The sequence below is a fragment of the Hippopotamus amphibius genome, chromosome 6, assembly GCF_030028045.1.
Source record: "Hippopotamus amphibius kiboko isolate mHipAmp2 chromosome 6, mHipAmp2.hap2, whole genome shotgun sequence".
Lineage (NCBI taxonomy): Eukaryota > Metazoa > Chordata > Mammalia > Artiodactyla > Hippopotamidae > Hippopotamus > Hippopotamus amphibius.
Window position 1 is genome coordinate 125,612,787 of NC_080191.1, and position 60,472 is coordinate 125,673,258.

Sequence of the window (60,472 nt, forward strand, 5' to 3'; positions counted from 1 at the left end):
CCTGGTTTTTAATTGTCCATATTTCTACCAATATCCTGTTCATGTTTAATTAGGTATTTTCTAAGAAGACTAAGGTTTGCTCTACAGTTCGCCTCTTTCTTTCTGAGCTCTCATCAGAATTATCTTTAAAATTCTGTTCCTGGCACTTTAAGCTTTTTCCAGTATGCACCTTAAAACTCCAGCCTCTATTCATCACCCAGTGCCACAGCCAGTGCCACACTGTTACATATTCGTTATGTCGCATTCTCACATCTCAGTACCAATTCCTATCTTAGTCTGTTTGGGCTGCTATAACAAAAATGCTGTAGACTGAGTGGCTTATTAAACAACACACATTTATTTCTGACAGCTCTGGAGGATGGCAATTCCCAGATCAAGGCTGGCAGATTATAAGGTCACTAATCCCATTCATGAGGGCTCCACCTGCATGACCTATCACCTCCCAAAGTCTCCACTCCAAATACCATCACACTGGGGTAATTCACAAATTTTGGCAGGGGATGGGGAGGGGGGGTAAGGATACAAACATCCAGTCTATTGCAAAAACTCAATCGCAAGCCAAAAATAAACCATATTATATTTATTTAGAAGCCAAAAACAGTACAATGAAACATGAAAACAAACATTTTAGAGAACAGCTTGTTTTCTTAATGAATCTGATCAGTTTACACGATGAAATATTACAAAATATAAAAATTATAGATTGTAGTATAAAAATATAAGAAACAGTATTATTTTTAAAGAAAGAAACTGTAAGAGACATTAATACCATAAAAATTTTAAATAGAAATTTTAAATGTCATGCTAAAAATAACTTCTTAGTATTATGCATCAGGTCTTAGAATGTAGGGATGTAGGCAAGTAAAAATGAAAAGTTTATATAGTAAACTTTCTGAATACTATTGTCTGATTTGCTATATCAAGTGTCAGACATCATTATAATAAATAATATATCTGTCCGTTTAGGCTACAAATGCCTTTTCAAATATAAGGTAATTATTATTTTAGAAAGCAGCAGTTTTTACATTTTTTTAGAAAGATAGTAGTAGCATATAAAATGAACATTACAAGAAACTGGGTAAAACAATATTTACCATGAAAAGATAAATATAATTTAAGAGGAACTGTGGGTGAAGGCCTTCACCTCATACCTAAGAACACTCAAGCTTGCTTCTCTTAATAAGGAGCAGCGGAAGAATAGATTTCATTCTACCTACTGGCTGTGTTGAAAGAACACAGTTCATGTCCAGATAGGAAGCTAAAGTGCAGTAGAGGCAAGCTGATTTATCAGAGTGTATTCACTAACACACTGTGCTTTTAGCTAGTTAATACAAACAAGTGCAATGTATACTTTCACGATGTAGATCCAAATAATCCCTACTGATAAGCTATAGGTCCCAGAGAAATAGCATGTTTGCTGTGTTTTACCATTTTCTTTGCATAGATACAGATTTATCTATCATTTAAATAAAAAACAGCAAAGCAATATTAAGCAGTGTCTGTACTTGTAGTTTTTGCTTTTACGAAGTACTACACAGAATATCACATTTCAAAATTTAAAAAGGAAACTCCACCTCTTGCAATTCGAACAGCACAGTTCGAATCAGGGAACTTCTTGTAAGAAAAAAAAATCATCTCCTCTGTGTCATAGCAAATGAGATGCAAAGATTCAACAGGCAATCCTAGAGATAAGACCAAATCTATCTTACATGTAAGGCATCTATAACCAAGAGAGAGGTTAAATGTATTAAGTGCAAGCTTATCATAAGCGCACTGATGTCTCTAAATTGCCCAGAGATCTAGATTGGTTATGGCCCTGGGAGTCTGACCCTATCTTCATATAGAGGCAACTCCTGATTGTGCATGCTAGTCAATGAGGCATAGGAAATATAACCTTATGATATGAAAAACACGTTTTATTTTGTAATAAAATAAAAATTTCCACTGAAACTTTTATAAAGTTTGCAAAATGAGGTTCTGATACATTTACACAAGTAAAATGTTCCTTGTGCAATAAAATGTAGTATTTCTACCTGCCTTCTTTTTTGTTTTGAACAATGAAGAGTATCATTCTTTTCACCTGGAATCAAATTTGTCTTCAGTAACTGGACACGTTGGTGGAGAGGAGAGGGTTAGAGATAGAAGCTATACCACTCTATCTCAACAAAGATTGCTCTAAAAAGCCCACCATTTTACTATCAATTAATGTGAGAGCTTTGGGATTCATTTTCCCTTATCTCAGTTTAAAAGTGTTTTCAAATTCACTATATATATGTTTACTCAGTTAACGAGTCACAGCTTTTTCAGGGTAAACTCCCAGTCTACCAAGTAGACAGTAGACAGATACTCAATTGAAACACATGTTTAGATGTGTTCTTGCACTTATACTCTCAGCTTACCTGTCAAAGCTAACACCCAATAACAATCATCTGCAAGAGGAGACACATATATTTGTGAACAATTGAGGGTTGACTGTAAGCCCAACCAACTTTTCTAAATTTTTTTTATTAATCATAATTGCTGATCTGCGGTATCCATCAATTATGAGTGGATGAACGTTGTGGTGGAGAGCTTTCAAAATACATGAAGTCCTGAAATTGGAAAAACAATTATATGTATAGGTAAATATCAAATTAGACAGATAAATAATTACATAAATAAAGAATGTAAATAGATAAGTAATTAGGTGCAATGCACAAAATGTTATTCTTTATAATTTACCAGGTGATCTTCTCATTCCACTTAAGAATAAATCAAGCTAATGAAATCTCTATGAAGAGAACGTAATATCAAGAATAGCAACTGCAAATTTGAAACTGTGGGTAGTCAATAAGCTTTCCATTTGGGGTACCAATTAACTAAATTTTCATTGTTAAAAGGAGAGAAAACTTGGTAATCAATATTAAAAATGTTAAATATACCAATTGCAATATGTTAATTAGGTTTTTAAGGCAAATGCTATCAATTTTATTTCTATGCTTTACTTATGAACATTAGCCATTAATTAGACAGGAATACAGCAAGGGAACTGTACCTAATAAGTCTGGGATGTACACTGATAAAAAGGTAATAGGTGAAGGAAATGAACATCAGCTTTAGAGTTATTTTATTTCACTAAGAAATTAAAGGACAGGCATCTTTAAGTAGTGAGAATGATACGTAACATGCAGTGATGACAATTACACCCACTGGATGCCTAGTATCTTTTAAGCACTCTCCTGGCCCCTTTACTCATATGACAGCTACTATTCAAAACCCCGAAATATAGTTATAAGTATTTTCATTTCTATTTTACAGATGAGGAAACTTGCGAGTGTTAAACACTTTGCAAGACATATAACCAGAAAGTGACAGAGACAGTTTCAAACCTTATTGCCTTTCTACTACACTACACTGCTTCTCATCAGAAAGAATAATTCTTTCAGGACAACTCAAAAGCAAAAGGCTTACGATGAGGAAGCAAGCTCCAAAAATCATGGCTTTCATTGTCACATCCATGTCTAATGGGAAGTGAATTTCAAAGTGGTCAGCATCACTCATTGCTGATAACACACCATTCCACTTCCTAATAATACTGCCAACACTGGATACACCATCAAGGGATAAGACCTAGAAAGACAAGAATGCGACTTCATGATTGAAAAGTGTTAAAATACGTGCTTTATTCTCCTGTTTATAAGCAAGCAGTTGACACTGAGGTAGTATAAATATAGTGCAGGAAATGAATATAGTAATAATATAATTTCAAACAGGGAATTATGGCCAAGAAGGGTTAAGTGCCTTGCAACTGGTTAACAACCAAGCTGGGGAATATCTTACAATTCTCAGGCCAGTGTCCTTTCTTCATCTCCAAATGAGTTATCAGGGAAGCCTGTCAGAGGAGGTATGATTTACAGTGATTTTGAAATTCTTTTCCATAGAGCAAAGGGTGCGAACTGGGGACCAACAGGGGGTCTTTTCCGGTCGAGGGAAACATGTTAGCTAAAGCAAGGTGGTATGCTTCTTTGCACTTTATAATCACTCAGGCTTCTGTAAGCCTTGTTCTTCTTAAAGTATGTCAGAATCCCAAAGGGCTTCAGCTTCTAAAAGGGGTATCCTGGTACTTGCCACCCAAATACTACCTTTTGGTGATTAGAATGATCTACACGCCCTGCCCTCGAAATCTGGCTTATTTACATTTTCCATCTATCTATAATGGTCTTTTAATAAATAATGGTTGATGATATGGTTATGTAAAACAAGAACTAAGGAAAGTTTATTGGGTGTCAGAAAATATTTGAATGAGTAATTTTAGATTATGGGTCTTGCTGAATTGCAAGGCATTTAGAAAGAACCTTTAAGAAGCCCAGGAATCTCCTTTGTCAGAACTGTAGGGTAATAAGCTATCATTTTTTAGCCACTGAGATAGAGGCAAAACAGAAGGATTTTCCTTTTTCCAGAAAATCTTAAAATCCACTATGTTTTATCCATGTTATCAGTGCTGTCTTGTTTCTTGAGGATGCAGACAGACTTCTATCTTGCAAATAAGCAATCTGCACAACCTTAGGGGTGCTCAATTTGTTCTGTGATATGTGGGGCCTTTTCATTACTCAGGACCTATATTCTGATCCTGGAAATCTTTGGTAAAAATGGTTAGTGAAATAACAGCCAAGAATAAACTAAATGGATTCGGTCAGGCTATTTACTCTCAGGTTCAATGTTTTAAATGGTTTATTCTTATCTTTATCAAACACTGAAATCATGCAAAAGAAGCTCACATTATAGAAAACATTAAGCAATGCCCTAACGATAATTTGAAAATGTTTTGATGTCAACTGGTCAGTTAACTCTTTCCTCACACTACTTTATTCGTTCACACAAAAAATCATCTAAAAGCAGATCATTGTGAGGTCTGTTAGTACATGTAGAAAAAAATAGTAGAAATTATTTTTACATTTGTTTACCTCAAAAACAGAATCCGAACCACAGCCGTAGGTTGAGCACGGCCCAAGCACTCCCATCATATCTTCTTTCTTCTCATTTTGGATGCTGTATACTGCCCTGCACAGGTTCCAGTGTTCAGCAACAAAGCCAATGGTGACACCAGGAGGGCACTGCACCTCCAGCTGCAAATGAAGCAGTGACAGAGACGAAGATGCTACATATATATGTCTACACATACACAGGTACGCACAACCTAGATGTGTTCTTAATTCATTCAAGAACTAGGGAAACTATCACTGGGGAAAGAGTCTTCCATTTTCTCCAGGCTATTTCTCCGGGTTTTATTTCAGTGAACAGTGTTGAGAGACGAGGTCATGTCCCCAGTGGGACAAAACCACTGCTTGTTATAAAATGGTCAGTTCTCCAAGCTCCCTGTCCCTCAGCTGTATATACAGCATCTGTTTGGGATCCTCTTAGTCATCTCTGTAGAATTTGGGGATGAGGGGACCCACACACATGTGCTGGAGCTCACGCTGCTTGCTGTGCTGTAATAAAGTTCTTTGTCCCTGACCTAGGGGTCTCATGTCTGCTGGCACAATCCAAGAAAAAGTAACATGCTAGCTTCTTAGATTGACATCTCAGACACAACAATAGAAAACAAAAGAGAAAAGAGGTATTCTGAAAATTGTATGTTGTGAAGATAACAGAATGTGTTATAAGCATAGGATGAGGTGAAGATTCATCTCAAATATAGGACTGTTATTACAAAGAAAATAATGACAAAGGAGTAAGCTGTCTGACAATTGCCAATATTCACTGAACACTATTATTTGCCAGGCACTGTGTGAATACAGTTGACATTTACTTAATAAATAAATTTATAATCCTTAAAATAATCATCCTATGAGATAGGTACTATTAATATCTGCATCTTATAGGTGAATAAATCGAGGCACAGAGAGGGCGATCAGTAAATTCTACTGAAAATGCTGGTACTTAACATATAATTAAAATCACAGTAATCCTAGGGGGTATTGTTCTGCCCAGTTCATATACAAAGAACACTGAGGCTCAAACACGTTAAGTAAATTGCCCAGTTCTAAGTGGGTGGCGTATCTGAAATTCAAATTCTCTTGTATCTCTCTCTAAAACTATTCTTATCCTTGTAGCAAACCATTTTCCGAGAGCAGCACAGATTATAGAAGAGCAACCAAACTATTGGGTTGGCCTAAAAGTTCATTCACTTTTAAGTAAAAATAAAAGACACAATTTTTATTTTCACCAAGAATTTTATTGAACAATGTGTTCACCCACTGAATGAACTTTTCAGCCAATCCCATACACCTCGGCACATCTGCTTTCTAGTCCCCACCATCTATCAAGTGTGACACCATCCTCAGGCACTGATTCTGAGCCCCTTTCTTTATCTGTAACAAGGTGTAGATTACGATGGGTAGAGCAAAAGTATCTGAAGTTTCTTCTGATTCTATTTAAAAGCATGTCTACATTTAGTGTGACCTTATTTGGGGATACATCGGAACATTTAGACAAATGTGTGTTCTAGGTAATAGGCTAATTTCTAATTCAGCAGACACAACAGATAGAATTGTGATCACTGACCCCTCCCCGCCCCCAACTAGCACATGAACCCACAAGAAAAATGCCTTTCTGATATCTCCATCGGTAAGAACTTTGGCATTTGGCGTCTTTCCTCCCCACTATCTTCTTCCATTCTGACTGTGCCATGAAAGTCCCCTCCTCTGTGGCTTTGTAAGGACCACAACTGTGCAGTGAAGAGTTGGATCAGGAAGAAACAATGGATGAGACTTCTGTCCTCTGACCTCTTGCCTGGTGGAGGGGCAACAGAAGCAGCAGCAGGTGCATCGGAAAGGTCTCTGCATTGTCATGATTTCTCGGCCCACAGAGTCGGTGACCCGGAGCACGAAGGGCCTCAGTGTCCGATAAGCATTCCTGGTGTAGTCATCCGTGTCTTCAGTCACGAAGTAAACCATCTGGCCCAGGTTGTTTTTGATATCATATCTATTATTAGTTTCAAAACCTGTTATCACTAAAAAACAAAATGAGAGCCATCTTATTTTAGAAGCAATTAAAATGGGCCTCAAAAAGTCTTTTTGTAGTATTTCACGGGGGCTTAAAGCAAAATAGCTTTTTAAAAAATTTCAAGTGAAAAATATGCAATTACTAGAATGCCAATATAATTCATATGCCCTATAAGTATATAAGTAATTTTTAAAGTTTAAAACATTTCTTTTAAGCAATTCAGTGCAAAATGATTTTTAAAACTGTTCCACATAGGGACTTCGTTGCTGGCACAGTGGTTAAGAATCCATCTGCCAAGTCGGGGTGGGGGGCATCGAGTTCAATCCCTGGTCCAGAAAGATCCCACAAGCTGCGGAGCAACTAAGCTCAAGCACGACAACTACTGAGCCCACATGCTGCAACTACTGAAGCCCACGAGCAGAACCCGTGCTCTGCAACAAGAGAAGCTACTGCACTGAGAAGCCTGCACACTGCAACGAAGAGTAGCCCCCGCTCGCCACAACCAGTGAATGCCCATGTGCAGCAACGAAGACCCAATGCAGCCAAAAAAAACCCCAAAAAAACCTTCCACATAGAAGCAATGATTGGAAACAATATTCCTGGAGTACTTGAATTCAGAAAACTTTAATTATAAACCCATTTAAATGAAATTATACACCAGACCATGAATTAATCAGCTTCTTAAATATGCTGAGATGATCAGGGTCATTACTAATTGCAAATAAGAAAATCAACCAAGAAAAGTCAAAGGCTCTATATGGAGGTCATATGAATGAAATGAATGTGTAGATCTAGTACAGTGAGGGTCAGGAATCTTGTGAGGATGAACTGAGAATAGGCATTGTGCTTACCGTGATTTTTTCTTACTTCCACAACACTGGACTTAGAACTCAGCAGACTGAGATTCTATTTCCAGCTTTTCCACTGATTAGCTGACTAGGGTGCCCTTGGCTAACTCATCTAGTCTTTTTGCTCCTTCTTTTCTCTGTCCATGAAAAGTGAATACAGAGGAGCTGAGATGGGTAAAAGGGGGTTTGACCAAGTAAAATGTAAGTCCTTTTGAAGTCAAGAGCTTACATATGATATGTAAGTAGATAAAATTATACAAAGTAAGTCCCTTTATTACTTTCTTGAAGATAGGGTAATAGAGGATACTCTTTTCTCTTTGAACCACTAAAAAATGATCAATATAAATAAGGAGCTAGGTATCAGATAATGCAAATTTTCACCTGATTCAAATATTGCTGGACACTACAAAATTATACATACTTTCCAGGGGTTCAAAATGTTGAAGAACATGTATGTTGTCCAACTGTTGGGATAGAACAAAGCAATTAGAAGAGAGAGAAACAACAGAATCAAATCAAACCAGTATTAGAAAAAACACTGATGTGACAGAAATTAAATGTATATCAGTTGATACAAAAGAATCTTTTTGAAACTGAATGAAATCAAAAACATTTTTATCAAGCAAAATTAGCCTATATGCACCTGATCAGATGGTTATTAGCAGAGCTGTCCAGACAAAAAAGAACATTTTCCTCCAGTTCTACTGTAAAATATTGAAACACCTGTCTAAAATGTCAGAAAATCATCTTCCTGCTACAGTAACAGTATCTAGAAGAAGCTATGTTGATACAGATTGCTCCCAGCTCAGTTCCTACTCATTGGTCTCTCCACATCACCCGAAGACTGTAGTTGTCAGGAAGCTCGGGAAAGTTGAACATAAACCAGCCACAGAGAAGCCACTTTTCTCAGTGGCTTAGGGAGAGTGAATGAGGCAGGGTGGACCTTGCACAGGAGTGTCTGATCTTATATTACTTCACAGATACCTCCAAAAGATGTTAATATGCTCACTTCCATTCACTTGATCTGCTGATGCCAGAGTCTTCCGTAAGTGCATACTATAATAGGGGAGGACCTGAGAGAGCACTAAGCATGTGAATAGGATTAGGGCAAAGGAGAGGAAACATTCTCCAAGGATGAGATCCCTTGAAAAGGGAGACTGGGAATACCATTAGACCAACTTTTACCTAAACTTTACTTAGGAATCACTGTAAAGATAAACCGTTTGGCCCATCATCTGTTATACCTGAGAACATCCTAGTAGGAAAGAAACCGCCTTACAGACAGACTAATCATATTTATATAATTTTAGATAATCTAGATTAGATCATTCCTAATCCCTGAGCCCAGAACATTGCCTGAAATGCCATATTTTCCAAATATTTGTTGAATACATTAACACTACATTAATGTGGTAATAAATCAATATTTAAAATAATATAACCAGACATGAACGTTTTGTGACACGATCAATTATAGGAGGGTACAGAAAGGATACAATCTTTCATTAAAAAAATTTTCCTTCATGAAAACACAATCAGGTGAGAGGGTCTAAACATGTCTTATAAAATTATCAAAAGTGGACACTAGGGTGGTTTACAGTCCCTTTGAAAAACTTTTAAACATCTATAACTAAAAGGTAAAAATATTCATTGCTTGGTAAGAGCTTCCACTGCTGAGTGTAATATTCTAAAGAAATGATGCCTATTAATGTGAAAGAAGTTTACCCAATTAGATACTATGGTTGTTAAGAAGCAATTCTAACAAAGTGTGGAGTCACTGGCCAAGTCAATACTCTAGAAATAAATTAAACCCACTACTTTGGATGTTAAAGTGTCAGGATAGTCCTGATGATGATTCATGTAATTTGTACACAAGATGGCAAAAAGACTAGGATAGGGACTTCCCTGGTGGTTACGAGTCCACGCTTCCACTGCAGGGGGCACGGACGGGTTTGATCCCTGGTCGGGGAACTAATAAGATCCCACATGCCATGCAGTGTAGCCAAAAAAAAAAAAAAAAAAAAAAAATAGGATAAAGAAAATGCCTGGATGCCTAGCTCTATGTCTTCCATTCACACACATGGTGTTTCAGCTAATAACATCCACACAGCTATCATCCATTGGGTGGGTCCTGTGTGCCCAAAATACTGGGCACATTGCAAACTTTATTTCATTAAAAATTCTCCTGACAACCCAATAGGGTAGATATCATTAGCACTATTTTATAGATGATGAAATTCAAGCACCCAGAGGTTAGAAAAGTTACTCAGGGTAGTAGACTGAGGAGAGAGGAGAACTAGAATTAAAAGGCAGGTTTGTCTGGCTCTAAAGCTGTTTTGTTTCTTTTCCTTTTTTTTTTTTAACTAAAACATTGCTGAAAGAGAAAATAGAATTAATAAAATATGTTCATTTAACTTCATTGAAAGTAATAGAAGAAAGTAAGAAAATGTTTTTTAATATTTAAATAAACAATATTAAAGCTATACATTTTTTTTAAAGAAATGACTCCAGATATTGGATTTCTAAGGAAATTTTCTATATTTATCATCAAGTACAAAAAATAAACTTTCTAAACTTGATTAACTTATAAAGATTTTATAAGCTTCCAAAATAACGTAAGGAGTTAACTCTAGCAGTTTACCTGAATGATTGGCTTTGTCAATATTTTGCCAAACGGGTTAATAAAGTTTTTTGCTTTATGTAAAATCCAAATTTTCCTGATCCAAGTGTATTACTTTCAAAGATCAACACTATAACTTTGCAGCAATGATTTTCAATGCACAGGATTAACAGTTAGCATGTAAAATTAAAAAGAGAAACACGTCAACTCCAAGGAACATTTGATTGACTATGTGGGGAGACGCTATTGAATTGGCAAGTCCCTTGCTTCTAATGTATCAATATTTCAACACTTGTTTTTTCTAAAAGTGAAACATGATTTAGTAGTTTCTAAGGGCTTTGTAATACTAGGTTTACCTTGTTTTCATTAAGTAACGTTTTTATTTCTGACATGGGTTTTTAAACAATACCATTTGGTGGTACACAAATATGTTGGCATATTGCCCCAGTTACTGAAATAAGTGGTCTGGTCCTAGAATGTCCATATAGGGAGTCTTTGTGTTGTGGAAAGGGGTTCTCTGGAGCTTGACTTGAAAAAATATCCTCGGAGGTACCCTATTTTTATTTACCTTGTATGTTTTGGGAGGTGACAGGACTGATTGACGAAAACTTTGGGTGGTGAGAAAAAGCAATGGCCTGAGGCACTGAGTGATTCACTCACTGTCTACTGTTCTGTTCTTCATAATGTTGCTTTTCTTGATGTTCAACCTTTGTTTCTAAGCAAATGATACCCCGATTAACATCTCTGATAGTTTTTCTTTTATTCCAATTTCCTGTTTCTAAACTGCCTTCAACAGGACATCTTGAATGTCTTAAAATTCAATATACACCCTTCACGAAAACCATATTCATCCCACCAAAAAATCCCTATCTTCTTTGTTCCCCATTCACATTTCTGAAATTAGCACTACTACTCCTGTAGTCTCACAAACATCTGTCATCACTGACCCATCACCTCTGTCCACTCCAGCCAGTCTCTTCTTGTTGGATCCCCAGTCATACTTTGTAAGAAAATAATTTGGATTTGTGTGGAGTACCTGGGCTAAATATTCCAGACCTGGAGGACAGTTTGGCATAACAGTTGGCATTGGCATCCATACTACTGGAGCAGGATGTTGTGGTACAGGATATTTTCCAGGCTGGTACTGGATAGGGTAGCTACCACCAGTCTGCAGGTACAAGGGGAAGGTACTGGGCTGATGTGGACTGTAGTATCCCATAGGCAAGCCTCCTGGGTAGCCTGCAGGTAGAGGGACAGCTGGTCCAGGGGGCCCTGCATTCAAAAACAAAATGAAAGTGTTATACATTACAAACACTACAATATGTTGGAAGTCAGCATGACTTTTTACATGGAGATGATACGGATCACACAACCTCCACTTAAAAAGAACAAGGTGTTCCATTTTATGAGTGTGTAGGATGTACCAAAATGTACTGAGAGGATTTACACATCTACTCATTTAATTCTCTTAAACCTTATGAGATAATGATCCCATTTCAGAGGTATAGAAGTAAGGTTGTAATATCAAGTTAACTCTATGCATAGCTTCCTTCTTTGGAGATAACAATATACCTACTTCATTAGGTTGTAATAGGATTAGCACAAGGCCTAGCATATAATTAGCAGAGTAAATTTTTTGTTATTATGTTTATTATTAGTGATTAAGGTCAGAAGGATAGTGAGGTCTACTTAACTTCAAAGGGGTTCTTTTAATGACTACTATCTAACTCCAGAACAGTTTCATTATTCTCCTCCCCAAAAGCCCATACCCATTAGCAGTCATTCCCCGTCTTTTCCCCCAGTCTCTGGAAACCACTATCTCTATACAATCTGGACATTTCATATAAATAAAATCATGCAACATGCAGCCTTTGTATCTGGTTTCTTTTACCTGGCATGTTTTAAAGGTTCATCCATGTTGTAGTATGCATTAGTACTTCATTAATAAAAATTAGTGAAATAACAATACTCATATCAGACAAAATATACTTTAAGACAAAAGCTGTTACTAGAGGTAAAGGACATTTTATAATAACAGAAGTGTCAATGCGCTAAGAAGACATAACAATTATATACACCTAAAAACAGAGCTTTAAAATACATGAAGCAAAAACTGACAGAACTAAAAGCTGCAAGAGCCAATCTAAGGAACAATAGTTGGAGACTGCAATATCCCACTCACAATAAGGGATAGAACACCTTGACAGAAGATCAAAAAGGAAATAGAAGCGTGAACAACGCTATAAATGAAACAATACATAACAGACATGTATAGAACACTTTACCCAGCAACAACAGACTAAACAGTCTTCTCAAATGCACACAGAACCTTCTCCAGGATACACCTACTGGTCAGGCCATAAAACAAGTCTCAATAAATTTAAGACATCTAAAATCAAACAGAGCATATTCTATTACAATGGAATAAAACCAGAAACTAACAATAATAGAAGAAAATTTGGGAAATCACAAATATGAGGAAATAAAATAATACACTCCTAAATAAACAAAGCGATAAAAAGAAATCATAAGAGAAATTAGAAGATACTTTGAGATGAATGAAACAAAAACAATATATCAAAGCTTATGGGATGCAGCTAAAACAATGCTTAGAGGGAAACTGACAGCTGTAAACACCTACACTAAAAAAGAAATATCTCAGATCAGTAACCCAACTTTCCACCTAGGAAATAAATCAAACCCAAAGCAAGCAAGAGGAAATAATAAATATTGAAGTAGAAGTTAGTGAAATGAAAACGGAAAAGCAATAGACAAAATTAGCAAAACCAAAAGTCAGTTCTTTTAAAAGATCAACAAAATTGAGAAACCTTAAGCCAGACTAACCAAGAAAAAAAATAGACTTCAATTATTAAAATCAGGGTTGAAGGGACTTCCTAGATGGTGTAGTGGTTTGGAGTCCTCCTGCCAGTGCAGGTGACAGAGGCTCAATCCTTGCTCCTGGAGGATCCCACATGCCTCGGAGCAACTAAGCCTGTGCACCACAACTACTGAGGCTGCGTCCCACAGCTACTGAAGCCCGCGTGCCGAGAACCTGTTTTCTGCAACAAGAGAAGACAGTGCAATGAGGAGCCCACAAACCACAAGGAAGAGTAGCCCCTGCTTGCCGCAACTAGAGAAAGCCCCGGTGCAGCAATGAAAACCCAATGCAGACAATAAATAAAAAAAAATAAATCAGGGATGAAAATGGGGACATTACTAAAATCTTACAGAAATTAAAATCCATCATAAGGAAATATTATGAACAGTTGTATGCAAAAGCAGGGTACTGCAATGATCCCCTGCACACAGCACCGCCAAGGGTATGGGAAGACCACCTAAGCTATGCCTACTGCCTAACCCACTGATCCGTCCCTACCCTCCCCCAATTTAAGGAACCAGCTCACCCCTTGCCTCAGGGAGTGAGTAAGGCCACTTGTTGCTTGTTCTCACTCCCTCGTGCTGTAGGAGGAGTCCCAGTAAAGCCACTCTTGAATTTGACATCTGGCCTCTTAATCAATTTCTATTGATTAAATTGTCCAAAGACCTGCATCTGTAACATATTCACAGGTAGACACATTATGTGAAGGGGTTAGAGAGGAAGGGCAACTAACCTAGGCAGAGGAGATACCCTATGATGTAAGTGGTGACACATTAGACCCAGTCAGCACCTTTAGTATGGGCACAGGTTTTAGATATAGCAGGTACAAAATGAGCAGCTGCACAAGAAAAGCTCAGTACTGCAGAAGTAAAGGTTATGTATGGAGATTTAGCAAACAGAGTAGAAAGGAAGATGGGAAGGAAGTGATGACTATGAAAGACCTATGCTCTGTGCAAAGAACTTGAACTTTATGCTGATAAAATGTAAAGTGGAGTAACCAGTTTTACAATTAGAACCTTTATGAATGAGAAGGTTAGATTAGGCTGGAGGTGCCTGCAGGAGTCTAGATGGGAGGTAAGGAAGTTTGTGATGAAAAGAGTAGAAAGTGAGAAACAATAGCTGACATTTAAGAGACACACTGCCTTTGTAACAGACTGGATATGAGGAAAGAGTCTCAAGTTTCTGACGTGGATTCCTATAGGCCTCCAGTGTAGAGAAAGAACAGAGGGCATGTGTTCAGGAGCAAGATGCCAAGATGCATTGAGGATCATTGAGTTTGAGATCCTGGGTCACCCAGGGCAAGTGGTCTACAGGCAGGTGGAAATGCAAGTTTCGAGTAGAGGAGACTGATTTAGGTGGGGGCTAAGGGATTCATAAGTGGTTAAAGGCAAATGCATGGAGCAGTCCCAAGATTCCTTAGGACAGTGTAAAAGGACAGGTGAATGGAAGAGGCCAGAGAGACGCCAGGGCAGGACAGGGCTGGACAGGGGAGCGGCCCAAGGATCTCTGGGGAATACCCGTTTTTAAGGGTAGGGGACACAGAGCTCTTGATAGAGACCAAGAGTCAGGAGAGACTAAAGGAAAAACAACGGTAACTAGAAACAATGTCTAATTAGAGCAAAGTGAGGAAAATAAAGTGCTAATGTCTTTAGAACAAATGGAGGAAACTTCATGTTTCAGTTTGCTGTGAAGAATATAGTTTACTTCCTTTAAGAATTGCGTTTAAGAGTACCCAAATTGGACTGGATCTCAGAGATCCCTCTCCTTTTTTTTCCTCTCCTTTTTTTTTTAGAGCTATTATTAAAAAACAACAATGCACCAAAAAGTCACATAAATGTTCTCAAAAACACTAACATATCATTTCAATGAGGTGATGATTAATTTTTATGGTATTAACCATGAGATTTTAAGATAAAAGTACCTCATGGAATAAAATTTGAGGATCAGTAAGTCGAAAGAAAATTACAATTTCGATTATGGTGCTATTCAGTACAGAGACTATATTTCTAAAAAAATTACATACAAATGTATGTAATCAAATGATTTTTGTTATAAGTAGGTATTATTCAGAGCTGTTAACAGACGTGAAGAAAAAACATAATCTAATTATGTGTGGGAAATGGTGTATGTTTTATACTCTCTTTCAAGCTTTAAAGTTGCCATGAAGGGTTCTCATTGTTCTGCAGGAAAACACGACAAAACAGGTTTAACTCTGTGTAACTACAGTGTCCCACACGTATTTAAATAAAGAGCTCTGGAGCATTGTCCTACCAATACCAGTGTGAGCAATACTGCTTTATGGGATTTGTGTTTTCTTAGTTTATCATCCTTTTTTCATTTCAAAAAAGTGCGTCATTTCCTCTTTAAATAGACTACAAAGAACAAAGGCTTCTTTACTAACTATTCTATTAAACATATTTGGGCCAAATTTATTTTCAGTGGGGACAAATATCCAGTAATATAATGCAAGTAGAATTATATAATTGAATTTAAAGAAATTCATTAAAGCTAAAATTTCAAGTACAGTATTTCGAGTTCCTTAATGTGAATTAAGGGAACATAATTTGCAGCAGTAAAAATAAGTATATAGTTCAGCCACTAGATGGTGATCACAGTGAATTTTTGTTGCTGATTTTCATAACTGAAACTTCTTTGGTTGTATGCTCTGCATCATAATATTTTTCAACTTGCCTAGCCCTTTAATTTGAAGGCTGTATCCTGGCTCTCTCGCTAATTTTTTGATACAGAAAGGAACAGACAGACACTTTCCCAGGTGAGCAGAACATGATTTATAACCAATCTTTACGTCTTAGATATGGTGGAGTTTCTGTTCTAGTAGAACCTAGGTTCTTGGATACAGAGTTACTGGTGAATATAAGATAGATTATGTAGATAATGTTGATAGCCACTGACATAAAATACAGAGAAATGGTCAGATATAGGGATATTATAATATACGGTTGTCAAAAACTTGGGTTTGGCAGGGGTTAAGCCATAATGAGGCGTTATACTGGATCAGATTCACCTAACATACGTACACGTGAGGGAAAGGGGAGAAGGAAACACTGCAGGGGCAGAGGCTACCTGAGTTCCATGGATCATCTGTCTGGAGCCAAGACAACATCCTTGCCATCATCCTGTGGATACTGGGGTTTCTTCTGCTCTTTCACAGCCTAACTTACTGGTGTCTACCTCTAAGCAAACACTTAAATATGTATTTAAAGAAATATCATTACACCGTATGATTTTCTAAATCACTAAAATGTATTTGAATATAATCCTGATTAAAACGACTTCCTTAGTCAAAAGTAAGGGTATCTTTGATTTTTAAAAAATTACATATTGCCCAAATACTTATGCGTATCTATTTTCCTGAGTCCCTGAGTACAGTATGAGTTGTGTATTCAGACTTATAAAAATATTTGCAGAACTACAAGCTCCTTAATCAGAACTCAAAGCCACTCACTTCCCTTGTTCCGTACTTCTTCTGCCGTTTGTCCCCTGCATGCCTCAAATCAGACCTTCAAGACTCTGAGCTTTTGGACACATTGTTCTTTCTGCAAGGAACGGTCCCTTCCCCCTTCCCTTTGATTGAGAAGTTCTTCACTGTGCCAGTAAAACTTGATTTCCTCAGTTAGTGCCTCCCTCAAATTCCCAGTAGAGGCAGTTACTGCTTCCTGTGCTCTTACAACATTCTCTTCACATTTAAGCAAAGAGAATGCCATCAATGTTTTTACAACGTCCCTCCTTAGTTGCCTATAAATCCTATGAAGACAGGAATATAATTCTAATTAACATCTAGTAAACTACTTGGCACCCTGCAGGCATTCAATATTTATTTACTGAATCACTCAATAAATTAATCAGTTAATTTTAAAAGCAATCTTAACTATGAGTGTGGTTGTCTGGAGAGGGGAAAGATTCTTTCTGAATATTTAACCTACCTGGAACAAAATGGGAATTGTACTCAGGAGGGGCATCAGGCCTTGGATCAGGTGATTTTATCTGATTCTCCATTTCATCTGCAGGTTGCTCAGGGGCTGTGGGGACTATATTTTGGGGAAGAGAAAGGGGACATGACTTACAATGGGAATGATAATATGATTACAGAAGATACTCATTTTTTTTCTTGTGGGTATGCATTAATGAATATCACCAATACAATGTACACTCATTTCTTATAAAAAACAATTCATTATGTACACTAGACATCAACCTATTAATATATCTGATGAAGTTTTAGCCTGAATGTTGACTTAAAAATAAAACTAAGTGATTATATTGTTATGATCAAAGAAACAAGCTTTCATGCTAGTGTTCAACTGACCTGATGTTTATTCCTACCTACATAAATTCCTTACTCAGTAGCAAAAATTCTTTTTCCTATTACATAATAGGGAGAGTACAGTCATTCATAGAGTGGATCTGATTTATTCCTGAATCCTTTTTGGAAAATAGCTGTGTTCAAATAAATTCAAAACATAACATGATGAATACTTAATGGTTCAAAAAGCAGTGATGCTATACACAACTCAGTTACAGGTGGTTTAGTCTACATCTCCAGGGAATCACATTTTTACCATATTCTGCCTAAAAGCAACCTCACTGTAATTGCTGAGAGGGAGTTACTGAGGTACTTTTCATTATGTTATAACTTGTCCTCTTGTTGAAATTAGAGAAATTACTCACTATAAGGTAGTCCTGAATCTCTTAACTGGTTGACTTTTATCTCATAAGAAACACAAATCCCATACATGTGCTGTTTCTCTCTTTATACCATTTCCTACATTGCTGAAAAAGCAGGGCTTACTTTTGAACCTTCTTCAGTAAAGGCAAGCTGTCATCACAGGTTTTTTATTACTATTACCTCTCTTGGCAGACTTACTCTCCTACCTGTGTTTTTCCTTTACCTAATTTCCCCCCACATACTCAGGAGATTTCTTCAGCACCTATATGCCAATATAAACCCCTTTTAATCCTTTTCTGTCAAAGATAAAGAGGAATGTCCATATATATAAATGAATAAATGTGTGTATATATATATTCTTCAAATATTAAACAACAATAAGTAACTTCAAAATGAAATAAACTAGATTTTTTAAGGAAAGGAATAATAGTTCACATTTGAAAATAAAGCATATTAAAATTTATTCACAAAAACTTACCTGACATTTTGAAGAATTCCAATTAATCCTGAAAAAAAACCACATTTCATACCTTAAAAATATATATATAGTTACTATTGTTATTTAGTGATACTTGTAACAACTTCTGTGATTCTTTTAGTCTCCAGTTCCCTTTCTTTCATTCCTTCATTAATTCAACAAATGTTTCCTGAGCATCTATTATGTACCAGGAACTATTATAGATGTTGAAAACACAGCAGTAAACCAGATGGACACTCTGCTGGAGATTATATTCTAGTGGAGATTATATTCTAGTGGAGATTATATTCTAGTGGAGTGGAACAGTCTAGTGGAGTCAACAAATATTTAAGATTAAATTTAGATAGAACAGTTACAAAGGAAACAGGATAAAAGGTTTAAGAAAAAGATGGATGAGGAGCTCCAGCAGGGTCAGGGAAAGCCTCTCTCAGGGGATGACCTTTCAGCTATCTGAACTATGAAAGGAGACATTACACTAAAAATGTGGCAAGTGAGTTCCAGAAAAACAAGAAAGTAAGTGCAAAGGTGCTGAGATGGCAATGAGCTTAGGATACTCAAGGGAGAGAAAAAGGTCAGGTGTGACTGGGACACAAGAAAAGAAGAGAACTGAGGTCAGAGGTGGAGACAGAGGTCTGATCACACCTGAAACTCATGGCAAAATGTTTGGAATCTGTTGTAATTGCAGGTGGGGGTCTTCAGAAGACTTTAATCAATGGAGTGACTGGATCTGATTGAAACTTTATCGTGAGGGGCAGGAGCAGAAGCAGTGTGGGAGGGATGGCAGCAGTAATCCAGGTAGGAGGTGATGCTGGCTTAGACTGGGGAGGTGACACTAGAGAGGGTCAGATGTGGTCAGATGCGTAACAAGACTTGGAAGCAGAACCTACAGGAGTTGCTGATGGACTAAGTAAAGAGAGGAGTCAAGGATGAGTCTCACTTTTTAAGCCAGGATACTTGAGTTGATGGTGATGCCATTAACTGAATTAGAGAGGAGGATGGTGGGAAAATGATGGGGACTGGGGAGGGCAGGAATCAAAAGTTTAAATCGGGACATGTTATGTTTAAGAAGAGCCCAAGAGAAGACATGTTAAACCATTTAAATCAAGAACATGTGTACGTGAACATTATGAGAATAACTCAGAGAAGTAAACTAGAAGTTGAGATGATATCTGAAACAAGGGGTGGGGGAGAGAGTTTATTGATTTCATTAATTCAATCAAGGGGAAAAGATTATTACAGAAAGGAATTTCAGTATTTCAGGTTTCTGAGTTCTGAACGTTGACAAATAACAAGGAGAAAACATCAATAAAAGCTATAATAATGCTGAATGTTTATCAAATGTCAGGAAAAGGCAGAGCACTTTTCATATATTATCTCCCATTTGCACAGCAAAAGAAACCACAAACAAAATGAAAAGACAACCCACAAAATGGGAGAAAATATTTGCAAACCATGAGACCAACAAGGGATTAATTAATCTCCAAAATTTACAAACAGCTCATGCAGCTCAAACATCAAAAAAACATGGACTTCGCTGGTGGTGCAGCAGTTAAGACTCCATGCTCCCAATGCAGGGGGCCCAGGTTCGATCTCTGGTCAGGGAACTAAATCCCACATGCATGCTACAATTAAGAGTTCACATGCCACAACTAAGAAGCCCATGTGCCACAACTAAAGGAGCCCGCCTGCTGCAACTAAGACCCGGCCCAACCAAATAAAACACATAAATTAATTAACTAAAAAAAAAAAAACCCCGGCAAAAAATGGGCAAAAGATCTCAACAGACATTTCTCCAAAGAAGACATACAGATGGCCAAAGGCACATGAAAAGGTGCTTAATATTGTTAATTATTAGAGAAACGCAAATCAAAACTACAATCAGTTATCACTTCATACCAGTCAGAATGGCCATCATCAAAGTCTACAAACAATAAATGCTGGAGGGGGTGTGGAGAAAAGGGAACCCTCCTACACTGTTGGTGGGGATATAAATTGGTACAGCCACTATGGAGAACAGTATGGAGGGTTCTTAAAAAACTGAAAATAGAGCTTACCAAATGATCCAGCAATCCCACTCCTGGGCACATATCCGCAGAAAACAATAATTCAAAAAGATACATGCACCCCAATGTTCACTGTAGCACTATTTACAATAGCCAAGACATGGAAGCAACCTAAATGTCTACTGACAGATGAATGGATAAAGAAGATGTGGTACATACATGAAATGGAATATTATTCATCTATTAAAAAGAATGAAATAATGCCATCTGCAGCACCATGGATGGACCTGGAGATTACCATACTATGTGAAGTAAGTCAGACAGAGAAAGACAAATACCATATTATAACGCTTATATGTGGCATCTAAAAAATATTACTCTGTAATAAACTAAATGAGAAAAGAATTTAAAAAAGGATACATGTGTACATGTAACTGAATCACTCTGCTGTACACCTGAAACTAACACAACAATGATAATCAACCATACTCCAATATAAAATAGAAATTAAAAACAAAAAGTAAACAAAAGTGTAATAGTGGAAAAAACAAAAACATCTAATACATAAATGGCCAACACTGCTAAACTCAAGTACTTCTAAATCCCAAGTCCATGTTCTTCCCAATGAGTACAGAATGTGATCATTTGTGTTTTTCAAGTGGAACAGAAATCACTGATACAGAGTAGGTACACCAAAGAAGCACTAGAACACTATATGAGCGAGTAGTCAATACGGATACTGAGTTGAACCAGGAATGTCACCATGGCATAAGCCAGTATGCATCTTCTAACCTCTTGCCAAGCCTGGGTCAGAATTCTACCAGTCTTGGACCATTTCCTCTCCCTCTACGGAGCTGGAGTTAGTTGTACAATGTCCTATGTGTCTTAAAAGTAAAAGCAGCTTTCTGGGGCACACAGCAAATCCAGACCGAACTGCAGGCCAACCAAGAGTTCCAGGAATTGGTCCTATTCCTTTAATAATGATAATATCTGGTGTTTAGGAAAATGTCCATACCTTCCTAGAACCTTAAATTCTGGACATTCCTAGGAATATACTCTCAAGTGACTGCACGTGTATACACAGGTTATATACGAGAATGTTCTTGACACACTGTTCATATTAAAAGAAACTAAAAACATTTCCAATGTCCATCAATGGTACACTGGATAAATAAATCCTGGTATACTTATATGATATAATAGTATACTGTAGTAAAAACAAAGTACAGCCCAACCCATCAACAGAGATGACCTCAAAATTACAACACTGAACAAAAAAACAAAAGCAGTCATAGAAGAACATATATGAATCCATTTAAGAATGTTCAAAAGCAGGAAAATGAGACAAAACACTTTTTTTCTGATACATGTATGGGGAAAACTTTAAAGAAAAGTTAGGGAATTAATAACACAAAATTCAGGAAAATGGCAAAATTTAGGAAAATGGTTACATGTGGAAGAAAATGATGTGGGGCAAGTGTTTAGCTCTGGCCCTCAAGGGGCTTGAAGGTCCTGCTAATGTTCTAGTTCTAACAGGGTGGTGAAACAGGGGTGATGGGTTGTTACTAGTTTTTAAACAGTACATATATGTTTATATATGCATATCTGTATGTATGACATTGTTTCACAATAAAAAAGAACCATCTGACAGTTACATGTTGAACGTAACTTTCTAACTAAACATCTGTTATTCCTTTCTACATTAAACATGGATATTGCAAACTGTCAAATAACTGTGATGGAAAGTAATTAGAATAGATTATTAAGTGCTTTAGTAAAAACGGGCCACTAGTTTCTTTTTTTTCACCACTCTACATTATGTAGCTATCTATCCATCCATTTATCCAGCTATCTATTCATCCACGCATTCATATATCCATGGCAAATACACTGAAGAAAGACTGACTTTTGGCTTTCAAATGGAAATCAGAAAACTGAGCCGTGTCTCCGTAATAGGTTAGCATTACATGGTCCAGAGAACTCTTAATTGCAGAAGCCTTGGCATTTTCAAGCCTTAGGTTACATACAGGGGAATCTAAGCCAACTGAAATGTAATTAAGAGGGAAAGGAGACACAGGCTAGACAGGATGAGGTTGGGGAAGCTGTGGTTTGCTGCTGTGCAAAGCAGCCTGATATCTTAATTGGCATCTCACAGCAAGAGAGTATTTACCTGGATATCACTTGCTGCAACAAACACTGCAGCTGTTGTTATATGCTTATGCTTCAATTTCACCTTTGTAAACAGCAACAGACTAGCAAAGTTCAATAAAACCACAAGCCCTGGAGCCATACCATGGATATTCAATCACAAAACTGAAAGAGACAATCAGCTCTTTGCGGTTGAGTATTTACTAGAATCTGTCCTGGTCTCTTGGCAAAAGAGACTCCGGGCACATGAGAATCTTGCAATTCTTTAGGCACAAGGCTTGGAAACCTGTATATGAAATCTAAAACCTTGGGCTCTGCCTGTTTTCAGTGCCTTCAGCTGTGAGAGGAGAGAAAAGAAAGCAAGAAGTCTCTGTCCGTACAACTTCTTCACTTTCTAAGTAGCGGCAGGAAATACAGCTAGTTCTTGTAAGGTCCCAGTCCATCTACCACAGTCCCCTATTTGGGTTTAATATGTAGCCATTAGGAGATGATATCCTTTGTACACAAGGTAGGATACCTGGAGGAGGGCAAAAGACTGGGTAACTGGTAAACAGTATATGTCAGCGCACTTCAGACAGTATGGACAGTGATTCAGACAGACAAACTGATCCCAGGTCTGTCTCCAATAGCTCTGTGACCTCGAGTAACCATTCTGTTCTTCAGTTATGCTGTGTGCCATGGGCATGATGACAGCTGGACCCACCTCACAGAACTGTTATGAAGACTAAAAGAGTTACACCTGGACAGCAATGAACACAGTGTCCAGCACAGAGCAAATCCTCCACAAATATGTATCATTACTATCATTTCACTAGGTAAAATAACTGGTTAAGAGACAAAGAATAAATGTCCATATTCACATACAGTATTAGAAAAAGTGCTGTCTGTCATTCAGTCATTTAACATGCATTGCTGAGCAACCACGGGTAAGACTTCATGCTGCGTTCCAGGCTGACACCAAACACTCCCATCTCCTACTATCAGACAGCATGCTTCTGAGATAAGCTGGGCCCGGGGACCCTCCTCTCCTCAAACAACAGAATACAAAGAAACTAAAAGGGACTGAAAATAACCATACACATGCACAGTGGGGCAATTATGAGCAATAAGATACAAAAAGGCCACAAACCAACCCCCATTTCTGAGGTGCCGAGAGCAAAAGCAGATGCTGTGCACCGTGCCTGCACACAGCACCACCAAGCAGGTGGAAGACCACCTAAGCTACGCCTCCCGCCCAACCCACTGATCCGTCCTACCCTCACCCCATTTAAGGAACCAGCCTGCCCCTCCTCGAGAAAGGAGCAAGGACACCTGTTTCTTGTTCTCACTCCCTCGTGCTGTAGTACAAGCCCCCATAAAGCCCTGCCTGAGTTTCTTGTTTGGCCTCTTATCAATTTCTATTGATTAAAGAGTCTGAGGACCTGGGTTGGTAACAGTTCTAGCACATATGATTTTATGAGCATTGTTTTTGTAAGAAATTTCAAATTGGAAAGAACTAGGAGAAAGAAAATGGAGACACTGCTGGAGGGCTTTTTTTTTGGTATTTGTAGCTAAATGAAAGACAAATGAGTAGAGCACAGCTTAAGTGTCAGCAGGATTTGCTTCTAGTTTAGGATAGTGACATTAATAATGTTATATTTTTAAGATGAATGGATTTATTTAGTAATAGACTTTAAAAAGAGCAGAAAATTAAAATTACACTAAAGGTTATCATCTTTGTCACATTTCAGAAATACTGTGTGAATAATAAATATATTTGTTTAAAGGTAAGATACCAATGACTGTACCTTAATTTATTCAAACTATTGCATTTTTATTGTTTACACTTTTCTGGTATTATGAACAATGCTATAAAAATTCCCATTTACATAAACATTTGCACATACCTCTGGTCATTCCCTTATGATAAAACAATTTAAGAGGGATTCATGTTCTATAGGTGAATATTTTTTGCAATTTAGGGAACATTTTGCTCTCTTCTTTCTAGCAAGGCTTCTTCAGTTTAAACCTAAATCATATCTGAGTGACCATCTCAATATTAAATATTATATTCCTTTAAACTTTTTCTGTATGCTAAGGAAAATTTTCTTTTGTATTACCATACCATTAAATATAATTCTTAAATATTAAAAATAATAATGTGCTTTTTGAAAGAAAGTTCAACTGATATGGTGGCTTAATAGATTTTAAAGAATCACTAGTGCAAAAGTATTACAAAACAGTAGGTACTCAGGAACTTTTACTTATATTCAAAAGGATTCTTGAATCCTCCTTTTATAAGTGACCCTTTAAATACCAACTGCTAACTAAAACATATAAAATTTTTATTCATTTCTTCAAACGAAGCAAGATAAAGACAAATGGAAATTTAAGGGCTGCCTAGGGAAACAGCCCCATATTGGAGGTTTAAAAGCAACAGATGCATTGTGTTTCTAATTTAGCTTGCCTGTGGATTCTGGGTTGAATATTATAATAGTTAGGTGACTATTTTTTTGAAAGAGATAAAATCTGAATTAACACACATGTTTAGGGGTAGCCTCCTTGAAATCACTGCTGAAGAACAAACTAGTTCAAATCAGATTTGACAGTGGTATCTGAAATATGGCCTCTGATCCCACCCAAATCTCATACACTTAGAGTTTAACTAGATCTTTGCAGTAAATTCACTAGACGTATTATGTGTTCTTTTATTTATTTTTCTTTTTACATTTCTTAGCTTTATACTGATAGATGAAAGAGACTGGATGCCCAAAAACTGATTGTTATTTTGTGGCCAATATGTCAAATCAGATCTCCCTTTATTGATTATCCCTTTCTATGTTTAACTTGTATTCAACAAAAATACTTTAAAAACATCTTCATAGGCAGTTTACAAATACTAATTTCATAGAACGCTTTATAGAAGAGATATTATAACGGAGGTGGAAATTGAGGCACAGAGAAGTTATCAAAAGGCTCTTCAAGGCTGCAGAGTTAGCAAGAAGTTCTGGCAGCATCTGACTGGTGATCCAATTTCCCTGTGCCTTCCTTTTACCCAGTGCAGCTGCCTGCCTTTTGGCCATACCAGAACTGTTCAATATTTGCCTTTTAGGTACGGTAGAGTTGAAAATAGAAACATACAGTTAACCCTGAACAACAGGGGTTAAGGATGCTGATCCTCAGCAGTCTAAAATCCACCTATAACTTTACAGTTGGTCCTCTTATCCCTGGTTCACATCAGCGGACTGAACCAATTTCAGGTCATGTGGTACTATAGCTCCTATTCAGAAAAAAAATCTGCGTATAAGTGGATCCTCACTCTTCAAAACCTGTGTTGTTCAAGGGTCAACTGTATGTACAATTTAATGAGCTCCTTTTTCACTTTGTAAGGCACAGCAACTCTGGTAATAGACTTGGTAAAATCAAGAAGCAGAAACAACTAGTTCAAATACGCTACTCTTAGCATATGAAATTCATTTTATAATTGGGTGGGTCTAGTTTTTGAAATGGTTTTACAGTAATGGTGATACATTTATATTAATCTGTCTTCTGTTACTCAGCAAAAGTTTTGTGGATTATAGACTAACGTTACATATGTGACGTTACCATGGATAATAAAAACGTTAGCTGTAAATTTTAAATTGAATCAGCTTATGTATTTTAGTAAACATAATGAGGTAAGTGAAGAATTCATTTCACAAGAAATTTTGCAGCAAGATTTCTTATGATACAAAAAGAGCTTAGGAATAAGATGCTTTTTGGACTTCCTAGGTGGCATAGTAGTAAAGAATCCGCCTACCAATGCAGGGGACACGGCTGGGTCTGGGAAGATTCCACATGCCACAAAGCAACTAAGCCCATGCGCCACAACTATTGAGCCTGTGCTCTAGAGCCCGTGAGCCACAACTATTGAGCCCATGTGCCACAACTATTGAAGCCCACGTGCCTAGAGCCCATGCTCCACAACAAGAAAAGCCACTACAATGAGGCGCCTACACACCACAATGAAGAGTAGCCCCTGCTCGTAGCAACTAGAGAAAGCCTGTGTGCAGCAACGAAGACCCAACGCAGCCAATAAATAAATAAAATAAATAAATTTATTCAAAAAAAAAAAAAAGATGCCTTTCATGAGTTTCCCCAAACTTTCTCCCTGGGAAAGTGGTCCAAAAGGAGATCATGTTTTTGAAAGAGAGGACTGAGGTCTCTGCCATCCAACTACGGCCCAACAAAGCCATTGGGGCAAAAAGAAAACCCCTTTCTGGCTTGGAGGGGGTGCCATATGGTGGAGAGAGAGCAGAGAAGGGGAAGGAGAGCAGTGGAGAGTGAGCTCCTCCTAAAGAAACACAGAGAGTAGGAAGAGAGAGAATTATTAGCAGGTACACTAAAAAGTAAACAATCTTGAAGTAAGAGCCTTCAAAAGGATTAGATTTTATGGAATCCCCAACTAGAAGGTACGTTTCCTAAAGAAAGATTTTTATTTTTTTACTCCTGTACTCTTAGTACATAAAACAGTGCCTGCACATGGTAGGTATCCAAAAAATATTGTTTAAATGAAGTTTATTGCTGTGTAAAATCCTATACTACATTCTTTAAGAAAATCTGCACTAAAAGCTGGAGTTATTCTTCCACATCTCTGGGTATATTTTTATTTTCTCTGAATACAATTCCCTACAGACTCTAGATCATGATGGACTACAGGATTTATGCACTTTACACATCAGTTTCTCTGGAAAAAAGGAGGCTGTGTATTCTAAAATTTCCTTTATTTAAAAGCTTTTTGATTGTTAGTTAATTCACATGGAGATAGTTGCCCTGAATTTGTACATTTTTGTCACTTTTGCATTATGTATAGTATTATAACATTGTGCTCACCATATAAATCACAAATGTAATTCACTTGACCACATACTACCTCTACAAACTCATATGCAGAGGTAACTATGTTATTTATATTTACTAAATATTTAAATATTACACACATATATAACATAAAATACTATTTACATATTATATGCTTTTATATATACATATAATTATATAGTACATAATACTAAACCACAGGGCTGGAAAGCATAGGTAAACCAGTCATATTTCTAACTTCTCAAGCAGATAACTGTTGTTACACTTCAATTTAAAATTACCTTGGGACTTCCCTGGTGGTGCAGCAGTTAAGAATCCCCCTGCCAATGCAGGGAACACAGGTGGGTCTGGGAAGATCCCACATGCTGCGGAGCAACTAAGCCTATGAGCCACAACTTCTGAGCCTCCACTCTAGAGCCTTTAAGCTACAACTACGGAGCCTCTGCACTGCAACTACTGAAGCCCTCAAGCTCCAGGGCCCACGTGCTGCAACAATTGAAGCCCGCAGGCCTAGAGCCCGTGCTCCACAACAAGAGAAGCCACCACAATGAGAAGCCCGCACCACAACAAAGAGTAGCCCCCACTCGCCACAATTAGAGAAAGCCTGCATGCAGCAATGAAGACCCAACACTGCCAAAAAAGTCATTAACTGAAAAAAACCAGCTGGAGGGGAATGAATTGGGAGATTGTTATTGCCATATATACATTACTAATAAGAAAAAAAAAAAAACAAAGTTTACACTCTAAATATATGCAGTTTATTGTATGTCAAACAAACAAACAAACAAAAAACCAAACTACCTTGAATGAGGCCAAACAGAAAATGGGATTTTTTAAGTGAAAAATTTTCATATTTTTTAGAGAAGATTTAAAGTATTTTTTTAAAGGAGCAGTTAGCTATAGAGAGCTGAGGAGTTACCTACTGATTAATTAATGAATTAATTCTTCAAATGAACTGACATAATATACACAGAACACTCAGTGACATTGGGTTTCAGCTTTAGATATCAATTATTCATTATCTATGAGGTTCCAGGAACTCTGTATATGTATATTATAATTTTCATTACACAGGTAAGGGAACAGAAGCCCACAGAGTTTAAATAATCTGCTCAAGATCACGGTTCTATAACACGGGGAAACAGTAGTTCAAAACACCACCATCAGAGGCCAGGCTAGGATTCTAAATGTCTCTGAAAACTCCTTTCTGCACCTTGCTGCTCTCTCTAGTTCTCCCCACTACTACCACTGTACTCTCCTCTACTCTCTAAAATAGAAGTAGGCTTTTCTACTGGGCTCCCCTTCAACTTGCCTTTTGTAAGATTTTTTGAAATATATGTATAATTGGGAGAGACATTATCCATGAAACCAGAGTAAAAAAATTCGTAAGAGGTCACATGTTCCAGTTCTGGATCAGATTCAGTAAACCTAAACCACTGAATGCAATTAACCTAGAAAGAATGATTGGGCATTTGAAGGTCCTGAAAATTAAACAGTAGCAAGAGCATAGGAGAGGAAGTCCAGAATGGGAAACACTATCAAACCAGAATCAGTTTCCTAACTTTCCTCTGGTGTCCCTGGAATGATACTACTTCAAGGCAGCCTCACACACAGCAGCAGGTGCCAGATGCAGAGCGGCCAGGAGAAGCCCTCTGGTCTTGGCTTAAGCAAAAGGAAAGGGGAATCCCTACAGCTCAGAAAGAGTTGCAAAATTCCCCAGTATTTTCTTGTTTTCTCCATTCCCTCATGTTGAAGAAGAAAATACAATTTTTTAAAATACATCTTTATTGGATTGTAACTGCTTTACAATGTTGTGTTAGTTTCTGCTGTACAACAAAGTGAATCAGCTATACGTATACACATATCCCCATATCCCCTCCCTCTTGAGCCTCCCCCCCACCCTCCCTCTATCCCATCCCTTGAAGTTGTCACAAAGCATGGAGCTGATCTCCCTGTGTTATGCAGCAGCTTCCCACTAGCTATCTATTTTACATTTGGTAGTGTATATATGTCAGTGCTACTCTTTCAGTACGTCCCAGCCTTCCCTTCCCCCACTGCATCCTCAGGTCTGTTCTCTATGTCTGCGTCTTTATTCCTGCCCTGCCACTAGGTTCATCAATACCATTTTTCTAGATTCCATATATACACATTAGCATACAGTAGAAAATACAATTTTTAAGTAAAGGAATTAAATATCTTTTCTACTGTGCATATTTAATTATTCAAGTACAGAAACATATACTTATGTACCTATTACAAACAATTAAGAAAATGATTCAAAAATCAGGAACATGATCAAATTTGCAAATGTTTTACTTCTTATTGGGAAAATTCTTTAAAAATTTTTATAATTACATAAACCTCCAACGTTAAAACAATTCAAAAACAACTGAAACAATATATTTACAATAAAAATTAACACCTTCTATAGCCAAATACAAAGGGGGTATTTTGTGTAGATTTTTCAATTGGATCAAGTTGCTAAAGACTTTTTTTAAAGAAATATTTTTCAATATTGATGTTAAATCAAGTGTGTTTTAAAAATTTTTTTGTTACAGTACCATTCAAGGGTACTTAACATAGAAGATATTTTCAAAAGGGTGATTAATAGGATATGCAATGGTCCAACAGGGATTTTCCAACTATTAGCTCATCATCTGATGTTACTACTTCCAAAATGAATGTAGACATGCCTTTGTCCTAAACACTACACTCTAACGAAGAATATTCAAGAAACTCAAAATTGCTACATATATTACTAAATAATATGGTTCAGTTTGTTCTCATGAGTGTAAACATTACAAAATTTTCATCACGCTGATACTGAAGAAAAACTAAGCAAATGTTCCATAGAGAGATTCAGTCACACACAGAACACACCCAGACAAGTATGTATTAAGTATATCTGTATAAAAGTTTGAACAAATTGATTTCCAAAGTTCCTCCCTGCATAAAAATCCTGCACCTCAGCAATCAAATATGATAATTCTCAACGAAGAGGAGGGTAGTTGTATAAAAGAAATCTGGAACTATTTCAAATATGACTTAGAACATATCAGGCCAGGGGAGGCTGATACTGCTGGTTCACTCTGAGAACCACTAGTCTCAAGGACATTTTTCTCAAAGTTTATGAGGTTTTAAACCATTTTCCAAGCGATTTTGACATACCCCTCACCCCCCCAACACATCCTCAATTTCAGATCTATAACATCCATTCCCCACTCAAAGAAAAGCCATCTTCCAAAATAATCATATCTTAATAAATTCAATTAAACCTTCAATTTACTAATGCAATACCCACCTAAATTTTTTCCTCAAACCACACCAAATAAATTTCCTCGAAAGTTCAAGAGAAATCCAAAATATGTTGTAAGATTTTTAAGTGATATATTCTCATTCTCATAGAACGAGTACAGAACGAACCAGCAGTAACTGTAAACTACACAAATATTTAGCACAATAGTAAAGAAAACATATTATAGTGAAACATTATAAAATCATATTCCTTTAAAAAATATGGTCACAATAATTTTGTAAAAATAATTAAAATGCTTACAATAACCTGCATAATTATAAAATGGATAGTTTTGTTTTTAAAAGTATTTAAATCCTAGAGAATATGCTAAAATATAAATATTTCCTTTTTAAATTTTCTACAAGAAATGTATAATAGATTTTATAATCTGAAATAAAAAAATAATAAAAATAAATTGAACTGACAATCTACTCTCTTATAGTAAATTTAACTAAAAAGACCTCAGGTTCACTAAAGATGAAAAGTTTACACACCCATCCAAGCACAATTCTCTTCATAGACTTGAAGCCAAAATCTTGTCTCCTATGGTGTACTGTGTTGATTAGTGTTATGGGTTTCCTAGTTACCAGGGAACTGGATAGTTGAGTAGGCTTAGTATGATGGACTAAAATCTGATGATTGTGAAGGATTCTGTTATTCCTGCACCACACCTTGGCAATTTAATAGATTGCTGTTTTGTGGGCCGGAATTAAGAAACTATCCTATTCAAAAAGCAATTACAGAGGCCTGCACTAACAAGATAAACTTAGGTCTGTTATTTTGGAATAAAACATGCAGTAGAAGTAACAGAGAGAGATACATGAAATATTTCATTAGAACTATACGTGGAATATATATTTAATTATATATCTGCATGACATTAATCTTACAAGAAACTTGAGAGAAACAACGTTTAATCTTTACTATGAACAAATGAAAATGTTGGCAAAATCTAATCAATTTATACTATGTTTTTCTAATTTATATAAACATTTTTCTTATTTTAGTCACACCATGGTATGGCTGAAACAACAAAAGTTCTATGGAAGGATATTTCCTTCTTTTTAGTAGGAGGTTGGTTATTTGGCTTTATTTAAAAACAAAAGAATTAGATTAAGTCGGAGCAAACTGATAGTTGCAGCTGATAGATAACTTTTATTAAGCATATTAGCTTAATTTTTTTAAAGAGAATATCAGGTCTCTCCATTTTAGACTTCAGAGGAGGCATGTTTTTGTTACCTGAAGCACAAAAAATTTCAGAAGAATAATATAATCATGATGTTTATCTAATACATTTTAGGAACCATTACCATGTCAATCATGATACCTGAAAGACTGCCAGATAATATCTTATTATGTCATTTTCTGGCTAGTCTTCTAGTATTAAAAACTGTAACAAAACAGGATGTCATGTGACCTACAATTAAATCATTTTGATAAGAAACCTTACATGTATAAAAATAGCCATTTTAAAGTATGTTATCTGCAAAAGTACATATATTTATATCACAAAAAGGATCCTTCCTACCTAGATCTGCATTTCCCTTCCCAAAAGGCAGCCACAGATACTAGAGTTTTTGTGTCTTCCAAGAGGTTTTTTAAGCAAAAACAAACTAATATATATGCCTTTCAATGCAAACAGCAGTTTCCTACATTCTGTTTTGTATCTTGTTTTTTCATTTATTAAATAATTGATGTTGATTACATTTCAATACATATAACCTTAATTTTTTAAAGGCTGTACCACAGTTCAACTGGCTGCTTGAAAAAAATTTAAATTGTCCCCAAATGTATGCCATTAAAAACAATGCTAAAATAAACTTATATATACATCTCTGTGCACCTGTGTATTGAATCCCTGGAAGCAGAAATGCTGGATAAAACTTTTGAACATTTTTATCTTGACATATATTGTCCAACTCATCTCCAAGAATCTGAATCAATTCACATTCCAGATAAAAATGTGTCACATTCCTAATACTGTTCTATCAAAATTTTTGTCATTGTCAATCTGAAGGGTGAAACATTTCAGTTTTACTTTCCACATCTTGAGCAGTTTTTATTATATGCTTAAAAGTCATTTTCAGCTCCATTTCTGTGAACTGCCTGTTTGGCATGTGCCCATTTTTGTTTGCTAGTTTTTAAATTTCTTTTCATGTGGTTTATAGGAACAGTATCACAACTTTATGTTCAGAATTTTTTCTCAGATTTGTCATTAACGTTTACTACATCTTTGCAACGCATTCTTTCTGATTTTTTTGTAGTCTAACTTTTGCCGGTTTTACTGATTTTGAAAATGTGAAAATATTCAGTATTGTTGATAATGTGATAAGAGAAATACACTCTTACAAACTTTTTAAAGGACAGCATTTCTCTCCATCTTGAAGAATGAGTACTATGAAAGTGATTTTAAGACAATGCTACTGATATAGAGTATAAAAATTACTGTATTTTCTGTTTATAAAAAAGTTAACAGGCTGTGACATTCCTAGGGCAAAAGTTTTCAACTGTGTGCCTATAGGAAACATCATAGCAATCAATACTAAGGAAGGAGATAAAGGAAGGGATTTTCAAAGAAAGAATCTGAAAGAGAACACTCAAAGTAAATGAAGTGTTGAACAATATGAAAAGCTCTGTTTAAAATATACTTCTACACTGAAGGACAACTAATATATCCTAATTATGTATATAATTAGGAATTATATACTAATTACAATCTTAAGATCTTTACTCTTTATTATTTTATTTTTTCCTATTATAAAAACATTACTCTTTACTTACAAACATGCATATATTTAAAGAACTAACGAAACATGAATATACATAATATATGCATACCTCACAGCTACTGCAGGTTCAGTTCCAGATCACCACATTAAAACAAATACTGTACACATATATACATAAACACACACACACAGACACAGACATATATAAACATTTATACATACTGTGTTTCAACTTATTTTTTGTTTGTTTTTGTTTCAATTTATACTGTACTTTGGACATATTTCCACTTTAGATCATTTAGAACTATCAAATATTTTGAACTATTATTATTCCACTGTGGATATGCAATAAATTATGTAACCAAATTCCAATCAATGGTTACAAAACTATTCCCAAGTTTTCTATTACAAACAATCCTACTGTGACCATCTTTGACACAGATTTTTCTTTGCACATTTAAAAGCATGATGAACTCCAATAAGTATTTAACAATTTTAATAGTTATCACCATAAAAAGGTTTTACCAATACATTTCCACTAAGAGTTTGTAAGAATATATTTCTCTCATCACATTATCAACAATACTGAGTATTATCCCATTTTCAAAATCAGTAAAACAGGCAAAAACTGTCTTACTTTAATTCCATTTTTCTGACAAATAATGTGCTGAGAGTCTTCATTTCACTTGTCATTTGTCTTTCTCTTACTTTCAATTGACACTTTTTATTCTCAAATTGGATTGTGGATCTTAAAAGTCCTTAATGAGAGTTCTAGGCATGTTAGAAAATTAGCTCTTTTTCTGCTAACAATTTCCATTTGTATCTGCTTTGTTTTGGTTTCTTCTTGCATGCAAATGTTAATAGAATCATGTACCTAGGTGGGCTTTAGGTGTTCCTATCAATCTCAAAAATGCTTTCCCACATGCCACACTCACACACATTTATTTAGCTTTTCTTCTTTTTCAGGCTTCATGTATTTAGACTTAAATTATTAAATCATCTAGATTTCATCTGAATGTTAAGAGTGAAGGAAAGTTCAAGTTTTATTATTAGGCTTGCCAAATAAATACCTGGTTGTCCATACATGATCAATTAAATGTTATTTCTGGGACTTCCCTGGTGTTGCAGTGGTTAAGAATTCGCCTGCCAATGCAGGCGACATGGGTTCAATCCCTGGTCTGGGAAGATCCCACATGCCACGAAGCAGCTAAGCCCATGCACCACGACTAGACTACTGAGCCTGTGCTCTAGAGCCCTCAAGCCACAATTACTGAGCCCACCTGCCACAACTACTGAAGTCCGAGCACCTAGAGCCTGTGCTCCACAAGAGAAGCCACCGCAATGAGAAGCCCTCACACCACAATGAAGAGTAGCACCCGCTTGCCACAACTAGAGAAGCCCATGTGCAGCATTGAAGACCCAATGCAACCAAAAATAATAAAAAATTAAAAAAATAAAATAAAATGTGCAATTCAATAGTTAAAAAAAAAAATTTAATGTTATTTCTTCTCCATTCCCTAACTTTAAATGTATGCTTTTCAAATGTCAGCTTTCCTTTCATACTTAAATGTCACTTCAGTTTCCTTGATTTGTCTGGTAGTAGATCTATTCCCTGTTCTATGGCTTTTTAATCACTACAGCTTTACAAGACCTTTTATTACATAGTAAAATCCCCGTGTGTGTGTGTGTGTGTGTGTACATTTGCCTTTGAACTGAAATCTTCCTGGCAAATAGTTATTTTTCCACTTAAGCTAAACACTCACTTTAAAAACAAACCAAAAAAAAATCGTTAGGATTCTGTTTAATTTATATGTTCTTTTAGAGAAATGATATCTTTGTCTAGAAGAATGTTATGTATTTTATTGTATTTTTACCTATATATCCGCATAGATGGTATATTTTCATCTATGTCCCTAAAGCTTTCTCTTTTTAAAACTACATTTTTCAAGTTATTTCGTGCCAAACCAAATGGTTTATTTTGTTCTCTTTTCTAGTTTATGTATGTAATGTCTACTGATAACTGTAAATTGCAGTTAGATGCAATTAAGACGCTTCACTAAATTCTCCTAATTTTTCTATGAGATTTTCAGTTGTTTTCTGTAAATATTCAAGGTACACAATTGCATTATGTGTAAAAAGTGATAATTTTGTGTCTTCTTTTCTAATCAGAATGTTAATGTGTGCTCCTGCCTACCTCACTGGCCTATACAACTCAACAACGTCATAGAGTATGATGATGAGCATTCTTGGCTTTTTCCAAATTTCCTGGAAATGGTGCTAATGTTGCAAGATTTACCGTGATAGCGAGATAGACAGGTGGAGGGTATCCTACTCCTAATGTAGTAACACCTAATATAAAATATTAAAGCTTTACCCTTTTAAGTAGGTGGGAAATCAACCTTAGTGCGTAATATCTTCATCTTTGTACTAGTTTGGGTGGATACACACTAAATATGCAACAATAAAGTAAAAACCCAACTAAATTGTTTCTAAGAGAAGACCAGAAAACAAAGGAAAGAAAATTCTGTCTTGAAATATAAACGTTTTATTTTAGAGAAACAAAGCAACTGTACCCTGAAATAAATTACCATTACCGTCCGCTCCCCTCCCTCCTCCCAGTTTGCCTGAAGGCTCAAGTGAGAGATGGGTTCTCTCCTGCAACCCCGCCCCTCTGCCAGCAAAGCAAGTCGAAAAGTGACTGCAAACCCTTTTACCTGCGAGTCCGCCTGGCGCGGGTCGCCAGAAACGCCAGCGGAGCCCCACCCGGGGCAGGAGGCACGGGAAAGGGACGCAGCGCGGCCGGGCAGCGCAGCCCGCTCTCCGGGGCGCGCTTCTGCGCGGGCCCCAGCACAGCCTCCGTCCCGGGGCCGCGGCCGCAGACTTCAGATCCAGGGGGCCCCGACCCCGACGCCCGCTCAGCGCCAGAGACGGCTCGCCGCCAGGCCCGCGCGTCCAGCCGGCAGACGTGCGCCGAGCGCCCCGAAACTTCGGGAACCACCTGAAGATGCGGCGCGGGGCGCGGAGGGCCGGGGGACTGGCAGTCCGGGACTCGGCGCGCCCCCGCCTCCGCCCGCCTGGGGCCTCTCCTCGCTGCGCCCGCGACCCCGCTCCCCGCCCACCAGGCCCCACTCACCGCCCGGCCCGCCGTCCGCTAGGCATCCGGGACGCCAGGCCCGGGGGTCAGATTTTATCCACGCAGGGAAGAGAAAGGGGCGGGGTGGGGCGGGGAAAGGGAGAAGGAAGAGGAGGACTTTGAAATGAAAAACGAAATAGAGCCCCGCGGGGGAGGGGGCGTGGGTCGGGGGCGTGGTCCCGCGTGTGGGGACCCTCCCCGGGGCGCCCGCTCCCCGCGCCGCAAGCTCGGCCGCCGCGGGGTCAGCTGTCCCCGGAGGCGCGGACCGCTGCTGGAGCTGGTTTCCAGTAAAAAACACAGGAGACGGGAAATGAGGGAAAACTAGTTGTCACTGCTCACGTGAGAGGTGAAGAAAAAGACAAGAGCAAGTGCACGGTTGCTTCTAATCCGAAAGGCACTCTCTAGAGCCTGCGAGGCAGGGCTTCATGATAGAGATTGAAGAGCCCAGAAAGGAAAAGAAGGCAGTCTTTCGTAAGAGCCCTGTTAATTTGCATCTGTCCCACCCGCAGACCTTTGGCTTGGAGGATTGGCCTTGGCGACGCAGTGCTGGCTGGAAACACGGGGGCGCGGGGCCCAGGCATTTGTTTTCCTTTCCACAGGATTGGAGGAGGCCAATTTGATGTTAGAGGGAGGGAGGAAGGAAGGGGTGCCAGGAAAGAGAGGTGGGGGAGCAGGGTTGCCTATGTTTTGTGAGAGAAAAATAGCGTTTATTAATTACTGTTGTTAGGCACAGGTATTGGTTTCAAACTAATGAGGTTCAGATCTGTGGTCCATGGGGCGGAACACAACCTACTGCCAGGAACTGAGGGAATCTACATCTCTCTGACCTTATGAAGAACCAGAACAGGACAGAAGTAAATTAGATTAAGCTCTGAAGAGTACTTGGCAGTGCCCCATTATGGGAGAAGCGTGGATAGGGGAAAGCGTATGGGAGTGGAGTTCTGGAATTTTCCATTTTCCCTCTATGAATGCTGTTTGCTACTCTGCGTGTGAAATGGATTTTTAAAAATTCACATTGTATTTCTCAGTAGTAATTGCACGGGACATTACCCAATACTGAAGCAATATTATATTGAAAGCATAAAATGAAGTGGTGCCAAAACTATAGCTAAATATAATATTTATTAGCTTTGTTTTAAATACAGGAGAGCGATTCAGAAATTGAGTTTATGAATGCAAACATCCACTATGATCACATGAATAATCCCCAGTAATTCAAGAGTGAAACATGTTTTGTGAAACTTATTGCTTTGGGGAGGGATAAAGAAACGACTGAAAGTACGTTATATGCTCCAAATCCTAAGTTTTGAGGGAAAAACTAATGTTCAAACCTATGTCTTTCTGAAATTGCTGATCTGGTGATGTTCCAATTCAAATACTTCAGGGGATGAAAAATTTACTGTTTTTTGTACTAATCCTACTTTAGTTGCTCTGTTGCTTCTTAACTACACCTCTTTGTATTATTTTCTTTTTGCTGATTTTTCCTATATTACCGCAGTCTGCTTAGAGTTAATATTGTACCTCTTCATATGAAATTAAGAAGTTTGCAAAACACTTTTTGGTAGCTCAATCCTATATGCCATTGCTATAATGTTTTACATGCACACAACTTATAAACGACATAATTAAATGTTATGCTTTGCTAATGCAGTTGGTTGTCTTTAGCTATTAGGAGATGAAAAAAATAGTTTTTATATTTACCCACAGATACACAATTATGTTCTCTTCCTTTTTTCTTGTAGATAAAGAGTTTTATTTATTGTCACATCCCTTCAGGTTGGGGAATTTCCTTTAGTATTTCTTATAGTGCAGAACAGCTAGAGACAAATTCTCTCAGCACTTTTTAATCTAAAAGTATTCTCTTTTTTGATGAATTTTTAAATATCTTCACTGGATATAGAATTCTGGGTGGACAGATTTTTCTTTTCTTCCCTAACAGTTTTGAGTTACATTTGTATCTGATGGGATTCATATTTTTGGCTTTAAGGTAAACTTTGTAGCTTTGGTTTCCTGCAATTAGGCTGTGATGTGTGATTTTCTTTGTACTTATACTCTTTGGAAGTCTTTGAGCATCAAAGATATGTGAGTTGATATTTTCACCATTTTGGAAACTTCCAACCGTTATTTCTTTAAATTACCTCCCTACTCCATTCTCTATTCTTTCCTTCTGTGAATTCAATTAAATGTATGTTAGACCATTTAATGTTGCTTCACAGGTCAGCAAGACTTTGTTTACTTTTTTCCAATACAGTAAGTCCCCTACATACGAACGAATTCTCTTCTGAGAGCGTGTTCATAAGTCCAGTTTGTTTGTAAGTCCAACAAAGTTAGCCTAGGTACCCAACTAACACAATCAGCTATATACTACCGTACTGTGATAGGTTTATAATACTTTTCACACAAATAATACATATAAAACACACAAAAAACCATTTTTAATCTTACAGTTCAGTACCTTGAAAAGTGCAATAGTACAGTACAACAGCTGGCATCCAGGGGCTGGCATCAAGTGAACAGGCAAGAAGAGTTCCTGACTGAAGGAGGGAGAGGAGGTGGGAGATGGTAGAGCCGAAGGATCATCTGCAATAGGAGATGGAGGACAAGCTGCAGTTTCACTCATGCCTGACGTTGATGGCGCAGGTTCTGGTTCCTGGCTTGATTCAGTTCTATCTACCTTCTTGAAAAAATGATCCATAGATGTCTGGGTAGTAGCTCTTTTTTTCTCATCATAGATGACACGATAGCACTGGATTGCATTCTGAACAGCTGCTGCAACTTTTGTATACCTTTCTATGTTCAGGTCCTGTGCCTGAAAAACTAACAGTGCCTCCTCAAATAAAGAAAATCCCCTTGCCATTTCCCACATCACAAATCTCTTCAGTTCTTCAGTTACTTCTTCCTCTTGTCTCTCTTCATCCTTTCTCTGAGCCTCCAATTCCATCAGGTCTTCATTAGTAAGTTCCTCGTGTTGCAAGGAGTTCAGTGAAGTTGTCCTCTTGAAAATCTAGCTCCAGCTTCTTGCTGAGGGTCACTGAGTTGCTGAAGACTCTTTGGATTCCTCATCCACCTTCTCAAATCCACGAAAAATGCGAATAAACTGTGGGCAAAGGGTCTTCCAAACCCCATTCCTGGTGACAGCAGTAATGTCACACCAAGGAAAGTCAGTGTTTTTTATGGCCTTGTAGATGTTATAGTTCTTGCAAAATTGTTCCAGTGTTGTTCCTGATTCGTCACTCACCTTTACTGCCTGATGAAAAGTGTGACATAAATGATATTTCTTGAAAGTTGCTATAACTTCCTGGTCCATAGGTCGGATGAACAACATAGTATTGGGTGGCATACGCACTACTCTGACGTTGAGATGAAAGTTGTCCATGAGTAGGGGGTGGCCTGGAGCATTGTCGAGCAGCAAAAGAATGTTCAATGCGATGTCCCTTCTCCAAGCAATATTTCTCTGCCTCTGGCATAAAGTGGTGGAAAGACCAGCCCTGGAAAATGGCCTGTGTCACCCAAGATATGAGGTTACTCTCCCACACAACAGGCAGAGAGCCCTTGGCTATATTTTTAAGGGCTCTTGGGTTCTCTGAATGATAAACTGGGAAGCTTCAGCTTCATATTGCTGGAAGCGCTTCCACCAAACAACAGAGTTAGCCTATCCTTTGCTACTTTATAGCCTGGCATCAACTTTTCCTCCTTACTGATGTAACTTCGGTGTGGCATCCTCTTCCATTACAGTCCTGTCTCATCCATATTAAAAACCTGCTTGGATAAATATGTACCTTCATCAACAATTTCTTGAAGCATTTCAGGAAATTACCAGGCAGCTACCATATCTGTACTTGCTGCCTCACCACTTACTTTTACATTGTGAAGGTTGGCTCTAGCCTTGAACTGATGAAACCAGCCATGGCTGGCATTAAATGATGTGCCTTCTGATTCTTTGCTGTGTTTCTTCTTCAAGTCTTCATAAAGGCTTTTAGCTTTCTCTTGAATCAGCATTAAGCTGAGTGGGAGTCAACGCTGAAGCTGATCCTGCGTCCACACACTAAGTCTCTCCATCTCCTCCATCACTTTTTCACGCTTCTTCAATATTATTGTTGACATCATCAGCACAGCAGACTTCACACGTTCCATGATCTTGTCCTTGTTCTTTAGAATTGTGCCGGTGGTTGAACGATTCATGTTATAAGAACGAGCAATGTCTACCATCTTTTTGCCTCGCTCCACTCTCTCGATTATTTTCACTTTTGTTTCTGTCATTTTCACTTGGTGCTTCTTAGCAGTACCAGCTACATCACCGCTGTTTTTACACTTGCTCTGGACATCCTAAGCTTGAAATAAACATACTGTACTACTGTACATTATACAGTACTGTAAGTAAAGTACACAAAAGCACAACCACTTGTAGGGGATTGCACGCACATGACAATGTATGCCAGAAAAGTGAACTAATTTATGTCATTGGATGTGCAAACACACATTCACATCTTTGAAAGTTTGCAACTTGAAGGTTTGTATTTAGGGAATTTACTGTATTTTTCTCTTTAAGTAATTACCATGGATCTCACTTCAAAATTTACTGGCCTTATTTCAATCTGCTGTTAAGTGCATTAACGATATTACACTTTTCAGTTCTACTATTTCTTAGTTCTTTTTAATAGTTTCTATATCTCTGTTGAGATTCCACATCTGTTTACTCACTGTGATCATAATTTTTTTAAAATTATTGAACATATTTATAATACTTATTTTATTACCCTATTCCAATATTTGTGTCACCTTGGAACTGTTTCTATAGGCTGCTTTTTTTTAACGAGTCACAATTTCCTGATTCCTAGGATGTTTATTACTTTTTATTGTGTACAGGACATTGTGGATAGTATATTGTAGGGATTCTAAATTCTGTCTTCTTCCTCTGGAAGAGAATTATTAATTATTTTCTGGCAAGCAGTTGAAGGCTGATTAACTTCTGGAGACTTTAATTTATACTTTGTTCAGGTCAATCTATCAAATGCCTGGTTTTACCAAGCCCCTCTATCCTTGGCAGTACTCAAATTTTAAACTCTATTTTCTTGCAGTGCATAGCAACTGAAATCTCTGTCCAGTCCTTTCAACTGCTGCTTTCTGTTGGCATCATTGCAGTCTCTCCAACACATGTACAGTTCAATGGTTAGTCAAGGATTTGAGGGCTCTTTATAGGCAGGTATTAATATTCTTCACCCTAATTTCTGAGATACACTCAATGTACAGCCACTCTGGCAGCCTGAAATCTTTTCATTGACATCACAAGTGAATAAGACAGAAGCATTTTGTTTGAGTTCTATCTGCCCTGCACCTGAGGACTTGGGAATGCCTACAGGGGAAAGGCTGTGTAAACATGGATCTCACTCAGTTATTATAATTCATTTTTTAACTGGTCAAATCCCTACAGTTTCTGTCTGCTTTTTACTGCTCTTCAATGTCTTCAAATAGTTGTTTATATATTTTTTTCCAGAGGTCACTATTGTTATCTAGAGGAGAGTTATTCCAATAGAGGTTAACTTGGCATTATTAGAAGTCTCACTCTCACAAACTCATAACATTTTAAAGGAGTTCATTGCTAGATAAGGAAAACTGTTAAAAAGCTCTTTTTTTTTATTAAACAAAATATATATCTACAAGACATCCTTTGTTGTTTCTTGACTGTGTTCCAAAAGAGAATCTATTTCTTACTAATTCAGTAACCCTATAAGTTTATGTAAGTGGCTATCCACTTTTCCTTACATATTTTCTTCCTAAGTCTGAACACCCTTCTTTCCATTTGCTATTTCTAATTGTCATGATTGCAGATTTCTTACATTGAAATTACTTTCCTTAGAATTAATAACTGCCTTCTAATATTTGGTCTGATATTTATATAATACAATGAAATATCAATATGGCTCTGCTAATAAGGCCCAATTTCAGTAGCTTTATTGGTATATTAATCACTTATAGTATATTTGTGGTAATTAAACCCCAACATTAATTACCCTGGGGTCAGTTTTTTCATTGTATGTTAGGGAAATTACTATAATTGTTAGTATTTGATAGATGACCTTTTATTTCCTGACCTCAGTTCCTTAGTCCAGTAAGAGCTATATTTAAGGGATAAGGGAAATGGGACCCAAAGAATTTTAACAAAGGAGCACACAAAGATAATAAGAAATGAGAGCAGGTTGAAGGTGGGGAGTGGAAGGAGATAAGCGTAGTGGGAGAGAGGCTCTTTCCATAAAATGAAGTAATGGCTTGAGGGTTTGCCAGCAAACAATTTAAGGTGAATTACACACAGTTTTCAATGTTAATCCTCCTTGTTGCTCTCAGAATCTTTAGAGTCAAAGTACTCTATGGCTTCCACAATGTTCATAAATTTTAATATAGACCAAGACGATAAACTTTCCTTCCAACTAATCAGTGTGAGGACAGCATTTGGACAGAGGGAAATGTGCAGCATTAGATATAAACAAGATGCCAGCAATAATATGTTTCAGGGTGAAGTTCCTCATTGTCATATTTCTCCTTATGAATGGACCTGACACAAATGTTATTATGTTTTGAACTAACTTCTCTGGCACAATGTCCAGGAATAAACAGTAAAAACAAAAATTTTTGTAATAAAACTATTTCTTTTTAGAGCTCCTATCATGAAAGTCTTTTACTGTCTTAGGAATGTCACCAGCTTTCGTAGGGCTAATTTAGGGAAGTCTCACCAGGAACTCATTCCATGGCATAAAATTTAAGACACAATCTGATTAGACATGAATAGGAATATCATCAAACCAGCTCTTTAAAGCTACAGATATGGTGTATATGGGCAACTGATTTTTGAATTTAAAAACACAAACTCACATTGCACCTGTATAATTTAATCTTATCCATATTTAAAAAATTAACAAACAGAAACTTCAATTAAATAAAGTCAGGACACAAGAACAGGGAGCTCTCATGCCCTGAGACCATAGCAGAGCCCAACGACAAGAAGAAAGACTCCTCTTCTTTCCAGGTAAGGACTCAGCCAATGAAAAGCCATGGACTCTGTTTACTATAGCCTTTCAAGCTTCCATTTTCTCTCTATAAAAGTTTTCTCTATCCCTTATTGTGCAAGGCCTTTCACATGGCTTGCCATGGTTGCAGACCCTGAAACGCAGTTCTCTGCTGATCTCAAATAAACCCATATTTTCTGGAGAAATATCTGGCAGTCTATCTATTTTAGGTTAACATTTTGGTGTCCCATATGGGGACCAGAGAAGAACCCCAAAGGCTCTGAGGCTGGTGAGCAAATAGATGTGATACCTACAATTGAGCCCTTGAGCTCACTGCTTTTCTTGCCATCCCTGAAGTTTAAAGATACATCTTTCTTCTGGATCTGAACTCAAGCCCTCTTTGCATTTGAAGCTCTTCAGGCTTTATTTGGGATATTTAAAAGTTTTGTCCTTCTCATTAAGGCCTGTTCTGTATGTAAGTATTTGTATGTATTTGGCACTTGGATCTGATTTTGAGATCAGATTGTTTCAATCAAAGCTGGCTGAGAAGTCATAGCTCATTCCTGAAGAAAAAGGAACTGCTTCACTGAAATGGTGTCATTTCAGCCGTCAGCTCACTCCTTTGGAACAGGGGCTGTTCTCTGGAAACTGTCTGGAAAAGCTTTAGCCCAGATTCTCCAGGACCAAGCTGTTTCTTTAGAATTGGCTGGTATTAGCTTGCAAGCTGTTTGAATTGATCTGTCTGAGCTATACTGTTTGAGCTGTATAGTGAAATGTCTTCTTTAGAGGAAAAACCTCTGAGAATAGGCAAGTTATCTGAATATTTTAAGGGTGCTCTTCCTCTCACTACAGGAACTCTGGCTAATTTTATGTTTAAAAAGTATAGTCCCTCCTCATGTGCATTTATTTCTAACTAGGTGGATTGATCTGACCAAAGCCAATTTAGAATTAACAGCCATTATAGGTAACTTTTGAAATCCTCAAACTTAATTTCCTTAAAATTTAATTGGAATACAATAGCTTAAAAATTTCCAGAACTGAATGTTATGCCTATTTGGGTTGGTATTTTGAGTCTTCCCAACATTATAAGGAGTCTAAATTGCCTCACTGTTAAATAAGATTTTAAGATTAATTGAGGCAAAGAAATAATGTTAAAAAGATAAAATGGGTCCCAAAGCCTCAGGCTCTTTTTCCTTGGCTTCTTTATTTCAGGCTTTGCTTCCAGCACCATCTTCCTTTTTCTCTTCTATGCTACAGCCTCCTCTATACCCTCAATTCCCCCATGCTAATTCTCTCTCCAAACTTTCTTTTTTCTCTGAAACTCTCCACACTCCCTTTTCCTCTGAACTTGTCAGAACCTGTCCCTTTAAAATTAAGTCTTCTGAGGATCCAGAGGCTAAACCCTTAATTTCTTATATTCTGTGGGCTAAAGAACTGTGACCCATAGTCAAAGATTTTCCCAATGTAACCAAAGATCGTTACAGATTTGCTGAGGAATTCAATGGAGTCATTCAAACTTATCAATCTACTTTCTCTGAGTTATATCAGCTAGTTTATATGTTTGTTGGTGAAGGCTAGAACCAGCACTGGATAAAAATCGCTAACTAAAAAAAATCCTGGAAAGTCTCTATAATTACAACCAGGAGTCCAGCCCACTAACCTATTATATGCTTGGAAGATTGTTAGGCTACTTCATGGAGAAGTTCCTATGGCTTTTCCAAAGCCTGTTGATTGAACAAAATTCAGGCTTACACACAAAAATCTAATGAACCTGTTTATGACTATTACAATCTACTTCAGATTGGTTTTAAATAAAATTCACGTCTTCCTTCAGATGTTGATTCTGCCCAGGTAGCTTTTAACTTTATGTTTATTAATGGGCTGAACTGAGACTTTTCCTTTCTGGAAAAAGGACCAGAATGGAATGAGAAACTATCCATTCCAGATTTAGTTGATCTGGCAGTATCAGCTCTATTGCACTCTAGAAGAGTCACCTAAAAGGAAGACCACCAAAATTCTTAACTTTCAACTCAAATGAAGTGTCCTAAATGAAACCAATATCCTCCTAGCTTATGCTATTATTGCAAAGGACAGGACATTGAAAAGGAGACTGTTATAAATTTAAGTGTTTTCAGCACATTCAGCCCTCTAACCAGCCTTTCCAACTTCCTCTCAATTCTCAAAGATGAGGTTCTGAGGAACTACAGGGGCTATTTGCAATTTTCCCTCTTAATCAGCTTAGAGAACAGATGGGGGATGAATCTGCTCCAGTCCTAACTGACACTGGAGCCACACTCTGCCTGCTCAACTCCACTACTATAAAACAGTTCCTGAGATGCATTGGGAATGCACGGAAGGACGCAGTAATTCCCACAGAGAACCAGCTGAACACCAGCAGACGGCCTCGGACACCAGAAAGGGCTGCGGGGAGCCCGACATAGCCGGTAGGGAGGCATCTATGAGGGCTCAAAGAGGGTGAAGCGGCGGAGCTGTGGCAGACGGGAGGGAGTGAGAAACATACGGAGGGTCCGCAGCTCAGCTCAGCGTTCCCGGACACAGACATCGATCCGTGGCTGAACGGAGGGTCCAGGAGCGGGAGCGTGGGAACCGGAGAGCCGGTTCAGGGGGAGAAACATTGTTGCCGGTAGGGTGACGGACCGAGAGGACAGGAGGGAGGAGGTCCGCGGAGAGGAGTGCCCATCCCTGAGAGCTGCCCGGCCATGATGGCGGCTGGAGGCTGCAGGCTCCCAGGCGGGGGGGAGGAGCCGCGCGAGTAGCCTCTCTCTCTCTTTCGGTGCCTCTGCAACAGGCAGTGGAGAGACGCCCTGCGGGCCACCTAAGGCGCTCAGGGATAACAAGCACTCTCAGGCACTCGGGCGGGGCTAGATTAAAACTCCTTGCAACGCCAGCAGCAGGGAGGCTGCCGAGAGAAAAATAAAAACCAGCATCAAAAAGAAAAAACCCCGAGAGAGGCCCAACTCTAAGACTTTCTGTGTACGCCTGAGCCACCAGCGCCCTCTGCAACAGGCACCTCCAAGCCTGACTGAAACAACAGTGCACCACTGCTCACTCACTCCCAGGAGAAGGAGCCACTATTGTACCCTCTCCCTCCCCACACACCGAGGCTTACAGACGAACAATAAAGGAACCTCTGCTGGTCACAGAATAACGCAAAAAAAAACCCAAGACTGAATATTCGTTTAATCCAATACTTGGACATTAGTCTGAGGCTTGGACAGTCTTCTATAAACACCTCTATCACCAGGACAAGCAACCCCAAAAGCTTGGACAACCATGAGGAAACAAAGAAACACCATGCAGGCAAAGGAGCAGTAAAAAAACCCACAAGACCAAATAAATGAGGAGGAAATAGGAAAAATGCCTGAAAAAGAATTTAGAGTAATGATAGTAAAAATGATACAAAATCTCGATAACAAATTAGAGAAAGTACAAGAAACAGTTCATAAGAACTCAGAAAAACAAACAGCAATGGATAACAAAATAACTGAAATTAAAAATACTCTAGATGCTATAACCAGCAGAATGACTGAGGCAGAAGAACGAATAAGTGAGTTGGAAGATAGAATGGGGGAAATAAACGCCACAGAGCAGGAAAAAGAAAAAAAAATAAAAAGACTAGAAGACAGCCTCAGAGACCTCAGTGATAACCTTAAACGTACCAACATTCGAATTATAGGCATCCCAGAAGAAGAAGAAAACAAGAAAGGGTCTGAGAAAATATTTGAAGAGGTTCTAGTGGAAAACTTCCCCAACATGGGAAAGGAAATAACTCATCAAGTCCAAGAAGCACAGAGAGTCCCATACAGAATAAACCCAAGGAGAAATACACCAAGACACATATTAATCAAACTAACGACAATTAAACACAAAGAAAAAATATTCAAAGCAGCAAGAGAAAAGCAACAAACAACATATAAGGGAAAACCCATCAGGATAACAGCTGACCTCTCTACAGAAACTCTGCAGGCCAGAAGGGAATGGCAGGATATACTGAAAGTCCTGAAAGAGAGAAACCTACAGCCAAGAATACTCTACCCAGCAAGAATCTCATTCAGATTTGAGGGAGAAATCAAAAGCTTTCCAGACAAGCAAAAGTGAAGAGAATTCAGCACCACCAAACCAGCCTCACAACAAGTGCTAAAGGAACTTCTCTAAGTAGGAAACACAAGAAAAGGAAAACACCTACAAATACAAACCCAAAACAATGAAGAAAATGGTCATTGGAACACACATGTCAATAATCACTTTAAATGTCAATGGATTAAATGCTCCAACCAAAAGACACAGACTGGCTGAATGGATACAAACACAAGACCCTTCTATATGCTGCCTACAAGAAACCCACTTCAGACCAAGGGATACATATAGACTGAAAGTGAAGGGATGGAAAAAGATATTCCATGCAAATGGAAGTCAAAAGAAAGCTGGAGTAGCAATACTCATATCAGACGAATTAGACTTGAAAGTAAAGACTATTAAAAGAGACAAGGAAGGACACTACATAATGATCAAGGGATCCATTAAAGAAGAACATATCACAATGGTAAATATCTATGCCCCCAATACAGGAGCACCTCAATACATAAGGCAAATGCTAACAGCTATAAAAGGGGACATCGACAGTAACACAATAATAGAGGGAGACTTGAACACCCCACTTACATCAATGGACAGATCATCCAAACAGAAAATCAATAAAGACACACAAGCTTTAAATGACACATTAGACCATCTCGACTTCATTGATATTTATAGGACATTCCATCCAAAAACGACAGACTACACTTTCTTCTCAAGTGCACACGGAACATTTTCCAGGATAGATCACATCTTGGGTCACAAATCAAACCTCAGCAAATTCAAGAAAATTGAAATCATATCAAGCATCTTCTCAGACCACAATGCCATGAAACTAGATATCAATTACAGGAAAAAAACTGCAAAAAATACAAACACATGGAGGCTAAAGAATTCACTCTTAAACAACCAAGGAATCACTACAGAAATCAAAGAGGAAATCAAAAAATATCTAGAAACAAATGACAACGAAAACACAACAACCCAAAACCTATGGGACGCAGCAAAAGCAGTTCTAAGAGGGAAGTTTATAGCAATACAGTCCTACCTTAAGAAACAAGAAAATGATCGAATAAACCACCTAACCTTACACCTCAAACAACTAGAGAAAGAAGAACAAAGAAACCCCAAAGTGAGCAGAAGGAAAGAAATCACAAAGATCAGAGCAGAAATAAATGAAAAAGAAAGGAAAGAAACCATAAGAAAAATAAATAAAACTAAAAGCTGGTTCTTTGAGAAGATTAACAGAATTGATAAACCATTAGCCAGACTCATCAAGAAAAAAAGGGAGAAGATGCAAATCAACAGAATTAGAAATGAAAAAGGAGAAGTCACAACAGACACCTCAGAAATACAAAACATCATGAGAGACTACTACAAGCAACTATGTGCCAATCAATTGGATAACCTGGAAGAAATGGATACATTCTTAGAAAAATACAATCTTCCAAGACTGAACCAGGAAGAAATAGAAACCATGAACAGACCAATCACAAGTACGGAAATTGAGGCAGTGATTAAAAATCTCCCAACACACAAAAGCCCAGGACCAGATGGATTCACAGGCGAATTCTATCAAACATTTTGAGAAGAGTTAACACCTGTCCTTCTCAAACTCTTCCAAAATATTGCAGAAGGCGGAGCACTCCCAAACTCATTCTACGAGGCTACCATCACCCTGATACCAAAACCAGGCAAAGATGTCACAAAAAAAGAAAACTACAGACCAATATCACTGATGAATAGAGATGCAAAAATCCTCAACAAAATACTAGCTAACAGACTCCAACAGCACATTAAAAAAATCATACACCATGATCAAGTGGGGTTTATCCCTGGGATGCAAGGATTCTTCAATATATGCAAATCAATCAACGTGATACATCATATCAACAAACTGAAGCATAAAAACCATATGATCATCTCAATAGATGCAGAAAAACCTTTTGACAAAGTTCAACATCCATTTATGATAAAAGCTCTCCAGAAAATGGGCATGGAAGGAAATTACCTCAACATAAGAAAAGCCATATATGACAAACCAAAAGCCAACATCGTTCTCAATGGGGAAAAACTGGAAGAATTCCCTCTAAGAACAGGAACAAGACAAGGGTGTCCACTCTCACCACTATTATTCAACATAGTTTTGGAAGTGTTAGCCACAGCAATCAGAGAAGAAAAAGAAATCAAAGGAATCCAAATTGGAAAAGAAGAAGTAAAATTGTCACTCTTTGCAGATGACATGATATTATATATAGAAAACCCTCAAGACTCTACCAGAAAACTGCTAGCACTCATTGATGAGTTTAGTAAAGTAGCAGGATACAAAATTAATGCACAGAAATCTCTTGCATTCCTATACACTAACAATGGAAGAGCAGAAAGAGAAATTAAGGAAACTCTCCCATTCACCATTGCAACAAAAAGAATAAAATACCTAGGAATAAACCTGCCTAAGGAGGCAAAAGATCTGTATGCAGAAAACTTTAAGACATTGATGAAAGAAATCCAAGACGACACAAACAGATGGAGGGACATACCATGTTCCTGGATTGGAAGAAGCAACATCGTGAAAATGATTGTACTACCCAAAGCAATTTACAGATTCAATGCAATCCCGATCAAATTACCAATGGCATTTTTCACAGAACTAGAGCAAGAAATCTTACGATTTGTATGGAAACGCAAAAGACCCTGAATAGCCAAAGCAATCTTGAGAAGGAAAAATGGAGTTGGTGGAATCAGGCTTCCTGACTTCAAACTATACTACAAGGCCATAGTGATCAAGACAGTATGGTACTGGCACAAAAATAGAAAGGAAGATCAATGGAATAGAATAGAGAACTCAGAAGGAAGCCCAAACACATAGGGGCACCTTATCTTTGACAAAGGAGGCACGAGTATACAATGGAAAAAAGACAGCCTCTTCAATAAGTGGTGCTGGGAAAATTGGACAGCAACATGTAAAAGAATGAAATTAGAACACTTCCTAACACCATACACAAAAATAAACTCCAAATGGATTAAAGACCTCCATGTAAGGCCAGACACTGTAAAACTCCTAGAGGAAAACATAGGCAGAACACTCTTTGACATCCATCAAAGCAACATCCTTTTTGACCCACCTCCTAGAATCATGGAAATAAAATCAAGAATAAACAAATGGGACCTCATGAAACTTCAAAGCTTTTGCACAGCAAAAGAAACCATAAACAAGACTAAAAGGCAACCCTCAGAATGGGAAAAAATTATTGCCTATGAAACAACGGACAAAGGATTAACCTCCAATATATACAAGCAGCTCATGCAGCTTCATACCAAAAAAGCAAATAACCCAATCCACAAATGGGCAGAAGACCTAAATAGACATTTCTCCAAAGAAGACATACAGATGGCCAACAAACACATGAAAAGATGCTCAACATCACTCATCATCAGAGAAATGCAAGTCAAAGCCACAATGAGGTATCACCTCACACCAATCAGAATGGCCATCATCACAAAGTCTGGAAACCACAAATGTTGGAGAGGGTGTGGAGAAAAGGGAACTCTCCTGCACTGTTGGTGGGACTGTAAGTTGCTACAGCCACTAGGGAAAACAATTTGGAGGTTCCTTAAAAAACTACAAATAGAACTACCATATGATCCAGTAATCCCACTCCTGGGCATATACCCAAAGAAAACCATAATCCCAAAAGAAACTTGTACCATAATGTTTATTGCAGCACTCTTTACAATAGCCAGGACATGGAAGCAACCTAAATGCCCATCAACAAATGAATGGATACAGAAGATGTGGCATATATATACAATGGAATATTACTCAGCTATAAAAAGGGATGAGATGGAGCTATATGTAATGAGGTGGATAGAACTACAATCTGTCATACAGAGTGAAGTAAGTCAGAAAGAGAAGGACAAATATTGTATGCTAACTCACATATACGGAATCTAAAAATGGTACTGATGAACTCAGTGACAAGAACAAGGAAGCAGATACAGAGAATGGACTGGAGAACTCGAGGTATGGGAGGGGGCGGGGGGTGAAGGGGAAGCTGAGCGGAAGCGGGGGAGTGGCACGGACATGTATATACTACCAACTGTGGAATAGTCAGTGGGAAGTTGTTGTATAACAAAGGGAGTCCAACTCGAGGATGGGGGATGCCTTGGGGGACTGGGGCGGGGAGGGTGGGGGGGACTCGGGGGGGGCGTCGGGGAGGGGAGGGAGTGCGGGGATGTGTGTGTGAAGGCAGATGATTGAACCTGGTGTACCCCCCAAAAAAATAAAAAATTTAAAAAAAAAAAAAAAAAAAAAGTTCCTGCCTCAGGATACTAGAACAGTTCAAGTAGTGGGCATCCGTAATGTCAAGAGGCTCCTGTCTCTATTCCCTTTTGTTTATGTCCTTTGAGAGATACACACCCTTTTCTCCTTAGTTCCTCCATCCCGACCCATTTATTAGGCCAAGAATTCTTAGAGTCATGCCAGAATTTCTTTCTCCCAAATGGGAGGAATAATTCTATAATTTGACAGTAGCCATCAAATTAACCAACCAGGTGAATTAAAGGGCCCTTTGACTTTTTTTATTTTTTAATTGGCTGTGTTGGGTCTTCCTTGCTGCGCATGGGCTTTCTCTAGTTGCAGTGAGTGGGGGCTACTCTTCGTTGCCTTATATGGGCTTCTCATTGTGGTGGCTTCTCTTGTTGCAGAGCACGGGCTCTAGACTTGCAGGGTTCAACAGTTGCAGCACATGGGCTCAGTAGTTGTGGCTCATGGGCTCTCAAGTACAGGCTCAGTAGTTGTGGCTCACAGGCTTAATTGCTTCATGTCATGTGGGATCTTCCCAGACCAGGGATTGAACCCATGTCCCCTGCATTGGCAGGCGAATTCTTAACCACTGCACCACCAGGGAAGTCCCCCCTTTGACATTTTTAATTTGTTCCATCTCTGCTAGTGCTAGAGCTGAGTCTGGAAATACTGATCATTTGTCCCTATTGAATCAGCTACAGTCCTCCTTATGGGCAAAATCTCCAAGTGATGCTGGCAAAATTCACGGTGCACCTTTCATCAAGATTCAAATAGATGCCTCAAAATGTCTTCCCAGAATTAATCAATACTTTATAAGTAAAGAATCTCTTCAAGGTATAAAGCCAATGATAGAAGATTACAAAGCTCAAGGCATCATTATCCATTGTACTAGCCCCTGTAACCCCCCCTATTTTACTAGTGAGAAAACCTAAGGGCCAAGGGTGGAGGTTTGCCTAGGACCTCCAAGCAATAAACAATATCTTTATTCCTTGACACTTTGATGTTCCTAACTTTCCTAAATTACTGATATCTATTTCTACTCCAGGTAAATTCTTTATTGTAATTGATTTATGCAGTGCATTGTTTAATGTTGCAGCTGATGACGCTAGCCAATACCTTTTTGCCTTCACTTGCAAAGCAAAACAATTCACCTGGACAGTAATGCCTCAGGATTATACTGACAAGTCCTTGTTATTTCTTGCAAATCCTGAAAGCTGATCTGGATGACGTAAAGTTCCCTCGAGTTTCTTCTTGTTGCAATATGTAGATGATTTTCTTCATTGCTCTCTATCTCAAGCATTCTCACAAAAGACAGCATCCACTTGCTAGAGTTTTTAGCCCTAAAGGAACATAAGTTTGCCAAAAAAATTGTCGTTTGCCCAAACCCAGGTTTGGTATTTAGGGTGTCTGATATCAGAACAAGGGTTAAACCTAGATCTAGGTAGACCTCATGGTGTTCTAAGTTTCCCCAGCCCAAAATGAAGCACTAACCGTGAGGTTTTCTCAAGCAATCTGGATATTACCAAAATTGGATTCCAAATTTCTCTCTTGTGGCCAATCTTCTGTATGCTTTACTAAAAAATAAAAACCCAGACCCAATTTTATGGGAAGAACCAGAACAACATAGCTTTCAAGGCCTTAAAGGAGAATTTAATTAACCCACCTGTCCTTGGGCATCCCAATTATCAGATTACCTTTTCTTTCTGTATATGAAAAGGGAGGGAATTCCCTTGGGGTACTCACCTAAAAACATAGGGACCACCATTGACCCACAGGGTCTTAAAGCCAGCAACTGGACCCTGTGGCATGGGGATGCCCCCCCTTACCTTAGAGTCATTACTGCCACTGCTCTTTTGGTTAAGACCACCAAGAAAATTGCTATGGGATCCTCTTTAATCATTTTTGTGCTTCATGCAGTATAAGTGCTCCTGAATTCTCATCACACTCAACATTTCTCAGTCAGCTTCCTTACCTCCTATGAAGTCTTGCTGTTAACTGCTCCTCACTTAACTCTTTCATGCTGTGGTAACCTTAACCCTGCTACTCTTTCCCCCTCCATCACTGGCAATTTCCTTCACAACTGATTAACTCTGATGGGCCACCTCCTGACTCCTCATGATCTGCAGGGAATCCCTTTACCGCTTGACATATGTGTGCTCCTATATATGTCTTCTTCCATAATAATAAAATATTAGTGAAGTTTACCATCCTAAATTGTTTGAAGGATTGAGGTAACCATACATATTTGATTGGCCAAAAGGTTTGTTCCATTTTTTCTGTAAGATGGCTCTAGTAGCGCTTAGTTGTCTTTAACTTCATTTGAAACAATTTTGTTAGATTGTATTGTGACAGCTGTCATATCAGCATGCATTTAAAAAAAGACATCAAAATTGGTGAATTTTTGTGTAGCCATTTTAATATTGAAGGTGGAAGAAAAAAAGCAACATTTTCAGCATATTATGCTTTATTATTTCAAGAAAGGTAAAAACTCAACTGAAATGCAAAAGAAAAAAAAGGAAAAAAAAGATTTGTGCAGTGTATGGAGAAGGTGCTATGACTGACTGAATATGTCAAAAGTGGTTTGCAAAGTTTCATGCTGGAGATTTCTCGCTGGATGATGCTCCACGGTCAGGTAGACCAGTTGAAGTTGATAGCGATCAAACTGAGACATTAATTGAGAACAATCAATGTTATACCACGTGGGAAAGAGCCAACATACTCAAAATATCCAAAAATTGATATTATTTGTACCAGTTTGGTTATTTTGATTGCTTTCATGTTAAGCAAAAAAAACCTTCTTGACCATATTTCCACATGCGATTCTCTACTGAAATGTAATGAAAATGTTCTGTTTTTAAGACAAATTGTGACAGGCAATGAAAAGTGGATACTGTATAATAATGTCGAATGGAAGAAATCATGCGGCAAGCTAAATGAACCACTACCAACCACACCAAAGGCCAGTCTTCATCCAAAGAAGTGATGTTGTGTATATGGTGGGATTGGAAGGGATTCCTCTATTATGAGTTCTTTCCAGAAAACCAAATGATTACTTCCAACAAGTACTGTTCCCAATCAGACCAACTGAAAGCAGCACTCAACGAAAAGTGTCCAGAATTGTCAAAAGAAAATGCATAATATTCCATCAGAATGATGCAAGACCTCATGTTTCTTTGATGACCAGGCGAAAACTGTTACAGCTTGGCTGGGACGTTCTGATTCATCCACCGTATTCACCAGACATTACACATTCAGATTCCTGTTTATTTTGATCTTTACAAAATTCTCTTAATGGAAAAAATTTCAATTCCCTGGAAGACTGTAAAAGGCACCTGGAACAGTTCTTTGCCCAAACAGATGAAAAGTTTTGGGAAGATGAAATTATGAAGTTGCCTGAAAAATGGCAGAAGATAGTGGAACAAAAGAGTGAATACATTGTTCAATGAATTTCTTGGTGAAAATGAAAAATGTGTCTTTTATTTTTACTTAAAAACCAAAGGCACTTTTTGGCTAACCCAATACAAAGGATTTAACATAATATACAGTAAATAATAAGTGCCAAAAATATATTGTTTTGATTATATTCATACTCATTGTTTCAAACAAGTATGTTTCCATAGTCATGGATAGCTCTGTGAAGAGTCCAGTGATAGTTCCGTGGTATACAGCTAAGACTTTTTGGATTGTTGGTTTGCCAATTGTCTAGAATAAAGTATTTTTCTTTGAAAAATACCTGTTACACAAAATTCATTGTAAAATATATTAATGCTTGTAAAAATGCTATCACTGGGATATAGGAATAGCTTCATTTTACTCTGTGATTTTTATTTTATTATTTTCTTTGAGATATGGGAAAGTGAGAATGAAGAGATGCTGTGGAATTTGACCAAGAAAAATACAGTTTTGGCTTGTGGAACAAGAATTCTGGGAAGCTGATAACAGGACGATAGCTCCCTATCCTTCAGCAACAACTCCTGTGTGTCTGTTTCTCTTGAGTCAAATAGATGCTGATGCCCATAGGAGTCTGTGTGCAGGTGAGGCCACTGTGCTTCATGGTGACCATGATGTGGACAACTGATACAGAACCATGAACTCTTGGGCCAGATTCATCCATGGAAGCCAGAGTTCACATAGTAAAGCCAAGAAAAAAATGGAAACAGATCCTTCCTGCTCTGTGTAGAGGTGACTAGGAGTACGCTAGGTCATCAAGAGGTTTTCTCGAGGTACCTCATTAAAGAACTATTGACTTGCTTGCTTTTATTCTACCGGTCTTCTCAGAGTCGAAGCCAATGACCTACATGATCTGGCAACTCTGACATCATCTCCCATTGCTCTCTCACTCTCTTGCTTTTACTCTAGTCACTGGCATCTTTCTGATTCTTGAATATCAGAGTCACACTCCTACCTCAGGATCTTCGTAACTGTTGTACCCTCTATCATTTTCCAATACTATGTAATATACTTATTTTAAATTCTTATATCTATGAATGCATTTATTATATTCATTTTCTGCCTCTCTCAAGCAATATCATTTCCATCAGTCCTTGGAAAGGAAAGAGTTAAAAAAAATGCACGCACAGTGGAGGCAACTTTGGGATTTAAGAATAAATTTAACAAAAAATCAACAGGGCCTTCATGAAAAGGACTGAAATTTTAATGAATGTTGTAAAATATAGGAAATATAAACAATGCTTTTAGATGAGAAGAATCAGTATTTTAAAAAATCAGTACATTAAAAACAAATATATAGACACACAACGATTTATAACTTTTATACAATTGGCTAAAATGATCTTTCAATATATGGGGGAAAAATAAATGACCCTGAATAGACAAAGAAAATATTGGAAATGATTCAATACAAAAAATGATTTTGCAAACCATGTCCATTAGTTTTCAAATCTGATTTATTTGTCAGCAACTCAATTATATATATTCTCAAATATATTACAATTATTAAAAGTTTTGTTAATCTATTTTCTACTCTTGTTTAATCCTCATAGTATATTTCTTCCTATCATAATTATACTGTGATGACTTTTAAATCTTGAGGACATAAGACTATAAGAAATAGGCTCATTTATATGTTCTAAAAACAAGTAATAATGCATTAAAAATAAATCTGGTAATTTCTAGTGAATATGTAGAATTTGTTTGCTTTCAATGTTTATATATGCCTTTTCTGATTAAGTATGTTACCTGTGGGTTTAGTGCCTTCTGATTTAATGTCACAAGAAAGAAACTCTGTCCATTTCCCTCCCAATGAATTTAGTCCGATGTTTTTCAACTTCCCTAGCCCATTGATTCCTGTTATGTCCCTGATAGCAACATTCTTAATATTTTTCTGATTGTGAAAATGATCCATATATATTATGAAGATTCAAACAATACAGAAGAGAAGAAACACATACTCAAACACACGTAAGTGCAGGATAGAGAAAGTTAAATTCATTCTTCACTTCAAGATTGTACTTATTAAATACAAAACAATTCCAGTCTGGGAATATGTGAAATTTAGGTGTGGCACCCTGGTCTAGCCCAATCCATCTTAACTAGCCAACCTGCGTCTATACACTGTGCCAACCTTTGGACCCTGAGCATATAGATATTTCCTTTCTGGATTCATAACATGTACCAGAAACCATCTGTCTGTCTCTTATATCCTTTTTCTTCTGTCCTGGCAATTCCTCTGAATTTTCCACTCCAATCCTTCTGAAATGCCTACCTCCTATATCTTCAACTTCTTTCTTTCTTTGTTTTCTTTCCCTTAGCCAAAATTTAGGTTTATCCCTCCCACCCAAAAAAAGTCATCTGTTGTCTCCACTTTTCCCTACATCCACCACAGAGTCTCTTTTCTCCTCTTCTTAACTGAAAATCATTTCTACTGTCTTATTTTCCATTTATTTCTCAATTACTTGCAATCTGGCTTGCTTTGTCAACTCTCTATGGAAATGATTCCGGCATAGTTCACGAATGACCTCTGTATTTCTAAATTCAGTGAAACAATTTAGTTTTATTTACTGATCCTCCATGGCTCTCTGCTCCCTGACATCACATCCTTCTGGTTCTCATACTTCTGCAGATGTTTGTCTCTTTCACAACTTATATTTCCTACATAACCCTTAAATGTCCTTGTTCCATAGGATGCATTACTTAGCAAATCCTTATTTGCTAAGATGAGATGGATAATCTCATCTTCTAAAATGTTTTCAGTGATTACCCACATGTACAGAATTCCCCAGACTCTATTTCCCACAGAGATCTCTGTCCTTAGCTACAGATTCACAAACTCAGTTGCCTACTGGACGTTTCCATCTGGGTAGGACAGTGGCATCCCAAATTCAACAGATTTAAAACAAAACTGATTTTACCTTAGGCATCTACTTGTATGTTCCCTGTCTTAACTGGTAGCACCACAAGGCACTTAGCTAGAGACCAGGAGTTTTTCCTCAAAATTTCTCTATCTTTCAGGGTTCGGATCATGATGGCAGAGTAAGAGGACATGGAGCTCAACATCTCCATGAACATACCAAAGATACATCTAAGTGATGAATAATTGTCACTGAAAACTAACTGGAAACTTGTAGAACTTCTGTACAATGAAGGTTGTAAGAAATATACCCATGTAGTTGGGTAGGAAGGGAAGAAAAGTGATTGGGTTGGGATCTGTGCCCCTGGGAGAGAATCAGAGGAAAAGAGACATTACATGGGCAGATACCCACCCTGGGAAGTGAGCAGGTTGAGCCACAGATTGAGAGCTCTAGTTCTAGGGTCCTACACAGGGAAGACAAGCCTCCTTGGCTGGTTGGAGGACACTGGGACAAACAGAAGGGCTGTGGGAAGCCTGGGCTCCATTCATGAGGAGTCTGCACATGCTGGCTAGCTCTTGAAGCAGGGCAGAGAGAGGTTTGCTCTAGTGGCTGCCAGGTTTCCCACAACTACCTTGTCATGTGCTCCAGCCCAGACTGAGTGAATGCTGTGGCCCTACTCACTCATGTCACAGCATGGCACTGGATCTAGGGTAGCCACAACCCGGTGAAAGACACGACCACGGGATACAGAGGTGACTTGGTCCCAGGGCAGAGATTGGGTGGGGTGATGGTGGTTATTGCTTGTGTTTACTCAAGCAGTGCCTCAGGAGCAGCCCAGATCTCTGATGGGGGTACTCCACCATAGCTCACGTCGCATACATGCCGAGAATCCACACAGGCCCCACCTGCCCTGTGGAGCAGTTCCACACAGGGCAGGGATGGCGGAGGTCGGGGCACTCACAGGCTCTGAGGGACAAAGGGGGCTTGCATCTGAGGCTGCATCTGAACAGAGCTGCAGGTTCTTGCACTGGCAGAGCACTGGTACCCTGTCTGCACATGGGCCCCACATGCTTCGGTACTCCCCTTCTCCAGGACAAGGGTCCTGGCATGGGGAGAAGGAAAAACACACAAAGGGAACAGAGCAAGCTTGGGCCCAACCCACAGGGCGTCTGCTCTAGCAACTTGGGATTAGACTCTGACTCCAATAGGGTGGTGATGACCACTGAACAGATGGGAGAACTGCGTCATACCTGGTACCAGCTCTAGCCTGCCTCTCCAGCCTCACTTTCCAAAAAGGTGATAGCTGCCAGCACTTCATGACAAAAGATGTTCCTAGTGTCCTCATCAAACCCAGCTCTCCCATCAGAGGCAATATGCACACTCAGTCTGTACAGGGATGCTCCCACATAAGAACACCTCTTCAAGACTGCAATACTTAACTGTTTCATCTAAATTCATAGAGGCAGAGAAAGTTAAGCAAAATGAAAAGGCAGAGGAACTAGTCATAACTGAAAGAATGAGAGAAAAACATCTGAAAAATATATAATGAAACAGAAATAAACAATTTACTAGATAATGAATTTAAAGCATTGATAATAAAAAATAATTAACTGAATTAGGGAAAAGAATTGAAGACTTTAATGAGGGACTAGAAAATAAAAAAGACCTAATCAGAAGTAAAGAATTCAGTAGCTGAAATAAAAAACACACTAGAAGGAATGAATAGCACCCTAAGTGATACAGAAGAATGCGTAAGTCAACTGGAGGAGAGAATAATGGAAATCATCCAATCAGTACAGCAAAAAGAAAAATAAGTTTAAAAACATAAAAGCAATTAAGAGATCTCTGGGGTAACATTAAATGTACCAATATTCACAACTCAACATTCACACTCAACAATCTCCCAGAGGAAGAGCGAAAGAAGGGGAATGAAATGTATTTGAGTAAATTATAGCTGAACACTTCCCAAACCTGAAGAATGAAACAGATATTCAGGTACAGGAATGATAGAGGGTCCCAAACAAGATGAACCCAGGCAGACCCACATCAAGACACATCATTATTAACATAGCAAAAGTTAAAGAGAATTTTAAAGGCAGCAAGACAAAAACAAA

General features: G+C 38.0%; 1 protein-coding gene across 3 annotated transcripts; it reads right to left on the reverse strand.

Moving 5' to 3' along the window:
* Positions 1 to 645: 645 nt before the first annotated feature.
* Positions 646 to 36,705, reverse strand: PLSCR4 (phospholipid scramblase 4). Of its 3 annotated transcripts, XM_057739086.1 has the most exons (9): positions 36,643 to 36,705; positions 18,496 to 18,523; positions 17,275 to 17,379; positions 11,489 to 11,724; positions 8,254 to 8,296; positions 6,765 to 6,991; positions 4,944 to 5,105; positions 3,451 to 3,609; positions 646 to 2,591 (listed from the first exon to the last, which is right to left on the reverse strand). In XM_057739086.1, exons 2-9 carry the CDS (start codon positions 18,500 to 18,502, stop codon positions 2,538 to 2,540), a joined length of 993 nt encoding a protein of 330 aa, XP_057595069.1. In that variant the 5' UTR covers positions 18,503 to 18,523; positions 36,643 to 36,705; the 3' UTR covers positions 646 to 2,537. The 3 variants fall into 3 exon arrangements, with proteins under 3 accessions (XP_057595069.1, XP_057595070.1, XP_057595071.1); XM_057739087.1 differs by lacking the exon at positions 18,496 to 18,523 and having other exon boundaries at positions 36,643 to 36,693; XM_057739088.1 differs by lacking the exons at positions 17,275 to 17,379; positions 18,496 to 18,523; positions 36,643 to 36,705 and adding an exon at positions 13,297 to 13,415.
* Between the last annotated feature and the right edge of the window lie 23,767 nt (positions 36,706 to 60,472).

What these genes read in the sequence shown, in the direction of transcription:
- PLSCR4 (XM_057739086.1), bottom strand. An exon ending in ACATTTTGAACCCCTGGAAA is followed by an intron (nt 6,992 to 8,253) that starts GTATGTATAATT and finishes TTTGTTTTTTAG; the next exon opens with TGATAACAGGTTTTGAAACT. An exon ending in TTGGAGCTTGCTTCCTCATC is followed by an intron (nt 2,592 to 3,450) that starts GTAAGCCTTTTG and finishes TTCCAATTTCAG; the next exon opens with GACTTCATGTATTTTGAAAG.